Genomic DNA, 72,089 nt, shown 5'->3' with positions numbered 1-72,089 from the left:
TCACGTTCGTTCCGAAAATCACGTTCCCGAAGGTTTCATTCCGTTTGGACTCCGTTTGATATTCTTTTTCTGCGAAACTCTGAAATAGGCAAAAAACAACAATTCTGGGCTGGGCCTCCGGTTAATAGGTTAGTCCCAAAAATAATATAAAAGTGTATAATAAAGCTCAATAATGTCCAAAACAGAATATAATATAGCATGGAACAATAAAAAATTATAGATACGTTGGAGACATATCAAGCATCCCCAAGCTTAATTCCTACTCGTCCTCGAGTAGGAAAATGATAAAAACAGAATTTTTGATGTCGAATGCTACTTGGCATAATTTCAATATAATTCTTCTTATTGTGGCATGAATGTTCATATTTGACATGATTCAAGATAAAAGTTTAATGTTGACATAAAAACAATAATACTTCAAGCATACTAACTAAGCAATTATGTCTTATCAAAATAACATAGCCAAAGCAAGTTATCCCTACAAAATTATATAGTCCGGATATGCTCCATCTTCCCCACACAAAATATTCATATCATGTACGACCCCGGTTTTGGCCAAGCATTTGGTTCATACTTTTAACGCGCTTCAGCCTTTTCAACTCTTACGCAATACATGAGCGCAAGCCATGGATATAGCACTATGGTGGAATAAGGTATAATGGTAGGGGTTATGTGGGAAGACAAAAAAGGAGAAAGTCTCACATCAACGAGGCTAATCAATAGGCTATGGAGATGCCCATCAATTGATGTTAATGCGAGGAGTAGGGATTGCCATGCAACGGATGCACTAGAGCTATAAGTGTATGAAAGCTAGAGAAGAAACTAAGTGGGTGTGCATCCAACTTGCTTGCTCACGAAGACCTCGGGCATTTGAGGAAGCCCATCATTGGAATATACACTACAAAAAAATACACTTCGGTGATGATACATGTTTGTCACAGTAGGTTGCGTTTTTTGTCATGCATGTACATCCATGACAAATTTATGATAGAATCAAGATAGTCATACCTGTGCTGTCGTAGAAGTGTCCATGACATTACCAAAATTATCATCATGGAAGTGTCCACTTCCATGATGATAAATCGCGCGTCACAGAAGTGCTTTCGTCAAGGGTGACCGACACGTGGCATCCACCGTAACGGAACGCCGTTAAGCTATCCGGTCGGGTTTTGGATCCGATAACCCGTTAACAGCCCCGACCAATGGGGATTTTCCACGTGTAAAATCATCATTGGCTAGAGGAAACACGTGTCGGCTCATCGTTGGGACAGATGTCATCCACTCACTGGACAGAAGGCGCCTATGATACGTCGACACGTGGCACAGCCCAACAGTGGCCCATTCCTGTGAAAAGGTCGGCCTCTTTGACTTGGTCAAAAGCTGGCGGGCCGGCCCATGGAAAGCCTGTTAACTGCCTGTTCGCATATAGCCCATTTACAGCCCGCTAACCCAATGCTCGTTACGCCCTATCCGAATTAGGCCCAGTAGCGTCATCTGGGCCATCCAATATGATTCCAGCCCGTTTTCACTTCTGGCCCATGTATAGCCAATGACGTCTTTCGGCCCATATGTGGCCCTTTGTAACTCTTGGCCCATTAGCGGCCCGTGTTGAAACTGGCTCGTAATGAACAGTGCATTACTTTACACCCATTAACGGCCCATGGTGAAACTGGCCCGTAATGAACAGTGTATCACTTTATACCCATTAACGGCCCGTTATTCTGTTGGGCCGTTTCCAGCCCAAGTTAACTTTCGGCCTTCTGAGGGCCCATTTATTCTTGGGCTCATTTGCAGCATTCGGTTACTTACGGCCCGTTACTATCATTTTCTGCTTGTGGTCCAAATTCAGCCCGTCGTTACAGTCGGCCCGTTTGTGGACCGTTAGTCTGTTGGGCCATTTTCATAGCATCACCAAATACGGCCTATTAACGGCCCGTTATGGTCAGCCCATAAAACATACGATTTCCATTAAAGGCCTGTCTACGGCCCATTAAATGCCCGTACAAGACCCATAAATGAGTCGGCAGCCCATGGATCCTACGAGACGTAGAAGGCCCATGGATCCTACGAGACGTAGAAGGCCCATGGATCCTACGAGATGTAGAAGGCCTATGGATCCTACGAGACGTACAAGGCCCATGGATCCTACGAGACGTAGAAGGCCCATGGATCCTATGAGACGTAGAAGGCCCATGGATCCTACGAGACGTAGAAGGCCCCTGGATCCTACGAGATGTAGAAGGCCCATGGATCCGACAGTCCGTGAAGGGCCATGGTCGGGCGAGTTGGCCCCCGTTTGAATGATATAGCATATTCAAAGAATTATCCTACTCAATACTATCACCTCTAAAAAGCATACACTATACAGCAAAGAGATCAAGGCATAGAAAGGTAGAATAATCCTACACTATACAATAAAGTAATTATAGCCGATTATACCCACTGGGCATTATGGTTCGGCACAGGTGATAATAAAACATACACAAACAACAAATTACATACACTGGGCAAATACAGCTCATACATCATGGACGCGCATCAACTTAACTCCATTTGAACTATAATCTCTTCAGAAAATAGGATTGGCCAGATTCAGATAGCACAAATTTCAGTCTGCAAAATCTTCAATTCCTTCATGGTTACCTTCTTGTTTCATTTTTTAGACTCCTGCATCTAATACCTACATGTCCAGTCTCAACTTGTTGATTATACGTTGACAATCATGTACACGGTGTCTTGCCACTTCTAGTTGATGCTCGAGAACATCAGCACATTCCAATTCCAATCCATAATCATTCGGTAACGGCCATGCGGCACTGCTCGCAGATCTTTGTGTTGATGCCACTTCATCCTGAAATGTTTCTGTAAGTACACATGACTAGGGCAAAAATATAGTTACAACAGTGAAGCGAACAAGACACTATTTTGTACTACATGGCAAAACAGGACTAACAACAATGTTACACGTCACATTCAAAAAAAATGTTACACGTCATGAAGCATAAGTAGGTGATATTTTAAAAATTATAAAAAAGATAGTCTGTGCAGCCTGCATACAGAAATCCCTCTTAGCTCACCAGAGGAGCATGATGTTGGGGCCCAATCGAAAACACAGACAAGTTACAAATTTAGACAACACGTTGCGTATAAGTAAGCAAGCAGTTGGCCATTCTGTGCCTCAATTAAAGTCTTAGGGAGCATAATGAACAGCAGAGGGTTTCATACAAACATACTACAGCAGGCAAAACTATGCAATCATTAGCGTAGTATAAACTAGATTGTGAGCCTCATGCAATAATATTTGCTTAATAGACTTCAAAGCTTCAGGCACACTTCGGCAGAGTAATTAAATGGTAAGGCCTTTAATTATGTCAACTAATAGTGATACAAGTACCGAACATCAGGCATGATTATTTGGGCATCTCATTAACTAAGGACAAATAAAGCAATTGAAAAGAGAAAATTAACTATGCCTAAAACAAACAAGGAATTGAACTGTTGAGTTGCATACAGTGACTTACCTTAGCAGGTTGAAGAGGCTCAGCGCAACTCCTACTTCTCTTGCAAGGCTCCTTCCTAACATCTTGTACTTGGAAATCCTCAATCTTATCTTCATTGCACCCCCTCTGCAAGGTGACACAAACTAGTTACTCGTCTCCTTGGAAGATAAATATGCATACTTTCCAGTCTGTGAACACAAAAGGATGAGATTATAACAAAACAACACCACATAATGAAACATGCCGCATCTCTTGCACTTGCACACAATGAAATGAGCATTTACTATGTCCGCACTATGTAAAAACTAGGCATACCTTCGAACTGGATCTCCAAGTACTCTTGGAGAGCCTACTGTAGTGTACAGCCAAACCTTTATGTCACCTATGAGTTAGACAAGGCCCCACTACAGCAGCCCTTAGTGTTTAAATCATTGACAAGCTCTGTTAGAGTGTTAGGTCAAGAACAACAAGTAATCAAAGCAAACAGTCCTAGTATGGCTGGCTGATGCAAACAAGCAATTGAACAGATGTGTGAGCAAATCTTACATATCAAGAAAAGAAGCAAAGAAGGAGGCTTAAAGACCATCACTTGACCGACCAGATTTAAGGGGCATTTAAACATCATGTGCAACGTATGAACTAACATAAACAATGCATATTCCAGATTCTACAATGGAATGCACATGTATTAGGTTATGCCATGTATGATGATGCCTAAATGTACAGATAGCACGCAGGAGTGATTCATCATTGCACGCACAATTGAATTGCAGGTTAAGGGCCAGTTCGATTCCGCCTTTTCAGGGCATATTGTCAAAATAAGCCATAAAAGATGTAAAGAAGTCATTTTTGAGTTATGGGATTGGGCTTAACTAATTTCTCTTTGGAGGGGGGTGTTTCGGGTAGAACCTCACTAAAAATTGAAGGGAAGGGGAATAGTGAAATGACTCTGTTGTCTGCCTATATTACACTCAAAATGCAACTACTGACGCCCGTGTCACACTTGATTCTCAGGTAAAAACAAACACGCAAGCATTCATTGCCCTGCCCGCTTGCATCTCCTCTCCCCTTCCCCTCTACCTTGATCCCTTCCTGCAGCACTAGGGTTCCTCCAGCGAGCCGTCGCCACTGGTCCCATATGGCCTAGTCCTCGACGATGCTATGTCCAGCTAGGCTACATGGCCGGCGGGTAGGGGCAAATCTCCCTGGCTGCTCCTCCCTCTGGCGCCGCCCCTCATTCTCATGGTCTCCAGTAGCTACTCCACTATGGTTCGTCCAACGCACTACTTCGGCGGGCGCTGCACAACTACGGCTGATGCCACACTGCGGCAGAAGGCACCTTATTCCCCCTCCCCTCCTCCCAGGCCATGGCCTTGAGGTGCTGTTGAAGAATGAGCTCATCCAACAAGGTGAGGATCTCCTATGATTTTTTGCCAAATTTTCATTCTGATCCACTATACGATGAATTGCTATGAGCTGCTTCTGCTGCTGCTACATGATGCATTGCTATGAGCTGCTCCTACTGGTGCTATATGATGAATTGCTATGAGCTGTTGCTGCTGTATGATGAGTTGCTATAAGCTGCTGCTGTTGCTATATGATGAATTGCTATGAGCTGCTGCTGCTATATGATGAGTTGCTACAAGCTGCTCCTGCTGCTGCTATATGATGAATTGCTATGAGCTGCTCCTGCTGCTGCTATATGATGAATTGCTATGAGCTGCTCCTGCTGCTGCTATATGATGAATTGCTATGAGCTGCTGGTGGTATATGATGAATTGCAGACTGCTACTGCTGTATGATGAGGTGCTATGAGCTGCTGCTGCTATATGATGCTTTCAGGTGGTGCTGCTATACGATAATAACCAGCCACTTGGACCATCGAATTTCAATAAATAATTGTTCTTCATTTAAATGTGGGTCGTGCGTTCTTCGTTTAAATTAGGCAATGGGATCTCTATGGAAAACATTGACCAAAGTAGATTGTGCAACGTAGATGGTATCTTTGTATTTGCATTTTGAGCAAATAGTGATGGTCTGTTTTCCTATCATATTAATTACTGCACTGGGTTCAATTTATGATGTTTGCAAGTCAAATTAATTTCCATATGGGCAGCAAAATGAAAAAAATATAATGCAATCTAGACTTTCCACTGATCATACCAAAGATAAGCTGAAAACGCAATGAAAAGAACTGGTTGGTTTATTACATGGAGCTTATATTCACAGGTGCTTATTTTCTTAGGATAACTCGTAATAACTGTCCCTAAGAAACTTGGCTAATAGAACTGGCATACAAATAACATGTCACGATGATTGCAATGGAGGAGTGACGTACCATACCACACTGTATAGGCTCACGCTGCCTCTCCTTTTTTTGCGATGTTCCATGAAATTGCCACATACATCTTGTACTTTTTCATTGTGTAACCCTATCTAGTTGACACGGCTAATTTCAGACATCTCTACATGATACTACATTGCATATCCCTTGCGCATATTTAAACCACCAATTAACGATTGTGTGCATACCATTAACTAGCCATGACTCTGTATGCTGGACTAGCAGGCACTCTAAGGGAGCCTAATGTAGTGCACTGGAATTCCTACATGCCACCTACGATTTTGTGTAATGTACTGCCCCTGTTCCTAAATATATGTCTTTGTAGAGATTCCAGTATGGACCACATACAGATGTATATAGATGCATTTTTGAGTGTAGATTCACTCATTTTGCTCCGTATGTAGCCTATAGTGGAATCTCTAGAAAGACTTATATTTAGGAACGGAGGTACGAGGTAGTATCATGTATGACATCTACATATCTAATTTAGCAGCCAGTAGTAGAAATCATTGTATGCACAAAGGGATTACTGGTCGAAAATCCTAGCAAAGCACGCTGGCAGGCACAGAACAATACAAGAGAGAGAGACGCGCTTACAAGATCATAGCAATGCCTCAGTCCAGGATCTTGGTTGGCCAAGCTGTTAGATCCAGAAGAAACATCGTCCTTGTAGTTTTTGCCAGCTGCATAACAGGTAACAGCGACCGGTTATTATATTTGAAGTACATCGGGCAGGTGATGCTGGACGGATTTAAAGGTGACAAGTACCTAGGCCGTGGCGGGTGCTTGGCATCTCTCCAGACGGTGGGAATCAGGTTAGAAACGTCGAGGGTGATGACGATGCGCTGGCTGTCGGGGTCCGGTAAGGAGATCTAGAACTGTCGAGTAGGGTTTGTGGAGCGGCTTCGGTAGGGTGGACTACGGTGTGGGCGAAGCGGATCTGTGGCCGTGGACGAGGGCGTAGGTGAAGCTGCTCCGGTGGTTGGGTTAAGGATGGTGTCGACGACGTGGATCTGCGGCCGTGGACGGGGCGTCAGAAGCTGCTCCGGTGGTTGGGTTAAGGATGGTGTCGACGACGCGGATCTGCGGCCATGGACGGGGCGTCAGAAGCTGCTCCGGTTGTTGGGTTAAGGATGGTGTCGACGATGCGGATCTGCGGCTGTGGACGGGGCGTCAGAAGCTGCTCCGGTGGTTGGGTTAAGGGTGGTGTCGACGATGCGGATCTGCGGCCGTGGATTGGGCGTCAGAAGCTGCTCCGGTAGGTTGGATGAGGGTGCGAGGAAGCGGCTCTGAGGCCGTGGACTTGTGAGTTGGCAAAGCGGCCCCGGTAGGGTTGAGAATGGTATAGGCGAAGCTACTCCGGTAGGGTTGACGATGGTGTCGGCGAAGCGGCTCCGGTAGGGTTGAGGAAGGTGTCGGCGAAGCAGCTTCGGTAGGGTTGAGGAAGGTGTCGGCGAAGAGGATCAGAGGCCGTCGACGGGGGCGTCGGTGGGGCGGCTCCGGGGGGTGTGGACGAAGCGTCTCCGGTGGGGACTACGAATGAGCCGCTGCAGATGCGCGGCGGTTGACGAGAGTACCGGCGAAGCAGATCCGGCGCCGTGGACAAGGCCGGCACTGAATGGGCTGTGGTACAATGGTGGATGAGCAGTCTACTTGTTTCTAGGGGAGGTGGGAGGGGTAGATGCGGCCGCAGAAGCAGATCCGACGAGGTGGACGCCGCTGGCAGTGAATGGGCTATGATACGCCGGTGGATGAGCAGTCTAGGGTTTCGAGAGGGGAGGGGAGAAAGGGCGATGAAGTACGGACGGCGTGATGTAAGATGCTCTGGTGCTGTGGAGTTAGTCATTTTTGCGGGAGGGGGAGAGGAAATGGGGGTGCCGTGTAGTGGGGGAACCGGAAGTTACCAAAGCAGCCCTGACCTATCATGTAGATGAGGGTGGTATTGTAACTATTGGTCTCTGTGCACCAAGGACAAAAGGGGGATTTCGCATGCTAAAGACTAAGGTGGCGGGGATTTCACTGTGTACATGGGGCATGCGTCAGCAGTTAATAACTGGTGTGAAGTCCACCCCAGAAAAAAAAGACAATAACTCAGGATGATGCACTGATAACTTGGACGTTCACACGGGCGCGGCCAATCATACGGGTGTAGTGGCGCGTTCACAAAAAAGGGATCAAATGCTCAGCCTATGTATTTCTCGTGTAAATAGATAATTTAGTGCCATTGGTTATTTACTTTAAACATAATGCATTGATGTGTTAGTGTAGAGGCGCACAAAAAGAAATGGATATTGTAGTCAGCTACTTAAAAGTGTTACCTCATATGATTACATAGCCTCCATTTTATAAATTGCGTACCCGTTGAATTCATATATGAATATTACATATATTACTTCAAAATAGAAACTTAAATCATCCAAGACTAATGAATTTGAATGCAAGAGTAACAATGGTGCATATACATGATAGCTACATTGGTTGTTTGAAGAAACATCATTGTAACTTTGGCATGCACAACTAAAAAGGTTTATTTAAATAGAAAAAAATGTGATATGTGAGTGTCCAATCTTTATAGCGTTGAATCGATATTGTAACTTTGGCCACGATACGAAGTAGATATTGACTTATGTTCAAGCGATGCACGTCCACGATCGCTAGATAGTGATACGTGAATGAATTGTGCAATCTCTCTCACACGCATACATATCTCATTTCCCTGTGGGCATCGGAATCACACACACGCACTTTGTGTATTTCTCTCCCTCCGTCAGGGTTAAATTCGTCTTTATACCCCGTCCTACAAGTCTCTCACACAGAAACACAGACGCTCTCTATGTCTAACACACCCACCCCTTTAATTCCGCCCACCCACAACCACTAATGTCTCAAAGTATAATAATGTCTCTCACACATATCCTATCTACCTATCCCTTAATATAGCTAGATATGTGTCACACAAACAACTTCTCCCTACTAGCAAGATGCCCATGCCTTGCACGGAACATCAACATGCATTTGTATGAGAAGTTTATCTTGTGGGAGAAAGGGATGAACGAGGGAATGCCTTATTTGCAAATGCGGAGAGGGGTGTGGGTATCTTTTTGCAAAATTGCCATAGTTTCCTTCCTGTCCGTCGGATATAAATCGGATGGCCTATATTGCAGGATGGCAGGAACACCATCATCACCAACTCTGTTTTTTATAAGAGTAGAGATATGTGAGTGTCACTGCCCCCCACACACACCCACACTTCCCAACACCGAAGGAGTTGGGTGACACCTCGATCTTGATACTAATCTATCGACTGGCTTCTCTCTCAAACATACACACACACACACACACTACCCGGCACCGAAGGAGGAGGGTGGCACATCGATCTTGATAATAATCTATCTACTCCTCTTTCAAACACACACACGCACACTCGCTAGTTGTGCCTCTGTGCCTACCGCGCACACTCTTGATACGTCTTTCTCTCCCTCCCCCCCAACAATGACAGCAGAAGGGTGACAACTCGATCTGATCATAATCTGTCAATTGGTTTCTCTCTCAAACATTGTGTCTCGGTGCCTCGCTCGGTAGCCCCCTCGATATGTAGACTTCTCGCGCGCGCACAGCTGTAGTGACGATGACGCTGAACCCAGTGTGCCTTGTTTTTACCGGCCTCATGTGATAGTTTTCACCCTGTTTTCTGTTAATTAACAAGGCAACCTTTTCTTTGTTACTACTAGTGAATCTGAAATCATTCGGGGCAGACATAAAATATATCACTTCAACCCAATTATCGCAGCAACTATTTTAAAAGAAATTAGCTAGCTGCCCGTGCGTTGCACGGAACATCAAGATGCATTTGTATGAGTAGTTTATCTTGTGAGAGAAAAGGTTGAACGAGGGAAGGCCTTATTTGCAAACGTGGAGAGACGTGTGGGTATATTTTTGCAAAATTGCCATAGTTTCTTTCCTATCCGTTAGATATAAATCCGACGGCCTATATTGCAGGATGTCACGCACACCATCATCACCAACTCTGTTTTCTACTCCCTCCGTCCGAAAATACTTGTCATCAAAATGGATAAAAAGAGATGTATCTAAAACTAAAATACATCTAGATACGTTTCCTTTTATCCTTTTTGATGACAAGTATTTCCGGATGGAGGGAGTATTTGTCTTTTTAGAGATTTCAACAAGTGACTATGACCGGACCTTACCAACATACTCAAAAAAGTAGTCCATAATTTTGATGTTACCCTCTTTTCTTGGCGGTGCAGTGCCATCTGGATACCTGATAAATAAATGAAGGACAAATCTGACCCATTCCTGAAAAGACATACGGAGCAAAATGAGTGAATCTACACTCTAAAATATGTCTACATACACATCCGTATGTGGTAGTCCATTTGAAATCTGAAAAAGACAAATATTTAGGAACGAACGGAGTATATATAAGAGTAGACATGGAGATATATCTCCAGCATGGTCTACAACAAAAAAGTGCTGGGCTGGTTAGCGCCGGATGCTCGCAACGCGATGACATGAGTTCGAATTCTGTCTTTTAACTTTATATTTTTATATTATATATTACTCTACTTATTTAATATATACTTCTTTCGCTACTGCACTGACAGTGGAACCCACAGAGTACTTAGAATACAAGATTAAGGATGGACTTGTTTCTTTTTAACTTTTTGTACGAAGCTGTAGCCACCCTGCAAGTCACGTGTACACTGTACATGCAATTAACTTTTTATAGAGGGACAATCATACAGGCAATTAACTCAAATGGATTGGATGTCACTCTATTATTTCCAGCATAAAGAGCATCTCCAACGGCAGCCGGCAAATTTCCTCCTGCTTCCTTAAGCGGAGGACGACATCAAACGCCAGCGGCATACATTTTTACAACTCTAACCAACCAGATGAAATTCGTGCAAACACAGACTGATTTCATATAAGCATGAAGGATTTCGTATAAAAAAGCCGGATCTTCATATAAACATGATGGATTTCATTACATTTACATGAACTAAGAGGTGCCAATCCGGCTCTCTTGTATAATTAATACTCCCTCCGTCCGGAAATACTTGTCCTAGAAATGGATGTATCTAGACTTATTTTAGTTCTAAATGGCTGCCCGCAGATCCCTTTGTCTTCCTCATGTCCGTCAGACACTTGCGGGGTCGACGAAGGTCCTCGGAAGAGACGAAGCAGCAAAGAAACCACCTGAATCCGCTGTCGTCGCCTTGGCGGTGGCCTTCATGGGTCCCAAGTGGCGGCGGCCTCCCGTGTTCTACTTCTCCTCGATGATGGCGGCGGACACGGAGAAGCTGGCCACCGACTCGTCGCTCTCCACGCACCTGGCTTCTGTCTCTGCCTGCATGGCGCTGCCGCAGGCACGGGAGGCGCGCCCACGGACATGGGAGGCGCGGCCACTGGTGGCGCGGTACGACGCGACAGCGACGGCGCCCGTACCGGCGTGCTAGCCGCCGTGCCGGCGTGGAGCAACTCGCCACTCCTCATCGAGCTGAACTGGAGCGGCGAGTTGCTGAACCACGCGCCTGCTTGGGCGGCAACTGGCTCCATCAGGCCAAGCGAGGTTGGTGAAGCACCGAGCGGCCTCGCCCGTATCCGGAGGGCTCGGCGGGCCACCCAGCCGGGTAATATGCCGGAGAACGGCTCATCGGAAGCCATCGGAAGAGTGGAGAAAATGGTGAAGGAGGAGATGGGGGAGCGGCGGAGGGGTGAGATTCTTGCCCGCTGTCTGTCTGGCCTCGTGTAAATAGAGGGCGGACGGTAGGAGCTTGGCCGGCGTTAGGCCTCGTTTGAACTGAGGGCGGACGGGAGGAGCTCGGCCGGTGTTGCGTTTAATTCCGGCCCGCTCATGAACGGACGTGTGGCAGGAGTAGGATTCTCGGTTTGCATGCGGGTTTAACGGAGGGGTTTAATGGAGGCGTCGGGCGTGCAGCGGGCGGCGCAGTACTATTCGATTTGACAACAGTAATGAGCCGTCAAATCACAAAGGCCCTCGCCTCTCGTGAAACCGACCAAGCTAGACTGCCCCACCCTCTAGCCTTTTAAAAAATGTATATACTCCACTTTTGTACAGTAGTAGTATCGATGGATTGCGCCATGGAGCAAAACTTGAAACTAAAAAAAAGGTGGTACATATAGAGAGCGCTCGTCGCCAAATTATGCATATAGTACTATTAAAAAGGCTTGTCACAATAATGGTGTCCAGCACAAGGGCACAACCCACCCCTCAGATAAAACTAAGCACCCTGGAATTCTTTGACAAAACTAAGCACCCTGAAATTCTTTGACAACTAAACAGCTGGCTATATGATGTTGGCCATATATATTGTACGTATATAATGTGAAGAAACGGGTGGTAGTACTATACCAACTAAAAGATGAAATGTAAGAAATACTAGTATGTACGTACTGAAGAGTTAAAGTAACAAGAAGAAACATAACATAGTTCTGCCGGGGGCTCAGCACAACACACCCCTCAAATTAAATTAAGCACACCTGAAATTAAACTTTGCAACTATTCCAGTAGACACTGCATTAGAACCACCATGAGCAACGACACTGCCACTTTACTCGGAGTCCTCGTCCACGTCCTCGACTTCGTCCTTGTCCCTCTTCCTCTTGGCCGATACTTCTTTGCTTGAACCGCACACTTGGCTGTTGCTCTTCATCCAACCCTTGTAGATATTGAAGCAAAGGTAGCCATCCATTGCAGCGTAGTGGATGTGGTCTATATCTAGTACATTCCGTTGCCATGCATGACGATGAAACATGTATGGAGGTTTCTCCAGTTTACTGTACGAAGGATGAACCATGGCTCCTGCCAGGGTCAGCATTGAAGGCTGACGAGAGGACACCAGCCGATTCTTCTGGAGGTCGAAGGTGTTGCCTACAACGAGGCCTATCCGACGCAGGACTTCTTTGTCGTTACCAAAGTCTACTGTAACGAATTTGACTAGGTTGCTCTCGAGGAAGTCCTTAAAATCCTGGCACTCAACGTCGGCATGGCATATGTGGTAGACCAAGCATAAGTCATGCACGCAAACCTGGATCACGGCGGGCTTCTTCCTCTCTTCGTCCTTTAGATCCTTCTCTCGTCCCAGGACTGTGGTGTACTCAACATCTAGCCTAGCGACCCACTCATCATCTGAGTCTTCGAACATGCGTCTGAAGCGAGAAAGGCATCCTTTCACCGTCGCGGAAGAACGGGTCTAGATGACGTCGAACTCATCGCCGGTGATGGTTATAACCTTGTACTCACCGCCGATCGGGGAGATTTGGGACGCCATGGATTTGGGAGGAGGGTTAGGATTAGTGGCAGTGCCGTAATGTGAACGGACGGGACGACTAGGAGCGAACCGCCGTAGTATTGAAGGACGTGCGGGGACGAGTGGGAGCGAACTGCCAGCGTGCGAATGGCAGGGTAGTGGCTTTCCATTCTCCCGTGATACGGGCTTCTGAGAGCCCTTGGATCTGAGATCGAACTGTTGCATGGCGTGATTCTAGACCTATGGGTGAATATCCTATCCTGGAGGGTTATTCTGCAAATTTTCAGCAACTTAGCATGCGACCGTTTGATCTCAGATCCAAGGGCTGCCAGCAGCCCGTATCGTGGTCGCGCCTACCACGACCGTCGCGTCGCTCGTGCGGTCGCGCCCTTGGAGATTTAACACGGTGCGTTAGGCTATCTGATGTTGGCATGTCATACATAGTCATCACTTAGTCACTCATACTACAACGAGGTTTTGGCTATAAGGTTGGCTATAAGTGTATTTTTTTACTTCTCTCTATCTCTTTCTTCGTACTCCCTCCGTCCCATAATATAAGAACGTTTTTGACACTAGTGTAGTGCCAATGACGTTCTTATATTATGGGACACAGGGAGTACTAGTATTTATTGCATTTGCCAAGGAGTGACCTCTTCCAATGAAATGGTGTTGCTAAGTTTGCTTCATTTAATTAGCTATAGACTCAAAATTGTCTTTTCACCTAGGTACACGCGCTTAGCACCGTTTCTTCCTTGAGTCACCAAACTAGTCTCTCTCTTCTTGATTAACTTGCCACATCAGACTTTATGCCTATGTGGCAAGCTTAAGCACCTGTAGGAGCAAGTAAGTACAATAGTGTGCTTTACATGGCATTTTTGCATATGTGGAGGAAAGAGAGGCAAGGAAAAAGTGGAGAAGTGGGCTCTCATGCAAGAGCCAGCCTCTACTACATGGTGGAGCATTGGGAGAGGCACCTGTATGGAGGTGGTCAGGAATCGGGAGACTCACGCCGGTCGTAGCACCGCAGTTAAAATGATAATGGCAAGTCAAATCACGGGGCCCCACATGTCCAGCAGTAACTCGCTGTCAAATCACACAGCCCTACGTTTGCAGCAGCCTACTCCCTCGTCTTCTCGCATCTCTGTCGAACCGACTAGGCGGAACTGCCTCGCCTACTGCGCAGGAAAAGCCCGCGCAGTATACTCCCTCCGTCTAGGTGACCAAGGTGGAGAGGAAAACGAGAGAACTTAATGTTTAGTATTTGCTAAGGCTGGTTGTAATGGTACTAGCCTTAGCAATTTTGATGAGGTGTCATAGAATTAAATGAAGAAAGAGAGAGAGTTGAGTACTATGTGTCATACATGGCAATAAATAAAGTACTACATGATACTAATATATGATACATGGCGCAGGAGTACTAAGTATTATTAATACAGTTTTGCTAGAACTCATCTAGATGAGATATAATTTGGTCTCATTCATCTTTTATAGCCATTGGATGTGATGCTATATAAGATGCGTGTGTGCTGACGTGGGTTGTATTTGTTCTTGTGCAATGAACTGACCACTGCATGTCATGTTTGATAGTCTCAAGTCATTAAAAGCATACAAGCCCCACATCTCTTCTTGGTTGATTCCTCTATTTATGTCAAAAAATAAGAAACAACGTGAGAGTTAATGCACCACGCCTATGTGTTTACTATTTTGTTTTCGTAAGATGACTTAATACTCACCTAGACGGAGGGAGTATTCGATTTGACAGCGGGCGGCGCAGTTCCCGATACGGCTTTAATGCAGACGAGGGAGGGAGTAGCGGTTCCCGATATGTTGAACGGCCAATGCATCCTCCTTCAATTAATGCATGAGGGAAGTAATGGGAGGAGGTCGGGGAAAAGAGGCTGCACGATGTGAATGCAACGCAGTTTGCCCTCATTGCCCTCATATAAAGGCGCCCCCTCCATTCCAATGCATCTACCACATCGTACGCACCTAAGCATTTGCCTAAGCACCTACACTAAGCTCAAAAGAGCTCACTCCAAACCCATGGCGGCAATGCGTGTGAGCGGCCAGCGGCTCCGCCAGATGGTCCACGACGCCGGCCTGCGACATGGCGCCGAGGATCATCTCCAGACGGTGTTGGAGACCGGCTGGTGGATGGCCGCCGTGGATGCCAACTACGACTCTCAGTTGGACCAGATGATTGTTGCCACCAGCAACAAGTTCACTGTCCTCAAGAAGCTCGCGGACGACATCGCCATACTCCTCCAGCCCGCGCGCCTGGGCTCCTCATTGCCTGCCACCCTAATCGGCCTCCATGGCCGGAACCTCTTTCAAGCACTGGTGGCCCTGCGACTGCGAGCTGACGCCACGAAGAATGTCCACCTGGAGGTCGCGCTCGCCGCCAGGCGCCTCGCCCTGCAAGAATTCGTCGACCTACACATCCACGTGTACGAGCAAATCGTGTACATAGGTATCTACAAGGCCAGTGAGGACGCTATGACGTTGGCCTTCCTCAACCGGCTGGAAGCCTTGGATGCCTTTGCTGAGAAGCACCTCGACCTCGCCACAAAAGCCGCCGCTCCTTAGCCGCCGGTCGGTGGCCCGGCGCACTAAGTTGAGGAGGAGGAGGTCGTACGTTCGTGGATCCATCTTTCTTCTTGCCTTCTGTAACCACCACTGCGATCGCATCATCGTGGCCTTAATTCTTATTGTGTTGTTGCATTCTCGTTCCAGTCAATACCGACATGTGCAATCCCTTTGCTTAATTATATGCATCACTGTAACTAGTACTCCATCCGTCAATTTATAAGTTGTGCTTACCTTTTCCATCAACTTCGTGCAACGCGCGGGCATCTTGCTAGAAACACTAGAATATGTCTATATAATCCGTATGTGATAGTCCATTTGAAATCTCAATAAAAACAAATATTTAGGTACGGAGGGAGTAATATATTAGGAGTATATCAAAACAATAGTGATTTCTTCCAAGTTTGTGAACAAATACTACTATTCTACTACTTTGGATCCGTCGCAACGCACGGGCACATTGCTGGTAAAAGGAAAAGGCCTGCCGCGTTCGAGTCGCACCCCCACACGCCCGGGAATCGGGAGTACAACACGGCCCGTCCGGCATGACACATAGCTTAGGGAAGGTGTGTTGCCTAGCATTTTCACTTTCATGTGGGACCGCCATTGAGCAAACCGACACCCCGCCCGCCGCCGGGTTGGAAAACAGAAACGAGGGGAAGATCTAGCTGTAGCACGGAAGCCAAGAAATTTGGTGTCAGACGGGGCTCGTTGATAGAGTAGGAGCATTCCGTACTAGTACTACTCCTACTAGTACCAAGTTTGTACTCCTAATACTATATTACTAGTACTACCACTATACAACTAGTAGGTACGTGCACGACACAACATCGTAGGAACAAAAAATGGGAAGATCTTGTTTTGGGTGATTTATCTTTTTTTTCAATCAAAGTAGTATGAATAATATGATGTGGGGGGCACCCATGAAGCTTATGTGGCTTGGTTGCATGGCTACAGAAGGTTAGAGAAAAATAAATAGATAATGTATTTAGAGTGCACTCCACTAAATAGATATACTTTGGATCCATTGCAACGGACTGACACATCTATATCTATACCCCCTATATAGTGTGTGAAAAACTTTGAAAGTTGGTCGTTGGATGAAGCCAATCCGACGGTACAAAGATGGCAAATCCGAGCACTACTGGCCGTTGGATATTATCCACTAGATTCTGCCACATGTATAATCTAGAAGACTCCATGGTTGAACTTAATTCATGACTAACTTTGCCACAACTAAGCTTAGGCAAAGTTATTAGTTCTTCAAAATGAGAGCCACAAGTTGGCAAGCCTAAGGGAATCTTGCCACATTTTGTGTGTGTATGTCATGTGGGGCCTTAGTGTGGCTTGCCTAAGGTGTGGCTTGAACCAAACACTCACCTAAGTTAATCAAACTTGCCTAACCTTACATTCCACCAGATTTTGCCACATGTTAGAATCCAGAAAGCTCCACATGTAGAAGCATAATGCACAAACCACCAGAATCTCATACCTGCAATGCACGTGTACCTTACTAGTACTAGTTGGTAGTAGTAAGAGACAAATTCCAGTTTTGGCACGAGCTCGTACTGCGGGAGCACCACAATGCCTGCCGTAGGAGTTACATTTCCCTCTCGGGGCCCACGGGACCAAACTTCAGTGGCTTAGTGCCCGGCCTATGAGTCAATGACATGCGGACCTTAAATGTGGCTGGCCCACATGTCATTCTCATGGTGGTGGCGTGGTTCACGACTCACTCGTTCGAGATGAACCGACCGGTGGTGGCGTGGCCGTGGCAAGGGTGCCACAGCTGGGCGTCGGGGCGTTACGAGGCGTAGATGGCCACACCGGCGGGTACTACCTGTAGTACATAAGTACTCCAGCTGAGGGTTGATGCCCGGGACGAAATGTGTCACAGCCGCTGGATGAAAATTCGATGGTGCGGGAGTACGGATCGGAGCACATCAGCGGAGCAGGCAAACCGCGTCAAATCGGGTGTGTCTATGGTAGAAAGTTGATGGTCGCCACAATTCAGCTGGCCCGCATGTCATGCACACAAAGGCAGATGAGCGGTGGGGCCGAGAGGGATGAGGGGCACGTCGGGGGATGAGGATCCCCTGACGCGAACAATCCTACCATTCTGTCATTGACATGTGGGACCCATAGGCGTGGGTCCCAACTGTCAGCGAAGGAAAGGCAGGGCAAGGTAGTAATAGCCACGTCAGAGGATCCATGTCCACGTCGGGGGACGTCGTGCGGTGGGTTGGAGCGGCGTCGTGGGAATCGCGTGTGGGTGTGGCAGTGGTAGAAACAAGAAACGTGACTGTCGCCGTGGTTCAACTTCCATGGACAAGCTGTCATGTCTATTGACACATGTATATCAAAACTAGAGTGTTTGTATTTCAAGCACGTGAACAAGTATTATTCTACTACTTTGGATCCATTGCAACGCATGGGCTAGCACATTGGTAGTAGTAGTGTCCATCTCTATCTCTAGAGGCCTTCCCTCGTTCATCCTTTTGTCTCACAAGATAAACTACTCATACAAATGCATCTTGATGTTCCGTGGAACGCACGAGGATGTTTCCTTGGGGGTCTCTCCAGCGCGGCATGGCCGTAGTTGCAAGTTGATGCCCCTTGAGATGCCGACGTTGAGGGGCACTCGGATTTCCTCCGATGAGCAAGTAAGATGGGTTCGATCACGTAGTAAATGCATTCTAAAGACTACTTCCGTGTCCATTTCCTAATTCTCCCCCTGCCCACTGTTTCACAGGTTAGGCTCGGTGCGAGTGGAGATTGGCTTGCATATGTACGGGAGGGTACCAACATCAATTTGCACAACATTTACAACGGTGACACCGTTCCCGTAGAACCTTTGTCCAACATTGGGATCAGCCATGCAACGGGCCACCACATGAATTGGTGCGATGGAACCACGGTGAGATTGAATAAGATAGCACGAACCTTGCACATGGCGGTCAAAGGCGGACCATGCTGTCTGCGGCCGATTTGTTGCCGTACGAGTAGGAAGACGCTGTGCTCCTTTCTAACCGCATCTTCACGGTGACAAACCAGGGGACTTATTTTGTATGGGACACATCCTACGATATACTCCCTCTCTCCCAGTTTATTTGTTTTGAATCTTTTCGTTTTATAAGTTTCAAATTCAAATTTATAGCTCCCCATCACATGTTGAGATTACAATGTCCATTAAATCGTTGCATGCATGTATAGTAAAGAAACAAATCTCGAGTTTGGCACGAGTTCGTGCTGCGGGAGCACCACAAGCCCTGGCGCAGGAGTTACATTTCCCTCTCAGGGCCGTCGGGACTGAGCTTCAGCGCCATACTACACCTACCTTTGAGTCAATAACATGTGGACCCGATAGGTGACTGGTCCACATGTAATTCTCCCGTAGGCAGAGGGGCAGTGGGGCCAAGAGGGGTGAGCTGCAGGTCGGGGGACGTGTGGTTTCATGGGTTCGAGCGGCGTCGTGGGAATCGTGGGTGGCTGTGGTAGAAACTTGATGCTCGCCGCATTTTAGGTGGCCCACATGTCATGCACACAAAGGCAGAGGGGCGGTGCGGCCGAGAGGGGTGAGTCGCACATCGGGGGGCGTGGTGCCATCGGTTGGAGAGGCGTCGTGGGTATCGCGAGATGAAACGTGATGGTCGTCGTAGTTGAACTTCCATGGACAAGTTGTCATGTCTACGGACACATGCATTGCATACCGATCACTGGAAGGAGTAGCAGAGAAAGCTATATATGCGGATAAATAGTTCCTTATAGTCAAGCGGACCCACGCTACTACTCTGTTCCAAAGACATGCACACCATCGAAATAGTCCATCTATATCAATATACACCGAGAGGGAATAATTTTTTTACAAGAGAGGAAATAGTTCATCCATCCATAATGCCCTCCTGTTGGTGCAGCCTTTTCTTCTTCTTCTTCTTCTTCTTCTTCTTCTTCTTCTTCTTCTTCTTCTTCTTCTTCTTCTCTGTGGGAGACGGCTTCGCAACAAGCTCTTTGGACGTTGCAGCTATCTCGAAACTCACACGGGCATCGAGGGCAGCATATTTTATCCGCTCGTACGTCAAGGGATAATTCTCCCATCCAGACGACCTTAATGCCACCGTCTCATCACCCTTCTGAAGATTTGTACCGAGCACAATATTTTCTACGTCGAATAGGGATGGTGTCTGTTTATCACAATCTTCTATAGGAATTTTGATTCTGGTTTGTAGGTCAGCGATGCTTTTCAAATCAAGGTTGTACAGCTCCAGCTTCTGTTTGTCCCCTTCGATGGCTGCCCCACAGAAGTATACGTCCTCCCGAGACAAGAAATCGTGAAGCTCACCTGGTATGGAGGGCGAGTGTATGATGTGGTACACCAAAACATCATCTTCGAGGCACAGCTGAAGAAGGGCAGCGTGCTAGATCTTCCCAGGGGCACGCTCCGTGTACTCTGCGTCGAGATTGATGACCCTCGTCTCTACCTTTTTGAGGGAGTTGGATACATTGTTGATCCACTGCCGAACAACCCTTGGGTGGACGGTGACGGTGGCAACTATGCGCATCGAGCCTTCGACGAGGACATGTTGGACGCTAAAAACCTGCATCTCGATCTCTTTCGCCATTTGGAACCGCTGGAACGGAGGGCTATGGTTTGGAGAATTAGCATTAGATGACTAGTCTAGCTGAGGTAGTAGATGATTATTTAAAGAGATTATGCAAGTTCAGTGTGCTATGATGTTCTATATGATTGTGTCAACTATATAGGTTTTTACTGAGCATCAGCAATGCATATGGCTGAAAGATGTATTTACGAGCATCGACCGATGGGTCTCTCTCTCTATCTTTCTCTCTCTCTCTCTCACACACGCACACATGCACACACGCACAAGTGGGACCCGTTGAATTATTTATTTGCTCGTGACAACTTTTAATTAGGTTCCACTGTAATCTAACTTTTTTCTTAAGTTATTAATTGAGCTCACTGACTTCAAAAAGTTGTACAGAAGCCTTGTTTGGGCCTTTCCGGCGTCACTGAATGTGGGCTGAGTAACCATGTTAGGTTGTACTGTACTACACAAGCCTTTTTTTCAACATCAGCAATGCAACTGGGCCGACAGTTGTACACAATATCCGGGTCAACTTGTTATTCTCCGCCCCGCTGGGCTGCAAACTTTCCTAGGAGGTATGCATTAGGCTTAACAAGAAAATGGACTTTAAGAAATAATAAATGGGATGTAATTATAATAACAGGACAGTTACTATGCACCAAACACGTAATTAGTTTGAAAAATATATTATTTTTGGAATTTGAAAATTTTAATTTCATTACTTGTTGCGCGCGCAATATTTCGTTGGATTTTAACGTAAGACAACTTTATTTTGAAATTATATTTAACCTGACTAGAAATTTCGGATAAAAATATTTAGGATCCCATCAAAATGTGGGAATTTTTTTTTTAATTCTGTTTTGAGCGGTTGTTTGAAATTATTAATCGTTGTCCTAGCTAGAAGTTGGGATGTACTTTTAACAAACTGTAAATGGGTTGTAGTAAATTCCATTAGAATTAAAAAATGGGATGTACATTCTAACAAATCGCAAATGGGCTATATGTTCTCTGCCAAATCCGAGCTGTGGGCCTACTAAGTTGACGCGTACCAAGGGCTTTGTCAACTTAGTCAATATAAACGATTCTAGCTGCAGTGATCGTACGATGTCCATCCAACGGCCGTAGTGCTTCTTTAACCTCTGGTCTTCTTGCTCCAGCCGCCCAAAGCAGCGCCGGCCGTGTCTCGTGCTCCTGCCTCCCGCGACCGGCTGTGATGCCGTGGAGGCCTCACCGCCCCGTACTACTCCCACCGCTGGCCAGGCCATCCCTCTACTCACCCACACCCCCTGTTATTCAACGGCGATGGCAGCCTCACACCGCAGCCGAACCAGTGAACCCTCGTACTCCTCTCCGCGCGGGCTTCCACTGCTGCGTCTTCCCCGGCTCCGCATCATCCCCTTCCTAGGCCTCGCAGTCGTCCAGACCACCGCCCTGGTGCTCTCGGCGCGGCGTGGTCAACGTGATCAATGACCGACTTCCATCGGAAGAGTACTGTACGTGGAGAGGCTGACAGCTGGGTCCAGGCGGCCGCAAGGAAGTGCCTCCTTATTACGTGGAAAATAATTATTCCTCCACCTGACAGCAGGGACCCACCGGACGGGCCACCTTATTTCGCAAAAAAATGTTTCCCCCCTGAGTGCTGGGACCCACCGGACGGGCCAGCGTATTTCGCGAAAAAGACGTTCCCCCCGCTGTCAGCTCGGACCCACCGTAAGTGCCTCCTTATTACGCACCAAAAAAATGAATACTCCCCCTGCTAGCTGGGACCCACCATGGTGGGAGTCTGACTTGTGGGCCTACTAAGTTGACTGGCACGGGGGCCTTTGTCAACTTTAGTCAATATGAACGATTCTAGCTCCAATGACCGTACGATGTCTATCCAACGGCCGTAGTGCTTCTTCAACCTCTGGTCTTCTTGCTCCAGCCGCCCAAAGCAGCGCCGGTCGTGCCGCATGCTCCTGACTCCCGTGGCCGGCTGTGCTGCCGCGGAGGCCTCACCACCCCCTACTATTCCCACCGATGGCTAGGCCCTGCGGCGACGGCAGCCACACACCGCAGCCGAACCAGTGAACCCTCGTACTCCTCTCCGCGCGGGCTTCCACTGCCGTGTCTTTCCCGGCTCCCGGTCGTCCCCTTCCTAGGCCTCGCCGTCGTCCACCGCCCTGGTGCTCTCGGCGCGGCGTGGTCAACGTGGTCAAGGAACAACTTCCATCAGACGTGAACTGTACATGGAGAGGCTGACAGCTGGGTCCACGGCCGTAGCAAGGAAGTGCCTCCTTATTACGCGGAAAATAATGATTCCTCCACCTGACAGCTGGGACCCACCGGACGGGCCACTGTATTTCATGAAAAAAACGTTTCCCCCTGACTGCTGGGACCCACCAGCTACATCTTCGCACGCAAGGAAGTGCGTCCGGGAAAAAAAAACCGATTCGCCCCCTGACTGCTGGGACCCACCAGCTACATCTTCGCAGGCAAGGAAGTGCCTGACAGTCGGGACCCACCTGGTCGAAGCGTACATAGCGTTGTCATTCTGGTCGCGAACGTGTACGTACATATATACTGGTGGATGTAGAGGAGCGCACGTGTCGTAGTAGAGGCGCGTACGTGTCGTAGTAGAGGCGCGCACGTAGCATGTACACGTACATACAGCGGCCCGGGTGCAAGAAAGAAAATACGGCCACGTATGTGTACATACGGGCGGGGTCTCGAACGCCTACTCACGCATACGTACGGCCAGGGCTCGTGTACATGGCTGGGTCGGAACGGAGAAACATTGTCATCGTCGTGTTCATGGGGAGGCAACGGAATGCGTCGTGTTCATCGGGAGGCAACGGAACGCGTGGGAGCCAACTGGCTGGGTCGGAACGGAATGCGTGGTCGTGTTCATCGGGAGGGCTTGGACGGAACAGGCGATGGAAACGAGGCCTGGCGTACCGCACAACGGAGGAAACAGACCTCCTACGTTCAGAACGGGGTCCTGTTGATCGAGAGGGGTCTGGCGTACCGCAAAACGGAGGAAACAGACCTCCTACGGTTGAAACGGGGATCCTGTTGATCGGGAGGGGTGTGGCGTACCGCAAAACGGACGAAACGGGGTTCCTGTTGATTGGAAGGGGTGTGGCATACCGCAAAACGGACAAAACGGACCTCCTATGGTCGAAACGGGGGTCCTCTTCATCGGGAGGGGTGTGGCGTACCGCAAAACGGGACTCCACGGGATACTGTTCATCTCCACCGTCGACCTCCTCCAGCCTCCACGGGCTACCGTCGACCTCCTCCAGCCTCCACGGGCTCCTGTTCATCCAGCCTCCACCGCACCACCCCTCCACGGGCACTCCTCCACTGTCTACTGTTCATCCAGCCCTCCACACCATGGGGTCCTGTTCAACCACCCCTCCACGGGCACCCCTCCACCGTCTACTGTTCATCCAGCCCTCCACCACACCATGGGGTCCTGTTCATCCAGAGGCAATGCCACCGCTCACTGTTCATCCAACCCCCCCTCGCAACGCTCACTGTTCATCCAATCGATCGGCTTCAGTTAGCAGCAGTAGCGAAGGAATCGCTCGATCGGGTTCAGTTAAGAGCCGTCGATCGATCGCTCGGGTTCAGTAACGCGTAGCCTGCAGTGCAATCGCTCGGGTTCAGTAACGCGTAGCCTGCAGTGCAATCGCTCGGGTTCAGTTAGAGCCAAACGCCTCGCTCGGGTTCAGTTAGAGCCAACGCCTCGCACACACGCGCGTACGTGTACGAGAGAAACGCGCATCGCTCGGCCTCCGACCTCCCACCGTAACCGGGAACTACCCGAAATTTTCCTCCCCCTCGCTTCTACCACGGTTTTTTCCGTCATGGATGGCCCAAAGAATGTCATGCAGCTGCGTCTCCGGCCCGCCCAGGACGAAAAGCCCATTTTCTGTCATGATTTTTTGTCATAGAAGTAGGAGCCCACCACATCTATGATGATACCGGGTTTTGTCACAATTATCGTCATAGAAGTGTCATATGTATGACAGAAAAAAATTTCGTTCGGCCCAAAATGTCACGGATGTGTCTTTTTTTTGTAGTGATACAAGCCAAGTTCTATAATGAAATTTCCCACTAGTATATGAAAGTGACAAAATGAGAGACTCTCTATTATGAAGATCACGGTACTACTTTGAAGCACAAGTGTGGTAAAAGGATAGTAACATTGTCCCTTCTCTCTTTTTCTCTCATCATTTTTTTATTTGGGCCTTTTCTCTTTTTTTATGGCCTCTTTTTTTTCGTCCGGAGTCTCATCCCGACTTGTGGGGGATGAAGAAATATGCCCTAGAGGCAATAATAAAGTATTATATATTTCCTTATATCATGATAAATGTGTATTATTCATGCTAGAATTGTATTAACCGGAAAAATAATACATGTGTGAATACATAGACAAACAGAGTGTCACTAGTATGCCTCTACTTGACTAGCTCGTTAATCAAAGATGGTTATGTTTCCTAGCCATAGACATGAGTTGTCATTTGATTAACGGGATCACCTCATTAGGAGAATGACGTGATTGACATGACCCATTACGTTAGCTTAGCACCCGATCGTTTAGTATGTTGCTATTGCTTTCTTCATGACTTATACATGTTCCTATGACTATGAGATTATGCAACTTCCGTTTACCGGAGGAACATTTTGTGTGCTACCAAACGTCACAACGTAACTGGGTGATTATAAAGGTGCTCTACAGGTGTCTCCAAAGGTACTTGTTGGGTTGGCGTATTTCGAGATTAGGATTTGTCACTCCGATTGTCGGAGAGGTATCTCTAGGCCCACTCGGTTATGCACATCACTATAAGCCTTGCAAGCATTATGACTAAAGAGTTAGTTACGGGATGATGTATTACGGAACGAGTAAAGAGACTTGCCGGTAACGAGATTGAACTAGGTATCGAGATACCGACGATCGAATCTCGGGCAAGTAACATACCGATGACAAAGGGAACAACGTATGTTGTTATGCGGTCTGACCGATAAAGATCTTCGTAGAATATGTGGGAGCCGATATGGGCATCCAGGTCCCGCTATTGGTTATTGACCGGAGAGTTGTCTCGGTCATGTCTACATAGTTCTCGAACCCGAAGGTCCGCACGCTTAACGTTACGATGACAGTTTTATTGAGTTTTGATGTACCGAAGGAGTTCGGAGTCTGGATGAGATCGGGGACATGACGAGGAGTCTCGAAATGGCCGAGACGTAAAGATCGATATATTGGACGACTATATTCGGACTTCGGAAAGGTTCCGAGTGATTCGGGTATTTTTCGGAGTACCGGAGAGTTACGGGAATTCGTATTGGGCCTTAATGGGCCATACGGGAAAGGAGAGAAAGACCCCAAAGGGTGGCCGCACCCCTCCCCATGGGCTAGTCCGAATTGGACTAGGGAGGGGGGGCGCCCCCTTCCTTCTTTCTCCTTCCCCCTTCCCTTCTCCTACTCCCACAAGGAAAGGAGGAGTCCTACTCCCGGTGGGAGTAGGACTCCCCCCCTTTGGCGCGCCTCTTCCCTTGGCTGGCTGCCTCCTCCTTGCTCCTTTATATACGGGGGCAGGGGGGCACCCCATAGACACAACAATTGATCCTTGAGATCTCTTAGCCGTGTGCGGTGCCCCCCTCCACCAAATTACACCTCGATAATACCGTTGCGGAGCTTAGGCGAAGCCCTGCGTCGGTGGAACATCATCATCGTCACCACGCCGTCGTGCTGACGAAACTCTCCCTCAACACTCGGCTGGATCGGAGTTCGAGGGACGTCATCGAGCTGAACGTGTGTAGAACTCGGAGGTGCCGTACGTTCGGTACTTGATCGGTCAGATCGTGAAGACGTACGACTACATCAACCGCGTTGTGATAACGCTTCCGCTGTCGGTCTACGAGGGTACGTGGACAACACTCTCCCCTCTCGTTGCTATGCATCACCATGATCTTGCGTGTGCGTAGGAATTTTTTTTGAAATTACTACGTTCCCCATCAGTGGCATCCGAGCCTGGTTTTATGCGTTGATGCTATGCACGAGTAGAACACAAGTGAGTTGTGGGCGATATAAGTCATACTGCTTACCAGCATGTCATACTTTGGTTCAGCGGTATTGTGAGATGAAGCGGCCCGGACCGACATTACGCGTACGCTTACGCGAGACTGGTTTCACCGTTCGGAGCACTCATTGCTTAAAGGTGACTGGCGGGTGTCTGTCTCTCTCACTTTAGTTGAACCGAGTGTGGCTACGCCCGGTCCTTGCGAAGGTTAAAACAGCACCAACTTGACAAACTATCGTTGTGGTTTTGATGCGTAGGTAAGAACGGTTCTTGCTAAGCCCGTAGCAGCCACGTAAAACATGCAACAACAAAGTAGAGGACGTCTAACTTGTTTTTGCAGGGCATGTTGTGATGTGATATGGTCAAGACATGATGTGATATAATGTGTTGTATGAGATGATCATGTTTTGTAACCGAGTTATCGGCAACTGGCAGGAGCCATATGGTTGTCGCTTTATTGTATAAGATGCAATCGCCATGTAATAGTTTTACTTTATCACTAAGCGGTAGCGATAGTCGTAAAAGCAATAAAGTTGGCGAGACGACAACGATACTACGAAGGAGATCAAGGTGTCGAGCCGGTGACGATGGTGATCATGACGGTGCTTCGGAGATGGAGATCACGAGCACGGTGCTTCGGAGATGGAGATCACAAGCACAAGATGATGATGGCCATATCATATCACTTATATTGATTGCATGTGATGTTAATCCTTTATGCATCTTATCTTGCTTTGATTGACGGTAGCATTATAAGATGATCTCTCACTAAAATTTCAAGACAAAAGTGTTCTCCCTGAGTATGCACCGTTGCGAAAGTTCTTCGTGCTGAGACACCACGTGTTAATCGGGTGTGATAGGCTCTACGTTCAAATACAACGGGTGCAAAACAGTTGCACACGCGGAATACTCAGGTTAAACTTGACGAGCCTAGCATATGTACAGATATGGCCTCGGAACACAGAGACCGAAAGGTCGAGCGTGAATCATATAGTAGATATGATCAATATAGTGATGTTCACCATTGAAACTACTCCATCTCACGTGCTAATCGGACATGGTTTAGTTGCTTTGGATCACGTAATCACTTAGATGATTAGAGGGATGTCTATCTAAGTGGGAGTTCTTAAGTAATATGATTAATTGAACTTAAATTTATCATGAACTTAGTCCTGATAGTATTTTGCAAATAATGTTGTAGATCAATAGCTCGCGTTGTTGCTTCCATGTGTTTATTTTTGATATGTTCCTAGAGAAAAATTATATTGAAAGATGTTAGTAGCAAAGATGCGGATTGGATCCGTGATCTGAGGATTATCCTGATTGCTGCACAGAAAAAATTATGTCCTTGATGCACCGCTAGGTGACAGACCTATTGCAGGAGCAGATGCAGACGTTATGAACGTTTGGCTAGCTCAATATGATGACTACTTGATAGTTTAGTGCACCATGCTTAACGGCTTAGAATCGGGACTTCAAAGACGTTTTGAACGTCATGGAACATATAAGATGTTCCAGGAGTTGAAGTTAATATTTCAAGCAAATACCCGAGTTGAGAGATATGAAGTCTCCAACAAGTTCTATAGCTAAAAGATGGAGGAGAATCGCTCAACTAGTGAGCATGTGCTCAGATTGTCTGGGTACTACAATCGCTTGAATTAAGTGGGAGTTAATCTTCCAGATAAAATAGTGATTGACAGAATTCTCTAGTCACCATCACCAAGTTAGTAGAACTTCATGATGAACTATAATATGCAAGGGATGACGTAAGTAATTCCCAAGCTCTTCGTGATGCTGAAATCGACGAAGTTAGAAATCAAGAAAAACATCAAGTGTTGATGGTTAACAAGACCACTAGTTTCAAGAAAAGGGCAAAGGGATAGAAGGGGAACTTCAAAAGAACGGCAAGCAAGTTGCTACTCAAGTGAAGAAGCCCAAGTCTGTACCTAAGCCTGAGACTAAGTGCTTCTACTGCAAAGGGACTGGTCACTGGAAGTGGAACTACCCCAACTATTTGGTGGATAAGAAGGATGGCAAAGTGAACAAAGGTATATTGGATATACATGTTATTGATGTGTACTTTACTAGTGTTTATAGCAACCCCTCGGTATTTGATACTGATTCAGTTGCTAAAGTAGTAACTCGAAACGGGAGTTGCAGAATAAACAGAGACTAGTAAAAGGCGAGGTGACGATGTGTGTTGGAAGTAGTTCCAAGATTGATATGATCATCGTCGCACACTCCCTATACTTTTGGGATTAGTGTTGGAACTAAATAAGTGTTATTTGGTATTTGCGTTGAGCATGAATATGATTTGATCATGTTTATTGCAATACGGTTATTCATTTAAGTTAGAGAACAATTGTTGTTCTGTTTACATGAATAAAAACCTTCTATGGTCATACACACCAACGAAAATGGTTTGTTGGATCTCGATCGTAGTGATACACATAATCATAATATTGAAGCCAAAAGATGCAAAGTTAATAATGATAGTGCAAATTATTTATGGCACTGCCGTTTAGGTCATATTGGTGTAAAGCGCATGAAGAAACTCCATACTGATGGGATTTTGGAATCACTTGATACTTGTGATCCGTGCCTCATGGGCAAGATGACTAAAACGCCGTTCTCCGGTACTATGGAGAGAGCAACAGATTTGTTGGAAATCATACATATAGATTATGTGGTCCGATGAATATTGAGGCTCGTAGCAGGTATCATTATTTTCTGACCTTCACAGATGATTTGAGCAGATATGGGTATATCTACTTAATGAAACAGAATTCTGAAACATTTGAAAAGTTCATACAATTTTAGAGTGAAATGAAAAATCATCGTAACAAGAAAATAAAGTTTCTACGATCTGATCCTGGAGAAGAGTATTTCAGTTACGAGTTTGGCCTTCAGTTAAAACAATGTGAAATAGTTTCACTACTCATGCCACCTGGAACACCACGGTGTAATGGTGTGTCCGAACATCGTAACCGTACTTTATTAGATATGGTGCGATATATGATGTCTCTTACCGATCTACCACTATCGTTTTGGGGTTATGCATTAGAGACAACTGCATTCATGTTACATGGGGTACCATCAAAATCCGTTGAGACGACGCCTTATGAACTGTGGTTTGGCAAGAAACCAAAGTTGTCGTTTCTTAAAGTTTGGGGTTACGATGCTTATGTGAAAAAGTTTCATCCTGATAAGCTCAAACCCAAATCGGAGAAATGTGTCTTCATAGGATACCCAAAGGAGACAGTTGGGTACACCTTCTATCACAGATCCAAAGGAAAGACATTCGTTGCTTAGTATGGATCCTTTCTAGAGAAGGAATTTTTCTCGAAAGATGTGAGTGGGAGGAAAGTAGAACTTGATGAGGTAACTATACCTGCTCCCTTATTGGAAAGTAGATCATCACAGAAATCAGTTTATGCGACACCTACACCAATTAGTGAGGAAGTTAATTATAATGATCATGAAACTTCAGATCAAGTTATTACTGAACCTCGTAGGTCAACTAGATCAAGATCCGCACCAGAGTGGTACGGTAATCCTGTTCTGGAGGTTATGTTACTAGACCATGTCGAACCTACGAACTATGAGGAAGCGATGATGAGCCCAGATTCCGCAAAATGGCTTGAGGCCATGAAATATGAGATGAGATCCATGTATAAGAACAAAGTATGGACTTTGATTGACTTGCCCAATGATCGGCGAGTCATTGAGAATAAATGGATCTTCAAGAGGAATATGGATGTTGATAGTAGTGTCACTATCTACAAAGCTAGAATTGTCGCAAAAAGGTTTTCGACAAGTTCAAGATGTTGACTACGATGAGAGTTTCTCACTCGTATCTATGCTTAAGTCTGTCTGAATCATGTTAGCAATTGCCGCATTTTATGAAATATGGCAAATGGATAAACAAAACTACATTCCTTAATGGATTTATTAAAGAAGAGTTGTATATGATGCAACCAGAAGGTTTTGTCAATCCTAAAGGTGCTAACAAAATATGCAAGCTCCACCGATCCATCTATGGACTGGTGCAAGCATCTCGGAGTTGGAATATACACTTTGATAAGTTTATCAAAGAATATAGTGTTATACAGACTTGCGGTGAAGCCTGTATTTACAAGAAAGTGAGTGGGAGCACTACAGCATTTCTGATAAGTATATGTGAATGACATATTGTTGATCGGAAATAATGTAGAATTATTCTGCAAAGCATAAAGGAGTGTTTGAAAGAAGTTTTTCAAAGATAGACCTCGGTGAAGCTACTTACATATTGAGCATCAAGATCTATAGAGATAGATCAAAACGCTTGATAAGTTTTTTCAATGAGTACATACCTTAACAAGATTTTGAAGTAGTTCAAAATAGAACAGTCAAAGAAAGAGTTCTTGCCTGTGTTACAAGGTGTGAAATTGAGTAAGACTCAAAAGCCCGACCACGGCAGAAGTTAGAAAGAGAATGAAAGTCATTCCCTATGCCTTGGCCATAGGTTCTATAAAGTATGCCATGCTATGTACCAGATCTATTGTATACCCTACACTGATTTTGGCAAGGGAGTACAATAGTGATCTAGGAGTAGATCACTGGACAACGGTCAAAATTATCCTTAGTGGAATAAGGATATGTTTCTTGATTATGGAAGTGACAAAAGGTTCGTCGTAAAGGGTTACGTCGATGCAAGTTTTGACACTAAATCTAGATGACTCTAAGTCTCGGTCTAGATACATATTGAAAGTGGGAGCAATTAGCTAGAGTAGCTCCGTGCAGAGCATTGTAGACATAGAAATTTGCAAAATACTTACGGATCTGGATGTGACAGACCCGTTGACTAAAATTATCTCACAATCAAAACATGATCACACCTTAGTACTCTTTGGGTGTTAATCACATAGCGATGTGAACTAGATTATTGACTCTAGTAAACCCTTTCAGTGTTGGTCACATAGAGATGTGAACTATGGGTGTTAATCACATGGTGATGTGAATTATTGATGTTAAATCACATGGCGATGTGAACTAGATTATTGACTCTAGTGCAAGTGGGAGACTGAAGGAAATATGCCCTAGAGGCAATAATAAAGTATTATATATTTCCTTATATCATGATAAATGTTTATTATTCATGCTAGAATTGTATTAACCGGAAAAATAATACATGTGTGAATACATAGACAAACAGAGTGTCACTAGTATGCCTCTACTTGACTAGCTCGTTAATCAAAGATGATTATGTTTCCTAGCCATAGACATGAGTTGTCATTTGATTAACGGGATCACCTCATTAGGAGAATGACGTGATTCACATGACCCATTACGTTAGCTTAGCACCCGATCGTTTAGTATGTTGCTATTGCTTTCTTCATGACTTATACATGTTCCTATGACTATGAGATTATGCAACTCCCGTTTACCGGAGGAACACTTTGTGTGCTACCAAACATCACAACGTAACTGGGTGATTATAAAGGTGCTCTACAGGTGTCTCCAAAGGTACTTGTTGGGTTGGCGTATTTCGAGATTAGGATTTGTCACTCCGATTGTCGGAGAGGTATCTCTGGGCCCACTCGGTAATGCACATCACTATAAGCCTTGCAAGCATTGTGACTAATGAGTTAGTTACGGGATGATGTATTACGGAACGAGTAAAGAGACTTGCCGGTAACGAGATTGAACTAGGTATCGAGATACCGACGATCGAATCTCGGGCAAGTAACATACCGATGACAAAGGGAACAACGTATGTTGTTATGCGGTCTGACCGATAAAGATCTTCGTAGAATATGTGGGAGCCAATATGGGCATCCAGGTCCCGCTATTGGTTATTGACCGGAGAGGTGTCTCGGTCATGTCTACATAGTTCTCGAACCCGAAGGGTCCACACGCTTAACGTTACGATGACAGTTTTATTGAGTTTCGATGTACCGAAGGAGTTTGGAATCCCGGATGAGATCGGGGACATGACGAGGAGTCTCGAAATGGCCGAGACGTAAAGATCGATATATTGGACGACTATATTCGCGGAATGGTTCCGAGTGATTCGGGTATTTTTCGGAGTATCGGAGAGTTACGGGAATTCGTATTGGGCCTTAATGGGCCATACGGGAAAGGAGAGAAAGACCCCAAAGGGTGGCCGCACCCCTCCCCATGGGCTAGTCCGAATTGGACTAGGGAGGGGGGGCGCCCCCTTCCTTCTTTCTCCTTCCCCCTTCCCTTCTCCTACTCCCACAAGGAAAGGAGGAGTCCTACTCCCGGTGGGAGTAGGACTCCCCCCCTTTGGCGCGCCTCTTCCCTTGGCCGGCTGCCTCCTCCTTGCTCCTTTATATACGGGGGCAGGGGGCACCCCATAGACACATAAATTGATCCTTGAGATCTCTTAGCCGTGTGCGGTGCCCCCCTCCACCAAATTACACCTCGATAATACCGTTGCGGAGCTTAGGCGAAGCCCTGCGTCGGTGGAACATCATCATCGTCACCACGCCGTCGTGCTGACGAAACTCTCCCTCAACACTCGGCTGGATCGGAGTTCGAGGGACGTCATCGAGCTGAACGTGTGTAGAACTCGGAGGTGCCGTACGTTCGGTACTTGATCGGTCGGATCGTGAAGACGTACGACTACATCAACCGCGTTGTGATAACGCTTCCGCTGTCGGTCTACGAGGGTACGTGGACAACACTCTCCCCTCTCGTTGCTATGCATCACCATGATCTTGCGTGTGCGTAGGAATTTTTTTTAAAATTACTACGTTCCCCAACAGGGGAATCATAGTCTCCATCATCCTTTCCTCACTTCGGACAATGCTCTAATAATGATGATCATCACACTTTTATTTACTTACAACTCATGAATTACAACTCAATACTTAGAACAAAATATGAATCTATATGAATGCCTTCGGCGGTGTACCGGGATATGCAATGAATCAAGAGCGATATGTATGAAAGAATTATGAACGATGGCTGTGCCACAAATACAATATCAACTACATGATCATGCAAAGAAATATGACAATAATGGAGTATGTCATGATAAATGAAACGGTGGAAAGTTGCCTGGCAATATATCTCGGAATGACTATGGAAATGCCATGATAGGTAGGTATGGTGGCTGTTTTGAGGAACATATAAGGAGGTTTATGTGTGATAGAGCATATCATATCATAGGGTTTGGATGCACCGGCGAAGTTTGCACCAACTCTCAAGGTGAGAAAGGGCAATGCGCGGTACCGAAGAGGCTAGAAAATTGCGTAAAGGTAAGTGTGTGTATAATCCATGGACTCACATTAGTCATAAAGAACTCATATACTTATTGCAAAAAATTATTATCCCTCGAAGCAAAGTACTACTACGCATGCTGCTAGGGGAAGGGTTGGTAGGAGTTAACCATCGCATGATCCCGACCGCCACACAAAGGAAGACAATCAACAAATACTTCATTCTCCGACTTCGTTACATAACGGTTCACCATACGTGCATGCTACGGGAATCACAAACTTCAACACATGTATTTCTCAATTCCACAATTACTCAACTAGCACAACTATGATATTACCACCTTTATATCTCAAAACAATCATCAAGCATCAAATTTCTCATGATATTATTTAAAGCAAATTGCCATGATATTTTAAGACTCTCAAAATAATATAAGTGAAGCATGAGAGATCAATCGTTTCTATAAAAGAAATCCACCACCGTGCTCTAAAAGATATAAGTGAAGCACTAGAGCAAAACTATATAGCTCAAAAAATATAAGTGAAGCACATAGAGTATTCTAATAAATTTCGAATCAAGTGTGACTCTCTCAAAAGGTGTGTACAGCAAGGATGATTGTGGTAGACTACCAAATAAAGACTCAAATAATACAAGACACTCCAAGCAAAACACATATCATGTGGTGAATAAAAATATAGCTCCAAGTAAAGTTACCGATGGAAGTAGACGAAAGAGGGGATGCCTTCCGGGGCATCCCCAAGCTTTGGCTTTTAGGTGTCATTAGATTATCTTGGGGTGCCATGGGCATCCCCAAGCTTAGGCTCTTGCCACTCCTTGTTCCATAATCCATCAAATCTTTCACCCAAAAGTTGAAAACTTCACAACACAAAACTCAGCAGAAAATCTCGTAAGCTTCGTTAGCGAAAGAAAACAAAAGACCACTTCAAGGTACTTTAATGAACTCATTCTTTATGTATATTGGTGTTAAACCTACTGTATTCCAACTTCTCAATGGTTTATAAACTATTTTACTAGCCATAGATTCATCAAAATAAGCAAACAACACACAAAAAATAGAATCTGTCAAAAATAGAACAGTCTGTAGTAATCTGTAACTAACGCAAACTTTTGGAACTCCAAAAATTCAGCCAAAATAGGAAGACCTAGACAATTTTGTTTATTGATCAGAAGCAATCGGAATCAATATTTTATAATGTTCTGGTGATTTTTAACAATTATTTTCGTGAACAGAAAGTTTCTGGAATTTTCTGCAAGATAAAATAACTATCATCCAAGAATCCTATAGGTTAAACTTGGCACAAACACTAATTAAAACATAAAAACACATCTAACCAGAGGCTAGATCAAATATTTATTCCTAAACAGAAGCAAAAAGCAAAAAAACACTAAAAATAAAATTGGGTTGCCTCCCAACAAGCGCTATCGTTTAGCGCCCCTAGCTAGGCATAAAAGCAAGGATAGATCTAGGTATTGCCATCTTTGGTAGGCAATTTCTTAATGGAGTTATGCTCGGTGATCTTTTGATCTAAATTATCCAGCCGCTTATTGCAAAGTGTAATCAGATTATTCATGCGGTTGATATTCCCACCAATACTTTTAAGAGGTTCAACAATTTTTTGTAACTCACATAATTTCTCTAGGATTTGAGTATTTTCTTGGGTAAAGGATGATACTTTTTGTAGGGGGAGAACTCCCACTATCCCCTCTATAATTTCATAAGCGAAGCTAGGATCAATATCGATAAAACTGCCTTTGGCGGAAAAATCAAGGAGTTGTTTATGGGGCAAGGTTAACCCAACATAAAAATTGCGAAGAAATTTTTTAAAATATCCCTCTATATTGCAATTACGACAAGATTCGAGCATTCTAAACCAAGCATCTTTTAAATTTTCCCCTTGTCTTTGCTTGAAGTGGAGGACTTCAAAGTCGGGAGATGAAGGGATAAAAATCGAGCTAGCCATAACGACAAGCCAGCGAGAAAGAGGCGAACGGGAAAGAGAGGGCGAATAAAACGGCAAGGGTGAAGTGGGGGAGAGGAAAACGAGAGGCAAATGGCAAATAATGTAATGCGGGAGATAAGGGTTTGTGATGGGTACTTGGTATGTTGACTTTTGCGTAGATCCCCGGCAACGGCGCCAGAAATCCTTCTTGCTACCTCTTGAGCACTGCATTGGTTTTCCCTTGAAGAGGAAAGGGTGATGCAGCAAAGTAGCGTAAGTGTTTCCCTCAGTTTTTGAGAAGCAAGGTATCAATCCAGTAGGAGGCCATGCACGAGTCCCTCGCACCTACACAAACAAATAAATCCTCGCAACCAACGCGATAAGGGGTTGTCAATCCCTACCAGGTCACTTACGAGAGTGAGATCTGATAGATATGATAGGATAATATTTTTGGTATTTTTATGATAAAGATGCAAAGTAAAATAAAAGCAAAATAAAAGGCAAAGGAAATAGCTAAGTGTTGGAAGATTAATATGATGGAAAATAGACCCCGGGGCCATAGGTTTCACTAGTGGCTTCTCTCAAGAGCATAAGTATTTATGGTGGGTGAACAAATTACTGTTGAGCAATTGAAAGAATTTAGCATAGTTATGAGAATATCTAGGTATGATCATGTATATAGGCATCACGTCTGAGACAAGTAGACTGACTCCTGCATGCATCTACTACTATTACTCCACACAATCGACCGCTATCCAGCATGCATCTAGAGTATTAAGTTCATAAGAACAGATTAACGCTTTAAGCAAGATGACATGATGTAGAGGGATAAATTCATGCAATATGATATAAATCCATCTTGTTATCCTCGATGGCAACAATACAATACGTGCCTTGCTGTCCCTACTGTCACTGGGAAAGGACACCGCAAGATTGAACCCAAAGCTAAGCACTTCTCCCATTGCAAGAAAGATCAATCTAGTAGGCCAAACCAAACTCATAATTCGAAGAGACTTGCAAAGATAACCAATCATACATAAAAGAATTCAGAAGATTCAAATATTGTTCATAGATAAACTTGATCATAAACCCATAATTCATCGGTCTTAACAAACACACCACAAAATAAGATTACATCGAATAGATCTCCACCAGAGAGGGGAGAACATTGTATTGAGATCCAAAAAGAGAGAAGAAGCCATCTAGCTAATAACTATGGACCCAAAGGTCTGAGGTAAACTACTCACACATCATCGGAGAGGCTATGGTGTTGATGTGGAAGCCCTCCGTGATCGATGCCCCCTCCGGCGGAGCTCCGAAACAGGCCCCAAGATGGGATCTCACGGGTACAGAAGGTTGCGGCGGTGGAATTAGGTTTTTGGCTCCGTATCTGGTAGTTTGGGGGTACGTAGGTATATATAGGAGGAAGGAGTACGTCGGTGGTGCAAAAGGGGGCCCACGAGGGTGGAGGGCGCACCCCCCTACCTCGTGGCCTCCTGGTTGAAGTCTTGACGTAGGGTCCAAGTCCTCTGGATCATGTTCGTTCCGAAAATCACGTTCCCGAAGGTTTCATTCCGTTTGGACTCCGTTTGATATTCTTTTTCTGCGAAACTCTGAAATAGGCAGAAAACAACAATTCTGGGCTGGGCCTCCGGTTAATAGGTTAGTCCCAAAAATAATATAAAAGTGTATAATAAAGCCCAATAATGTCCAAAACAGAATATAATATATCATGGAACAATAAAAAATTATAGATATGTTGGAGACGTATCAGCGGCATCTGTACCGGGCCCCTTGAACTTCTCGGGGTCGCCTCCTTGGGCGACTGGCGTAGGAGGCCCAGAGAAGGCAAAGAAGGTGGGTGGCGGGCCGTCAAGTCGGAGTACGCAGGCACCGACGCCTTCGTCGTGTATTGCCGGTCCTGCCGCCTCATCTTCCAGCTCTTCTCCCGTCATCATCATCACCAGCCTCTCCCCGGGATGGCCACCGGGATGTTCTCCTGGTGTCTTCTGCTTCTCGCACCTCGCCTAGGCGCTCCTTTTGCCCTCCTGCTGTCTTGTTTCACCTCCTGAGGAGAGGGACAAGAAAGGGATTACGGGCACCTTATCTCTTTTTAGTTTGTAAGCCCACGGGCACTTGTTAGATTTGAAACTTGTAATCCCCTTGCTCATGTTTTTTTCTGTATGAACTATACCTGTATGGGACATTTTTTAATGACAAGGGGTGTTTGCCGGGTTCTTTGTGCGTGAGAGAGGCCCATGCCAAGGACGAGTCCTTATTATTTTTAAGATAAACAGTGTCGCCCGACAACAGGCCTTGCCGTCTCCCCGCTTTGGCCGACCGTTCTCACACTTTTGGCAGAGGCAGGGTGAAGCAGGGTTAGGCCTCTCATTCATTTCTCTTGCCACCGCGACTACGACCATGTTCCGACCCAGGGGATAGCCCTTGGGTACGGGAAAAGGGGAGAACGGTGGTTTTAAGAAAATGGATGAGGTTTCATATGTCCCAGTTCTGTACGGAAGTGCATAAAAGGGGATAAAAGACTTATCTGAATCCGCAGCCCCCGGCAACCTTGGCTTGCCGTGGTTGGATCCTTGTGTCTTCAGCCCCCGGCAGTCTGGCTTGCCGGGGCCGGAGCGCCGGTCCGTCCTCTTTCTCCCAAGCGGCTCAGGAGATACGTCCACGTGCCCTGCGAACCAAAGAGGACAGAAAGACGCACACTCGACCTCTAGGCTAGGGGTTAGTCGCCGCTAAGCACTATCAACCCTAACCGAGGAAGAGACTTAACCTAGCATGCATGCTATAACTTAGGGCGCCAGCGCTTCATTTATTTATGCTCAGGGTCTGCACCTCGCTTTGTACAGAGGGTTACATACCTTACCGGCAAAGCTTGTACAAAAGGTGGCTTGCCGGGAGGCCCGACAAGCCGCGCCTTATGGGTAAAACTGCGAAGATGCTCAATGTTCCAGGGGTTGCTCACTGGGACAGCATCTTCGGTCTCCAGGCGGACTGGGCCGGGCCTGGTGACTCGTATTACCTGATAAGGGCCTTCCCACTTTGGCGTCAACTTGTTGGAATTCTTGGCCGACTGAACGCGCCGAAGAACAAGGTCGCCTTCCTCAAAGCTTCGGGCATGGACCTTGCGGCTATGTTAGCGGCGCAAGGCCTACTGGTAGCGTGCTGCTCTCATAGCCGCCCAAAGACGATCTTCCTCAAGGAGCGTTACGTCATCTTGCCGCAATTGCTCTTGCTCAAGCTCATCATAGGCGAGCACTCGAGGTGACCCGTATATGAGTTCCGTGGGGAGAACTGCTTCTGCCCCATATACAAGGGCAAAGGGCGTCTGGCCGGTGGCTCGATTTGGCGTCGTCCTGATCGACCAAAGAACCGCCGACAACTCATCAATCCAGCGCCTCCCGCTCTTGTGCAGCTTGTCAAAAGTCTTCGTTCTCAGGCCTCGCAACACTTCAGCATTTGCCCTCTCTGCTTGGCCGTTGCTCCGTGGATGTGCCACGAAAGCAAAACAGACCTTGCTGCCGAGGTCTTGAATGTATTGCATGAAGGTGTGGCTTGTGAACTGCGTGCCGTTGTCGGTGATGACTCTGTTTGGCACACCAAAACGGCAGACTAGTCCCTTGAAGAACTTGACGGCTGACTGTGGTGTCACCTTCCTCACCGGTTCCACCTCCGGCCACTTTGTGAACTTGTCGATTGCAACGTACAAGTACTCAAAGCCCCCGACAGCACAGGGGAAGGGACCCGGTATGTCGAGCCCCCAGACCGAAAATGGCCAGGAGAGAGGGATTGCTTGGAGGGCTTGAGATGGTTGATGAAGCTTCTTTTAATGGAACTGACACGCTTCACACCTGGTTACTAGTGCCGTTGCATCCTGAAGGGCGGTGGGCTAGACGAAGCCTTGCCGGAATGCCTTGTCGGCAAGGGCCCTTGACCCTATGTGGGAGCCAGTCCTTCCTCCAGGGGGATGCACTTCAGTTTCACACGGTTCGGTCTTCTTCTGTACAGGACGTCATCGACGAACTGGTACAAGGCAGACTAACGGGCTACTTTTTCCGCTTCTTCCTGCTCCTCAGGAAGTTCCCCTGTCTGGAGGAAATGGACGATATGTTGTGCCCATGCTGGAGCCTGGGGCTCGACGGCAAGGACCAAAGGCATCTCCTTCGCCACGGGGGCAGCCGTCTCTACGGCCAGGGCTTGGAGTCCTACCGGAGCCAGCCGTCCCTCGGCAGGCTCAGGATTGGCAGCAACACCCTTGCTGACAGTCCCTGGGGGCTCGGCGGGAAAGTACCTGCCAGGGCCTGACTTCCTCCGCTTGTTCTGCTCTGTTGATGGCTCGACGGATGGTTGAGTTAACCAAAGCAAAAAGGTACCTGGTTCCTGTTGGATCATGGGTTCCGGCAAAACCCTCAAGGTTCGAACACTGGGGTGTGCGCGAAGACTTCCTCCCTACTGATCTACGCCCTAGCTCGCTAAGATCTCGCGGACGAACTCGACGAACTCACAACACAAAGACACAAGATTTATACTGGTTCGGGCCACCATTGTGGTGTAATACCCTACTCTAGTGTGGTGGTGGTGGATTGCCTCTTGGGCTGATGATGAACAATACAAGGGGAAGAATAGCCCCCTGAGGTTGGGGCGTTCTTGTGCTCGGTGTGTGGCTAAGGATTGGCTCAAGATCTCATGCCCCTACTGTGGTGGCTAGTTCTACTTATATAGGCCCTGGTCCTCTTCCCAAATATTGAGCGGGAAGGGAGCCAACAACGGCCAATTTGAAAGGGGACAACTAGTACAGCTTATCCTGACAAAAGCGGTCTTCGCCTGCAAAAGGCTCTGGTAATGACACCGTCTCGGGCTCCATTGTGACCTCCGTCCTGCCGTCTGGCTGGCCTTGATCTCGTTGCACTGATATGGAAACCTTTGCTTGATGCCTCGGTACCCCGCGCCTGCGCTTGCCTCCTTAGCACCAAAGAGGAAACAAGGACGCTGTGCGTGCTGGCGCCCGCCTGGCGCCCGCCTGATCTTGATCGTCATGGCTCACGTCACGAGAGCCTCGCGAGGTTTGCCCCGCCTTGATTTCTCCGCTCGTCACTAGGCAGCCTGGTGAGGCCGCTCCTGAGTAGGTCTTGCATCGTCCGCCTCACGAGGTTTGGCCCCTCGCGAGGCTCTTGAATGTCTTGTTGATGAAGTTGGGCCGTACAGGCCTGCAGCACATCCTCGCCATGGGCCGCAGGCAGGCAAGTCTGAGGACCCCCGTTCCCAGAATGCCGACAGTAGCCCCCGGGCCCAAGGTGCGCTCGGGCTTGGCCTCGCGGCAAAGCCAAAGGTCAAGCGCGGAGCGCCGCGGGCTCCAAAAGCCTGCGGCCTTGGTCGACGCGTGGCGGTTGATTGGACGTGGGCGTCTCCACTTCCCCACGCTGCCTTGGCAACTGCCCGACTTGACAAGTCCCTGCGATATGCAAGGAAAACCATCATTACCTGTGATCGTGGGAGGCGCCGGTTGGCCTTCTTTCACTATAAATAGGGAGGGGGCAGAGCCCCCGTCGCCCATATCTCCGTGGTTCGCCTGCTTCCTCCTCCTTGCTCCTCTCCATAGCAGCAATGGCACCGTCGAAGAAGTTCTCCGCCGTAGAGAAGGGCAAGGCCCCTCGGGAGGGGCCCAGCTCCCCGGCGCCCAAGCGTGGACGTGGCCGTCCCCGCAAGCTCGCCGCGACTCCCGCCGTGGCCCTCGGCTCCCGGGGTGGCGCCACTGCGCGTGGCAGGAGTTGCTCTAGTCGTGGTAGCCCCGTCGACGGAAGGAGACGCGCCGTGGTTGCACGGCCTCCCCGGCCACGGTTCCACGCGTCAGAGATTCTGCCGGAGTTCGTTGTCTGGTCGGAGGACCCGGCCGGCAGCTGGCTCCAGCTTCCTCGCTTCTTTGCCGACGAGCTGTCGGCCTCCGGTCCAGGCGGGCTCTTGCTGCAGGCAGACGGTTGCTGCAGCCAGGCTTCTTGGGTCGCGGTCGAGGTCTCCGTCGTGGGCAACATAGCTTTGGCCCGTGGTTGGCAGATGTTCGCTCGCGCGCGCGGCCTCGGCAGGCGGTGCACCCTCCACTTCAAGTTTGACGGCGACGCGACCCTCTACGTGAGGGTGTTCGGGGAAGACGGTCACCGCGCCGGATGCTGCCCTGAGGCGAACGACGGCGAGGAGGTGCTCGGCCTTGGCGATGGTCGTGGTGAGGAGGAGAGTGAACCCGCCGACCGCTCCTCCGTTGGTGAAAGCTCCAGCAGTGGCGGCTACGATCAGCCGCCACGTCACCGCGCTCGCCTCAAAGGTGGTAGCGGGTCGTTTCGTTGCCTCGCGTCCGTGAAGTGCGAGGAGGGGTCCGACAAAGCCTGGGACGTCGCCAAGGGCCTCCCCCGCGGACTGCTGTAGGGGCGAGCGCCGCTTTTGTTTTGTTCCTCTTTTCCTTCCTGCATCAAAACGAAACCAGCATGGGCCTGGAGGGGCGTGTATCGAACCATGACTCCTTAACCATTATGTCGTTATTCTATGCAGAGATAACTTAGCTTGGCGTGTCTGGGGCAACCTCCCCTTCACGAGGGACTTGTTTCCTTGTGCCCATCTTGACTTAGAGGGTCGCTCAGGAACTGCAAAAAATTTGTGAGGAAGCTCGCTAGGAAACTTATCGTTCACCCAAGCCTTGACCCAGCGCTTCGCATCCTGGTACCCGAGGGGCATGCATTAAGAGAGATGCGCCAATTTGTGGGCTCGAACGAGGGCGCCTCGCGATAAAGCAGACGAAAGGCAGAGAGAAGGAAGAAAGCTCGCGAGGGCACGTGCCTAGCCCCCTCGCGGGGTGTGCGAGAGAGAACACATGCCAACTAGAGCCGGAAATAGCGACAAAAGGAGATAGAACCAAATCAGAGATGGACGCCAGAAGCAAACTTCAATTAAAAAAGGGCGAGCCAACTATGGAAAGCAAATGAAAAGCCGCGTCCGGCACCTAGTCTAGTCTTCAAGTCTTCTCACCAGCGCGGAGCTAAGTTTTGCCACTAGGCGTGGGAGGGAGCCCCAGGGCCTAAGGCCGGCACCCCTGAGACTCCGGGGCATGTACAGCCCCATTCATTATTATGTGAGAGTGTCACGGGCGGCGATCTTCACAGGCACTGGGCCTTCTTCACGGGCACTGGGCCTTGCTTCACAGGCACTGGGCCTTGCTTTATGGGTAGAACTTCCGGAGGTGCTGGATGTTCCAGGCGTTCTGGATGGGTACCCCGTCCTGCGTCTCCAGGCACGCGGCGCCAGGCCTGGAGACATGGATGACCCTGAACGGGCCCTCCCACATAGGTGAGAGCTTGTGCAGCCCTTCCCTGGAGAGGACCCGCCTCAGGACGAGGTCGCCCATCTCGAGCGTCCTGGAACGGATGTTGCGGCAGTGATATCGCCGCAGCGCCTGCTGGTACCTCGCCACCCTCAGTGCAGCTTCGTGACGACGTTCCTCCCCCAGCACGAGGTCCATCCCCCGCGTGGCGTCCTGCTGCGCTTCATCAATCGCTACGACCCATGTGGAGCGATGCTTGATCTCGTGAGGAAGGACCGCTTCGGCCCCGTAGACAAGGAAGAATGGGGTCTCGCCCGTCGGCTTGGTGGCGGTGGTGCGGATGGACCACGGCACGGACAGGATCTCGTCGTGCCAGCCCCTGCCGCAGGCCTCGAGCTTCTTCTTGAAGGTCCTGGTTGTCACATCCCTAGTTCTGGTTTGCTCTGGGCTAGCTAGTCATGTGTGCATCATGTTTAAAATTCAATGAATTTTAAATGGGGACTTGTGAAAGCCTCAGAAATCATTTTGAAAATGATCAAGATAAATATTGCTTCAATTTGGCCCAAGAAAATGTTCCTGTTTTTCTCTAGTGATATTGGCCAGAGTTAAAATTCCAACCAATATTTTTGGGAGCTCAGAAGTATTTATTTTTGGCCACTTGAGTTAATCCAGTAAATATTTGCATTGGATATATATATTATATATGTCCAATAATTCTGATTTTTACTATGGGGATCTGGAATAATCCAATTAGTTCCTACATTAATTTTCAGAAGAAAATAAATTGGTTTAGTATTTTACTAAATCAGAAACAAAATTACAGAAATAGAAAAGAAAACAAAAGAAAAAAAGGTGAGAGAGGCTTACCTGGGCCACTTACCAGCCGGCCCAGCTGTTCGGCCCAGCTGACTGGCCACGCCAGTCGTCCCTCTCCTCTCGCCAGGAGAACAGGGGCGCGTGCCCGCGGCGCGCACGCACGCGCACAGCCACCTCCTGCCTGCCTGCTGCCTCCCCGACGCCGCTACGAGCGCCACGCATCCCCCCGGACCCCTCACTTCCTCTCCCCGTGTCGATCCCCTCCTCTGCTGCTACCGCTCTCTATTCCCCACCTCACCGAACGCACCGTCCCCGCCATTCGTTGCCGCCGTAGCTACGGCCACTGCCTCGCCTCCCCAACACCTGCACGAGGTCCGCCTCCATCTCCTCGCACTGAAGCTCTCCGTCGAGCCACGCATCACCGGCAGACCTGCAACGGCCTCACCAACCTCGTCTTCAACCTCGGGCACCCGAGCTCTTCATCCTTGATTCACGCCGTCAAGGATGCCCTGAGCCCAATGAGACCGCCGACAACCTCGCTGTGAGCTCCACTCCGTTTCCCCTCCTTCGTTTTTCTCGCTCCCGTGCTGTAGCACCATCGCCCACGTGCCCGAGCACCGCCGTGCGCCATGGCCGCCTAGCTTCCTTGACCCAAGCCCGTCTGCTCGAACCTGTGGCACCAGCGTGCTTCTGGTGGCTTGCGAATGCCACCTAGCCCATCATCTCCTCCCCTAGCGCATCATAGCCCCAAACCCATCTGCTCCCGAACTCCGGCCACCGACTCGCTCGGCACCGCCGATGCCACAGCTCACCCCGGCTCCTCTTGCTTGCTCCTTTGGATGCGCGCGAACCCGAGGAACCCGTAGGAGCAAACGGCGAGGCAAATGGTTGCCCGTAGCTCAATCCCTACGAGCATCCGTCGTCGGATGTGCTCGCCGGCGTTCAACTCTGGTGAGATGATGTGGCGTCATTAGCTTGAGCTAATTACTACGTTAATCTCGCCTTGTGCCACTAAAAGAGGGCCCCACCCCCTAATTAACCACGGGGTAAACCACTATTTAGACTTAACCTAACCACAGTGGCCCAGGCGCCAGCTTTGACCATGCTGACGTGGCCGTTGACTGGGCCCACACGTCAGCGACCCTAGCCAGTACCGTGACACTGACCAGTGGGACCCACTGGTCAAGTTTGAACCTAGGCAGCCCTGTTGACCCTGCTGACGTCACCCTGGCGCAGTAAACCATTTCTGGTATTTAAATAAATCTAAATGATTTATTTATTTTCAAAATTTTGAGTAAACTTCTAAAAATCATAGAAAATTAACCATAGCTCAGAATGAAATAATTTATATATGAAAAATTATCAGAAAAATCCAATCTATCCATTTATGCTACTTTCATGCATGTTCAACAAACTTATACCCCCTGTGTAAGTGAAAACATGATAATGGCATTTTAAATACCCCTTATGGAGTTTGCATATGAACCCTTGGTTCATATGGACTTCATTTAAATTGTTGCTAGATGCATTAGTACAAATCATAGGATATTGCCATGTCATGATCATGCATCATATTGTCGCATTTGCATTGATTGTGTTCTTCTCTATTTCCGGTGCTTGTCCCCTCTCGGTAGGCGTATCCCGACGATGAGTTCGATGACACCGATGAAGAGCTATAATATCTTCAGAAGTGCCAGGCAAGCAAAACCCCCCTTGTTCATTCCGATACAATCCGACTCTCTCGCTCCTGCTCTCTTTTACTGCATTAGGACAACAACGATTCAACTGTTACATGCGGCGGTAGTTGAACCCCTTTCCTCTGCATGACCTGTCATTGCCACGGTAAATAGATGAAACCCACTAGCATGAGTAGGAGTTGTTTGAGCCCTGATGTGCCTACTCATTCATGCTTGTTTTTCATGCCTGCTATTGCTTAGAGTTGTGTCAGGTCTGATTCATCGGGTATGAATTGGAAAGTTGTGAACATGTCCTACTGTTGAGAGCTAAGTGTGTGAACACGATTTGGTAAAGGTAGCGGTGAGAGGCCATGTAGGAGTACATGGTGGGTTGTCTCATTGAAACCGTCCTCAGGAACTGAGTTCTGTGTTTGTGATCCATGAACAGTTACTACCACACATTGGGTTCCGGTAACTCGGCCCCTCTCGGCTTATTAATCACCCCGATCTCTGTCCAGGAGTTGCAATTAGTTTCTTGTGTTTGTAGGTAGTGTTAGTAGTCTACCAAGTGGCACCCGGCCAGGTGGGCTTGGGATAGACTAGGCACAATGGCACGGTGTACCAAATGGCACCTGGATGGTGGGCTTGGGAACCCTGCTCACATCGTTTGGGGCCGTGAGCGACACCCCGGCCGGATCTCCTTGCGGATGGAACCCGAGTAGGCGATAAACCTGGACTAGAGACTTGTGTGGTTAGTCAGGTCATGGCCGACTGCCTCGCCAGGCTTCCGCTTGAAGGTTGCCGAGATACACGACGTGTACATGGTGGTAAGTGGCGAGAGCGTGTGTGAAGAAGTACACCCCTGAAGGGTTAACATCATCTATTCGAATAGTCGTGTCCGCGGTAAAGGACTTCTGGGTTGCATGTACAGTTCATAGACAAGTGAAAGTGGATACTCTAAAATGCGCAAGATAAGCGTGAGTGCTATGGATGGCCTTCTCGTAGGGAGACGAGAGCGGATCCATAGTGGTGTATTGATATGGTGAATACGTGGACTCGTATGCGCCACCTCAAAAAGAGTTACTTGTAGTCGTAGTTCAGGTTAGCCACTGAGTCAAAGTTGGCTTGCTGCAGTTAAACTCCACCACCCCCTTTGTTGATACTGATGCATATGTAGGTAGTTCTGATGTAAGTCTTGCTGGGTACATTTGTACTCATGTTTGCTTGATTTATGTTTTTGCAGAGAGACTTCAGTCTCACTAGTAGTTCTGCGTGGACTTCGATGTTTAGCATGTTACCTCAGCTCCGATCTTGTACCCTTGGGAGGGTCTTGTAGATAGTCATGCTTCTCAGCCTTTTTCATTTGTAGTTGTCTGTACTCAGACATGTTTAAGCTTCCGCTTGTGCTATTGCTTCTATGACTTGAATGCTGGGTCATGAGACCCATGTTTGTAATATATGACTCTTCGGAGTCTTATGAATAAATACTCTGAGTTGTAGAGTCTTGTTGTGATGCCATGTTGTATTTGCACATATCGAGCATATTGTGTGTATGATTTTGAAATGCTTGGTATGTGTGGGATCCAACAACCTAGTTGTCTATCCTTGGTAGCCTCTCTTATGGGGAAATGTAGTCTAGTGCTTCCACTGATCCATGGTAGTCTGCTACAGCCCGGTTTACCGGAGTCCTGCTAGCCCAGTTACTACTGCTCCGGAACACTTAGACTGGTTGGCATGTGATCCACTTCGTTCCTGTGTCTGTCCCTTCGGGGAAATGTCACGCGGTGACTTCCGGAGTCCTGCTAGCCTGCTACAGCCCGGGTTCCCGGAGTCCTGGTAGCCCAATTGCTACAGCCTGGATTCACACGTCGTTGACCGACACGTTCGATGCTAGTTCATGTATGCCTATCCCTGTAAGTTAGTGCCACTTTGGGTTCACGACTAGTCATGTCGGCCCGGGTTCTCTGTCATATGGATGCTAGAGACACTATCATATACGTGAGCCAAAAGGCGCAAACGGTCCCCGGCCAGGTAAGGTGGCACCCGTGGGAATACCGTGCGTGAGGCCGCAGAGTGATATGATGTGTTACATGCTAGATTGGTGTGACTTAGAATCGGGGTCCTGACACTGGTCTTGAGGCCCGTCAAGAACTCTGCATTGGCGCGTTCGGCCTGACCATTGCTCCTGGGGTGTGCCACCAAAGCGTAGCAAATCTACGTTCCAAGGTTAGCGCAGTAGGTTTCGAAGAGGTTACTAGTGAACTGCGAGCCGTTATCTGTGATGATGCGGTTGGGAACCCCGAAACGGCTCACGAGGCCCTTTATAAACTTGACAGCGGAGCCGGCTGGGATGGTGCGGATGGCTTCCACTTCCGCCCACTTGGGGAACTTGCCGATGGCGACGTAGAGGTAGCGGTAGCCCCCAGGCGCTCGAGGGAACGGGCCCAAGATGTCCAGCCCCTAGACAGCGAACGGCCACGTGAGTGTGATGGTCTGGAGGCCCTGAGCCGGCTGATGAACCTGCTTGGCGTGGAACTGGCAGGCTTCGTAGGACTTGACCAGCTCAGCTGTGTCGTTGAGCGCTGTGGGCCAGTAGAACCCACTGCGGAATACCTTGCCGACGAGGGTCCGTGATGACGAGTGGTGCCCGCAGTCCCCACCGTGTATGTCAATTAGCATCTCCTTCTCCCGGTCCCTGGAAACGTAGCGCAGCGTGACGTCATTTGGCCGCTTCCTGTACAACTCACCGTCCTAGATGCAGTACGCCGTGGCTTGCCGGGCCATGCGCTCTGCGTCCTCGTCCTTCTCCGGCAGGGCCCCTTGCATCAGATACTCCTTAAATTCCTTGGTACAGCATCCCTCCTGGGGCTCGAGCGCCAAGAGCAGGCGAGCTCCTGAGGTCGGGCCACAAGCTGGGGCTCCTAAGGCAGGAGGCTGCGGGAGCTCCTCCCGAGGCTGAGCTGTGCTTGAAAGTGGTGGTGTCGCTGATGGCTTGAAGAGTCGTTCCTCAAAGATGCGGGGCTCTTGTGGCTGTCGCTTGGATGCCCTCTTGGTGATGCCGTCAGCTTCCTTGTTGGTGCCCCGGGGCACATGCTGTAACTCCAGGCCCAAGAACTGCTTCTCCATCTTGCGGACTCCGTGAGGTATGCCTCCATATGCTCGTCCCTTGGCTCGTATACCTTGTTGGAGAAGTTGATGAGGAGCTGCGAGTCGCCCTTAACGGTAAGGCGCTTCACCCCCAGAGCTGCCGCGGCCTTCAGGCCAGCTATGAGGCCCTCGTATTCCGCGATGTTGTTGGAGACCTTCTCGCCCTGCTGAAAGCAGAGCTGCACGGCGTAGTAGAGCTTGTCCTGAGTGGGCGAGATGAGTACTGCTCCAGCCCCTGCGCCCTGATGCGCGAAGGCGCCATCGAAATACATGACCCAACCGTCTGGCGCCTCGCTTCCTGGTGAGGTGGACCGGTCTTCGCCTACTTCAAGTGTCGGGGCATCCGTCCATTCCGCCACAAAATCAGCGAGCGCGGCTCCCTTGATGACCCTGGTAGTGCTGAACTCCAATTGGAATGCTTGCAGCTTGATGTTCCATTCAGCGACCCTTCCGGCGGAATTGGGGCTCCTGAGCACCCTCTCCAATGGGTAGGCTGAGACGACCTTGATGGGGTTGCCCTGGAAGTAGTGCTGCAGCTTGCGCGAGGCCACCAAGAGCGTGAGCAGGAGCTTCTGGGGCATGGGATATCGCGCCCTCGCGTCCCGCAACACTGTGCTGACAAAATACACCGGGTGTTCGATGAGGGCTGGCGCGCTGTTGAGGATCGTGTCTTGCGGAAGTTGGGACGTCTCCTGAGATGGAGGGACTCCTGATGCCTGATTGCTTGCGGGAATCTTGGTGACGTTGTCCTGCCGAGCTTGGTCTTCTGTTGACGCTGCTAAGGCTCTTGCGGCGCCTTCCTGATCTTGCATTGCATCAGCTGTAGCTTGGCGCGACGCGCCCTTGGCTTGGTGCTCCTCCTGAACCGCCACCAGAGCTGCGCTGGCGGAGTATGGGGTAGCGGCAAGGTAGAGTACTAGGGGCTCGAGAGGTCGTGGTGCCACCATCACTGGAGGGTTGGTCAGGTATCTCTTGAGGTCTTGAAAAGCTCGGTCGGCCTCCTGGGTCCACTCGAATGGGCCCTTCTTCTTCATCAGCTTGAAGAAGGGTAGGGCGCGCTCTCCTAGCTTGGAGATGAAGCGCCCCAACGCAGTTACCCAACCAGCCAGCTTCTGCATTTCCTTAAGGGTCTGCGGTGGGCTCATGTCCTCAATGGCCTTGATCTTCTCTGGTTCGCCTCGATCCCTCTGTGGGACACGCGGAAGCCCAACAGCTTGCCGGATGGGACACCGAACACGCACTTCTCCGGGTTAAGCCGCAAGTTCACCTGGCGCAGGCTCGCGAAGGTCTCCTCCAGGTCTTAAACCAAGGTCTTTGCCTCCCGAGACTTCACCACAATGTCGTCGACGTACGTCTCCGTGTTTCTCCCGAGCTGCCGCCCCAAGGCGATATGCATCAGCCGCTGAAAGGTTGCGCCCATGTTGCGCAGTCCGAAGGGCATGCAGGTGTAGCAGTATACCCCACATGAGGTCAGGAAGGCTGTCTTCTCCATGTCTTCTATCGCCAGCTTGATCTGGTGATACCGCGAGAACTCATCAGGAAGCACAGCAGGTCACACTCGGTGGTGGAGTCGACGATCTGATCGATGCGTGTGAGCGGGAATTGATCTTTGGGGCAGGCCTTGTTGAGCTTGGTGAAGTCGACGCACATTCGCTCCTTCCCGCCTTTCTTCGGCACTACGACGGGGTTCGCCAGCCATTCGGGATACCGAACCTCGCGAATGGCACCCGCCGCCTCCAGCTTGCGGGTCTCTTGGACGATGAAGGCCTGCTTCTCAGTAGACTGCCGTCTCGCCCGCTGCTTCACAGGGCGTACATTTGGGCAGACCCTTAAATGATGCTGAATCACCTCTCTCGGGACTCCCACCAGCTGATTGGGCTCCCACGCGAATATATCCTTGTTCGCGCGCAAGAACTTCACCAATGCTTCCTCTTGGCTTGGGTCGAGGCTGGCACCTATGGTAAAGGTGGCTCCTGAGGGCCCGTCCTCGTCGACTGGCACCTGCTTGGTTTCCGCCTTGTCTTGTGTGAACAACTGCTTCTTCTTGGTCGGTGCGGCTCCGTTGGGCTCGGAGGTGCCCGCACCGGCAGGATACACTGCCGCAGCGGACTTGAGGGCGAGCTTGAGCGCTGCCAGGGCCTCCTTGGCGCCCCCCTTGACAGTGAGGACGCCTTTGCTTCCGGGCATCTTCATGAGGTTGTAGGCCGGATGAGTCACCGCCATGAACTGGGCCAGAGCTGGGTACCCAAGAATGGCGTTGTACAGGAGGCCGATGCGGGCGATGTCGAAGTCGACCAGCTCGGTGCGGTAGTTGTCGCGTGTGCCGAAGATGACGGGGAGGCGGATCTGCCCCAGGGAGCGGGCAGTGCCACCACCAACTCCTGAGAAAGGCTTGCTGAGGCTGAGCCGCTCGAGCGGCACATGAAGAAGGCTGAAGGCCTCCATGGAGAGCAAGTTGAGGCCGGCACCGCCGTCGATGAGGGTCTTGGTAACAGCCACGTTGCAGATGGTGGGCGTGCAGAGCATTGGGAGCATGCCCGAGCCGGCGGAGGAGTCGAGGTGGTCTTCTGAGCCGAAGGTGAGGTCGGCCTCTGGCGCAGCCTAACCCGGCGGAGCCCCCGAGCGCTTGGAAGCGGCACCAATCTGGCGGAGGAACGGCTTGACGTGACGATCCTAAGGCGGCGCTTGAGAGCCGCCCAGCAGGGCCGCGACTGCGTGATGCGCTGGTACCGCGTAGCTCGTAGTGAAGAGGTCGCGGAGTTCCTCCCAGGATGCCACCGTGGATCCAGGGAGGATGAGCATCCAGGCGCGTGGCTCGCCGGCGAGGGCCATCGGGAGCAAGTTGGCCATGACCTTGTCGTCGCCCCCGGCCTCGAGGACGGCCTCCTCGTATGCCAGCAGGAAAGCCGACGGGTCCGCCGCGCCATCGTAGCGCGGCGGCATCTCCGGCCTGAACTTGGGTGGCCATCGCACCTGCCGCAGGGCGGGGGCCAGGGCTCGGAGCCCCCTGGTCCCGTCGTCAGCGCCGGCCGTTGGAGCCGGCAGCTGGGCGCCTGCCATGAGGGCAAAGTGCGGCGGTGGCGGAATGTAGGTTGGTGGAGAGGAGCTACGGCGCACCCCTACCTGGCGCGCCAAATGTCGGATCACGGGTTCCGGCTAAACCCTCAAGGTTCGAACACTGGGGTGCGCGCAGAGATTTCCTCCCTACTAATCTATGCCCTAGCTCGCTAAGATCTCGCGGACGAACTCGACGAACTCGCAACACAAAGACACAAGATTTATACTGGTTCTGGCCATCGTTGTGGTGTAATACCCTTCTCCAGTGTGGTGGTGGTGGATTGCCTCTTGGGCTGATGATGAACAATACAAGGGGAAGAACAGCCCCCTGAGGTTGGGAGGTTCTTGTGCTCAGTGTGTGGCTAAGGATTGGCTCAAGATCTCATGCCCCTACTGTGGTGGCTAATTCTACTTATATAGGCCCTGGTCCTCTTCCCAAATATTGAGTGGGAAGGGAGCCAACAACGGCCAATTTGAAAGGGGACAGCTAGTACAGCTTATCCTGACAAAAGCGGTCTTTGCCTGCAAAAGGCTCTGGTGATGACACCGTCTCGGGCTCCATGGTGACTTCCGTCCTGCCGTCCGGCTGGTCTTGGTCTCGTTGCACTGATATGGAAACCTTTGCTTGATGCCTCGGTACCCCGCGCCTGCGCTTGCCTCCTTAGCACCAAAGAGGAAACAAGGATGCTGCGCGTGCTGGCGCCCGCCTGATCTTGATCGTCATGGCTCACGTCACGAGAGCCTTGCGAGGTTTGCCCCGCCTTGATTTCTCTGCTCCTCACGAGGGAGCCTGGTGAGGCCGCTCCTGAGGAGGTCTTGTGTCGTCCGCCTCACGAGGCTTGGCCCCTCGCGAGGGTCTTGAATGTCTCGTTGATGAAGTTGGGCTGTACAGGCCTGCAGCACAGCCTCGCCGTGGGCCGCAGGCAGGCAAGTCCAGGGACCCCCGTTCCCAGAACGCCGACAGTTCCACAGGTAGCTTGAATGCCGCGCGCTTTGACACGTAGTCAGCGATGTCGTTCTCCGCTCGGGGAACGTGCTCCGGTTATATACCGTTGAAGCGCTCCTCCAGTTTCCTCACCTCGTCTATGTAGGCCTCCATCAATGGACTCTGATAATCCTTGTTAACTTGTCTGACGACAAGCTGTGAATCACCCCTGACGATGAGCTTTTTCACCCCGAGGTCCGCCGTAATCCTGAGACCGGCAAGCAGCCCCTCATATACAGCGGTGTTGTTTATGGACATCTCCCTAGGAAAGTGCATCTAGATCACATACTTGAGGTGCTCTCCGGTGGGCGCGACAAGCAGCACACCGGCACCGGCGCCTTGCAGCAAGAAAGCCCCATCAAAGTACATGATCCAGTCGCGGCTTGCTTCCTTGCTGGGGAGAGCGGTCTCTTGGATTTCTCCGTCGGGCGTCGAGGTCCATTCTGCAATGAACTCTACCAAGACTCTGCTCTGGATTGTCGAGGTACTTTCAAACATCAACCCAAAGCTCGACAACTCCAAGGCCCATTCCAAAATCCTTCCGGTCGCATCTGGGTTGTGCAGTATCCGTTGCAACGGGAGGCGAGTGACGACAGTGATCTCGTGGGCTTGGAAGTAATGACGCAACTTCCTCGAGGCCACAAGGAGGCCGAAGAGCAATTTCTGCACACCGGAGTACCTCGACCTAGGCCCCTGCAAGAGGGAGCTGACAAAGTAAACCGGGTGCTGCATCACCTTCTTCTTCTGCACCACTTCACTTGACTGCGCGGGCACTGCTCCGATGGCGCCAGACTCTACCGGGGGCCTTGCCTTGGCGGCACCAGGCCCTGCCGGGGGAATCTCTGGCTTGCCATCCACCGGTCCTGCCATTGCCACTGCCTCCTCGTCGACCTCTCTCTGTGCTACCAGTGCGGCGCTGACCACTTGATTCGTTACCACTAGATACAGCAGGAACGGCTCTTGTCGTTTAGGCGCAACCAGTATTGGCATGAAGGAAGGTATTTCTTCAGATCTTGGAACGCTACCTCGGCTTCTGGGGTCCACTCCATTGGGCCTACCTTCTCCAAGATTTTGAAAAAGGGGAGGGCGCGCTTGGCGGACTTGGAGATGAATCGGCTCATGGCGGCAACGCAGCCAGTGAGCCGACGCACATCCTTGATCTGCTTGGGCGCCTCAATCTGTTCAATAGCCTTGATCTTGTCTGGGTTTGCCTCGATCCCGCGCTGCGACAAACAGAACCCGAGAAGCTTGCCGGACGGAACATCGAAGACACACTTCTCAGGGTTCAGCTTGAGGTTGATCTTGCGCAGGTTGGCAAACGTCTCTTCCAGGTCTTGTACAATAGTGGCCCTGTCCTTGGTTTTGACCACTATGTCATCCATGTATGCTTCCATATTTCTATGGAGCTGGGGTTCAAAACCAAATTGGACCGCTCTTGCAAACGTCGAGCCAACACTCTTCAACCCAAAAGGCATCCGTAAAAAGCAATATGTACCACTTGGGGTGATGAATGCTGTCTTCTCTTCATCTTCTCTTGTCATGAAGATCTGGTGGTAGCCCGAGTAGGCGTCGAGGAATGACAACAGATCACACCCAGCCGTGGAGTCAACAATCTGGTCGATGCGCGGCAACGGGAGGGGGTCCTTGGGACAAGCCTTATTGATATATGTGTAGTCAATACATAGCCTCCACTTCCCATTTGCCTTGTGCACCACCACCGGATTGGCCAACCACGTTGGATGGAGCACTCCTCTCACCAAACCTACCGCTTCTAACTTCCTGATCTCCTCTGTGATGAACTCCTGCCTTTCCAGAGCTTGCTTCCTGACCTTCTGCTTGACGGGCCACGCATGAGGACAGACAGCTAGGTGGTGCTCAATCACCTCCCTGGGAACACCGGGGATGTCGGATGCTTGCGATGCAAACACGTCGACATTCGCCCGTAGGAAGGTGACGAGCGCGCCTTCCTATTTGATGTCAAGGATGGAGCTTATGGTGAAAGCCCCTCCCGTGCCTACCTCCCTAACGGACACCTTCTTGGTCTGCGGCGGCTCAGCTCTGGATTTCTTGCTCTTGCCGGTGGAGCTCTCTGGCACGTCCTCGATGGTAGCACAACACTCCAAACTGGTGCGCTTGCCGGAGTAGGGTGCGAGAGGTCTTGCCGGTCTTCTTCTTCCCTCCTGGGGCTTCAGCGGCAGGAGCAAGTGCCTTGGCGGCAGCTGCTGCAACTGCTTCCCGGTAGAGTAGGTCGGTGCAGATCAGCGCGTCCTTCTTGTCGGAGGGGGCGGTGATGATGTTCATCGGCCCAGGCATCTTTAGTGTCTTGTAGGCGTAGTGCGACGCCGCCATGAACTTGGCCAGTGCCGGGCGGCCGAGGATCCCGTTGTAGGGCAAGGGGATCTCGGCTACATCAAAGACAATCCTCTCCGTCCTGTAGTTCAACTCTCCTCCAAACGTCACGGGCAGTGTGACCTTCCCCTTCGGCTGGCTCCTCCCCGAATTGACCCCTTGAAACATGCCCGTTTCCTCGAGGTCTCCATCAGGGATTTGCAGCCTTTTGATCACGACGGGCGAGATCAAGTTCAGGCCGGCCCCGCTGTCAACCAACATCTTGTTCACCTTGAGGTTGCGTATCGTTGGCGAGACCAACAGCGGCAAACACCCGACCGGGGTTGTGCGGTGAGGGTGGTCCTCGGGTCAAAGATGAGGGGCGTCCTGGACCACATCAGCGGCTTCTGAGCGTCGGACGACGGCTCTGCTGCTGTAATCTCACGCGCCCACTGCTTGAGCTGGCGGTGAGAAGTATGCAGCGAGGCGCCACCATCGACACACATGGCCTCCGTAGCCTTCTGGAACTCTTGCTCGCCGAACTCGTCGTCCTTGTCATGATCATTGTCTTCTTGCTTCTTGTCACGGCCCCGGGAAAGCCTCTCTTGCTGGTTGTCCTTGCCGCGGCGGCCTCCTTGGCCGCCACGCTTCTTGCCGGACCCCTCGGCACCGTCCTAACCCTTCTCCTTGTCCCGCCTTTCATACTCGGCCTTTTGCTTCTCAGCAAGTAGCTCGACTTGCCGGCAGTTCTGGAGGTCGTGGCCCTTGGTGTGGTGGATCTTGTAGTAGTGCTTGTCGGAGCCCCCTGGCTTGTCGGCAACTGCCAAGGCCCGGCAAGCGGTGCACCCGGCGATTTCTTTGCCGGGGTCGTCTACCTTGGCCTTCTTGGCGGCGCCGGTGCAGTCGGATCCCTCGACAGCAAGCACGGCCTTGCCCTTGCGTTTCCTGTTGCGACGCCAGCCCTTCTTCGTCGTGGCGGCGGTGTCTTCATCAGTAGAGTCGGTTTCCGTGCCGGCGTCCTCGCCGGGGTACTTCGTTCCCTCTTCAGCCCGGGCGCACCTATCGGCTAGAACATAAAGTTCGGCCACATCCTTAACCTTGGTCATCGCCAGCTCTTCACGCATCTTGCGGTTGCACACGTTCTGATGGAACGCGCTGATCACGGTAGCGGGATGAACATCGAGGATGTTGTACTGCACCCGGCTGAATCTCTGGATGTACTTGCGCAGGTTTTCCCCTTCCTTCAGGGGTATGATATGCAAATCACTGGCCTGGCCATGAGCTTGGTGGCCTCCAGTGAAGGCGCCAACGAACTCATGGCACAGATCCGACCAAGAAGAAATGGAATCCACCGGCAAGTGCATCAACCAAGACATGACATTAGGCTTCAGTGCCAACGGGAAGTAATTGGCAAGCACCTGGTCATCGCGAGCTCCGGCAGCCTGCATCGCCATGGTGTAGATGCTAAGGAACTCTGACGGATGGGTCTTGCCAGGGTACTTCTCACCGACGTCGGGCTTGAACGTGCAGTGGGACGGCCACTAGAACTGCCGCAGCTCGCGGGTAAAGGCTGGGCAGCCCACCTCGTAAGGTAGGCCGCCGGAGCCCCCCGGTGTTGGGTGGTCCATAGCGGGCCCCGCCCGCTTGTCCGACTGGTGGCGTGTATCACGCCGGCGCTCGATAGTGGTTCGAGCATCTTCGTGAGCTCGTTCTCAAAGAACTTGGCGCTGGTCGCGGTGGGTCCGCGGGTCGGACGACGCTATAGAGATGTTATCACAAGCGTCGTCACGACGGGCCGTCACCCGCGGTTGCTGGCGAGAAGGAGGAGAGTGCACCATGACCGCAGCACCCCTAGTCCTCCCGGCGCTAGCATGTGGTGGCTCGGTGGAGTGCCGGCCCGAGGGCCCCGCCGGTCGCGGATCATCTTTGTTGGCGACGGCGACGAGGCTCCGGATGGTGGCTCTCCACTCGTCGAGCTTCTTCGCAGCAGGAGGGCAGTCGAGGAGCAGCTGCGCGCGCGCTAAAGCTTCCGCTGGCGTGGGTGGTGGTGATAGCTGTGTGGACCGTGGCGCGCTTCGACTTCTAACTACGTTAGAAGGAGCTCTACCACGGCCCAGCGGTTGTGTGCCATTTTCGCCAGCACTTCGACGAGCATGTTGGACTCCTTCGTCCCGCGAACGATGCACATGGCTCTTCCCACGGCGGTGTCCGGGGTCTCCAGCATGGTGGCGATGCTCGTCACCCGCACCCTAGGAGGAGTGCGCTGTGGGCGCCGGCGTGGGCATCTTGGAGGTTGCTGCGCCGCCCATGGGTGGCACAACGACACTCCTGGAGGGCCCCGCGCCGCCTGCGGGGGGCCTAGCTCCGTCTTTGGATTTGGTGCCGTGCGGCCCGTCGCCTGGCGCACGAACGACGCCGCTCGCCGGGCTTCGACTGTCAGAGCAATGCTGGTGCTCGCGGACCGCGGCCCGGGTCCTGTCCGCGACCGGCCCGCTACCCGTCTGCACTGGCACGGGCCGTTCGGCTCCCGACGAGCCGATCGCCGTGATCGTCTTCTTCTTGGGAGCCACGGCGATGAAGAACTGCTAGGCTAACTACTAGAACATATTCTCACAATTGCACCCCCTACCTGGCGCGCCAAAGATGTCGGTGGGAAACGACACCTATGGGATCACAAGAATCCCTACTACGGTTGCCGGGGCCCAGGGTTGTGAGAAGAGCAGGATTAACAGTCAGCACAAGGATCATTTACCCAGGTTCGGGCCACGAGGATGCGTAAAACCCTAGTCCTACTTTGGTGTGTATTTGAGAGAGTTCTTGAGCTCTCGAACTAGCTATGGTGGCTACGTAGTTCAAAAGAGCCGAATCCCTCTCCAGTATGCCATGGGCCTCCTTTTATAGTCGAAAGGGGATGCCACAGTGGCACACAGGAGGTGTAAAGGCCTACAGTACTATAAGCTTATCGCCCGTATACAGGACAAGACGCATTCAATGCATCGCTTAGGTGTCCCCTAGCTTTATCGAGGACGGGGAGCGAGGCCCGTCCCGTCCGTTGCCGCTTCTCTTCGCTTCGACACGCGCCCTGGCCAGCGACGCATGCGGCGCCACATAGGCAAGCAAGCAGCTGAGGTGGCGCGGTGGTAGGGTCTTCACGCAGATCTGCATGCCTCCATGCAGGCACTTGCTAATCTGGCCTGGAAGCTGCATGTTGCCACGCAGGTGCCAGCCCAACTGGCCGGGCTGGCAGCTGCATGCGAACGGCGGTAGAAACTTGGCTGGTGCGGGCCTGGCAGTGGCCCCGCTGATATCCTCGGCAAGGGCGTTGCCAGGGGCCCGGCAAGGATCTCGCCGTGGCGCGCAATCGTCCCCGGCAAGGATCTTGCCGGGGGTCTTGTGGCCTTCCTCGGCAAGGATCTCGCCGAGGGTCGCCGTCTTCTGGTCCTCATCTGGTCTTGTGTGTTTATGATCTTGACAAAGATCTGCATGCCACCACGGGGTGCCTCTCGATCCCTGGTCCCAACGTAGTTGGTTGGGTTGGAACCTGTGGGCTCAAGGGCAGCTCACTCCGTTGGTGTGGGCGAGCTGCCCCGGCAAGGATCTTGCCGGGGCCGCTGAGGCTGCCCAGGCAAGGGTCTTGCCGGGGGAACCTGCTCTGTCCCTCTGCTTCTTTGTGTTTTTGGCCTTGGCGTTGTCTTGGGCTTTGGCTTCTCTCCAGCCCCCCTCCTCTGCCCTACTTAGTGTGGTCGTGGCGCGCGGCTCCGACTGCCCGTGCACAAGTAAAGGGGTACAAAGGTGTGCCCCTACTTTTGTACACTGACAATAGCACTATGGGTGGAATAGAATATGATGATGGGGGTTGTGTGGAGAAGACAAAAAAGGAGAAAGTCTCACATTGGCGCGGCTAATCAATGGGCTAGGGAGATGCCCATCAATTGATGTCAATGCAAGGAGTAGGGATTGCCATGCAATGGATGCACTAGAGCTATAAATGTATGAAAGCCCAACAAAAGAAACTAAGTGGGTGTGCATCCAACTTGCTTGCTCACGAAGACCTAGGGCATTTGAGGAAGCCCATCGTTGTAGTATACAAGCCAAGTTCTTTAATGAAAAATTCCCACTAGTAAATGAAAGTGACAAAACAAGAGACTCTCTATCATAAAGATCATTGTGCTACTTTGAAGCACAAGTGTGGAAAATGGATAGTAGCATTGTCCCTTTTTATATATATTTTTTGGGACTTTTTTATTTGGCCTTTCTCTTTTTTTATTTGGGACAATGCTCTATTAATGATGATCATCACACTTCTATTTATTTACAACTCGATGATTACAACTCGATACTTAGAACAAAATATGACTCTATATGAATGCCTCTGGCGGTGTACCGGGAAGGGCATTGAATCAAGAGTGACATGTATGAATATGCATGGTGGCTTTGCCACAAATACGATGTCAACTACATGATCATGCAAGGCAATATGACAATGATGATGCGTGTCATAATAAACGGAACGGTGGAAAGTTGCATGGCAATATATCTCGGAATGGCTATGGAAATGCCATAATAGGTAGGTATGGTGGCTGTTCATATCACGGGGTTTGGATGCACCGGCGAAGTTTGCACCAACTCTCAACGTGAGAAAGGGCAATGCACGGTACCTAAGAGGCTAGCAATGATGGAAGGTTGAGAGTGCTATAATCCATGGACTCAACATTAGTCATAAAGAACTCACATACTTATTGCAAAAATCTACAAGTCATCAAAAACCAAGCACTACGTGCATGCTCCTAGGGGGATAGATTGGTAGGAAAAGACAATCGCTCATCCCCGACCGCCACTCATAAGGATGACAATCAAAGAACACCTCATGTTTCAAATTTGTCACACAACGTTTACCATACGTGCATGCTATGGGACTTGCAAACTTCAACACAAGTATTTCTCAAATTCACAACTACTCAACTAGCACAACTTTAATATTACCACCTTTATATCTCAAAACAACTATCAAGTATCAAACTTCTCTTAGTATTCAATGCACTTAGAAGTTTTTATCTTGGATGCCTATCATATTAGGACTAATTTTATAACCAAAGAAATTTACCATGCTGTTCTAAAGGACTCTCAAAATAATATAAGTGAAGCATGAGAGATCAATAATTTCTATAAAATATAACCACCACCGTGCTCTAAAAGATATAAGTGAAGTACTAGAGCAAAATTGTTTAACTCAAAAGATATAAGTGAGGCATAAAGAGTATTCTAATAAATTCCAAATAATGTGTGTCTCTCTCAAAAGGTGTGTACAGTAAGGATGATTGTGGTGAGCTAAAAAGCAAAGACTCAAATCATACAAGACGCTCCAAGCAAAACACATATCATGTGGTGAATAAAAATACAGCTCCAAGTAAAGTTACCGATGGACAAAGACGAAAGAGGGGATGCCTTCCGGGGCATCCCCAAGCTTAGGATTTTTGGGTTGTCCTTTGATTTTACCTTGGGGTGCCTTGGGCATCCCCAAGCTTAGGCTCCTGCCACTCCTTGTTCCATAATCCATCAAATCTTTACCCAAAACTTGAAAATTTCACAACACAAAACTTAACAGAAAATCTCGTGAGCTCCTTTAGCGAAACAAAACAAAACACCAATTCAAGGTACCGTAATGAACTCATTCTTTATTTTTATTGGTGTTAAACCTACTGTATTCCAACTTTTCTATGGTTCATAAACTCTATTACTTGCCATAGATTCATCAAAATAAGCAAACAACACGCGAAAAACAGAATCTGTCAAAAACAGAACAGACTGTAGTAATCTGTAACTAAGGCAAACTTCTGCAACTCCAAAAATTCCTAAAATAAAATGCTGGACGTGAGGAATTTATCTATTAATCATCTTCAAAAATAATCAACTAAATAGCACTCTCCAGTAAAAATTTGTAGCTAATCTCGTGAGCGCTAAAGTTTCTGTTTTTTACAGCATGATCGCAAATACTTTCCCCAAGTCTTCCCAAAGGTTCTACTTGGCACAAACACTAATTAAACCACAAAACCACATCTAAAAAAAAGCTAGATGGATTATTTATTCCTAAACAGAACCAAAAAGCAGAAAAACTAAAATAAAATTGGGTTGCCTCCCAACAAGCGATATCTTTTAACGCCCCTAGCTAGGCATAAAGGCAAGGATAGATCTAGGTGTTACCATCTTTGGCATGCAATCCGTAAGTAGCTCTCATGATAGATTCATAAGGTAATTTTATTTTCTTTCTAGGGAATTGTTCCATGCCTTTCCTTAATGGAAATTGGAATCTAATATTTCCTTCCTTCATATCAATAATTGCACCAATCATTCTAAGGAAAGGTCTACCAAGAATAATAGGACATGAAGGATTGCAATCTATATCAAGAACAATGAAATCTACGGGAACAATATTCCTATTTGCAACAATAAGAACATCATTAATTCTTCCCATAGGTTTCTTAATAGTGGAATCTGCAAGGTGCAAGTTTAAGGAACAATCATCAAGTTCACGGAAACCTAGCAAATCACACCAAGTTTTTGGAATTGTGGAAACACTAGCGAATATGTGCTGCGGGAAGTGGACAAGTGATAACGACTACAGCATGTCGCTTGAATTACGAGACACATACCAGTAGCGTGGGGTCATATCGATGCCAGACAACTTTCTTGAGTGATCACAGCACTGGTACTCCCTACAGTACCTACTACTATGCCCTAACTTGCTTGAGTAGAGTAGTAGTGGAGTAGGAATCTGCTCTACTACTAGCATCGGAGTAGTATAGTCTAATCTAAAATAGTTACAAACTTCAAAGCCCGAGCGTGGAACGACTATGAACCGCCATCGGTGCTAACTCCAATCCCCAGCAAACAATCGCTGGGAGACATGGCAGTTGCAAACGTCCGCGACGCAGTTACAGTACGTGTGTAAGTGTGGTGGTTTTGTCAAATACTATGGCTTAAAAATAGGCCACCGTCGGGTGGAAATCTGACGGTTACGTGGGATTCACCAGGATTGAGCTCGTGGCGAACAATCGCCAGATATCACTACTAAAAAAAGGTTAAAACACCCGGGGCTATAACTTGCACCGGCTGACCACTAAAAATGATACTAACATAGTTGTAAAATGGTCAAAGACCATGTCTACGTGGTGTTTGGAATTATATGCAAAAAAATTAGCAAGATGCACGTGCATTGCACGGAACATCAAGATGCACTTTTTTTACCAAACACCTGTTGTGATTGACCCATGCAGGAGTAATCCCATGTGTAAAAACTAATGATATCTCGAGAATTTTATCGGAAAAATGATATCTCGAGAAAGATGATAGATAAGGTGAGGAGAAGTGGGACGTGGTGGTGACTGGTAGTCGGACTGGGCAAAGGCATGGGGATGGACGGCGCCGGTAGCGGCCACCATGCCAGATTGTTCCAGAGACTTTCTTTTTTAATTGCTCAGCAATGAGGTTGTGGGAGATAAGGATGAACGAGGCAAGGCCTTATCTGTAAATGTGGAGAGAGGTGCGGGTATCTTTTGTAAAATTGACATAGTTTGCTTTCTATTCGTCAGATATAGAACGGACGGTCTATATTATAAGATGGCAGGCACACCATCATCACCAACTCGGTTTTTCTCTACTCCTATCTCTATCTCTATCTCTATCTCTTATAAAAAGCAGAGTTGGTGATGATGGTGTGCCTGCCATCCTGCGATATAGGCCGTTCGATCTATATCTAACGGATAGGAAGGAAACTATGACAATTAACCCACACTCCTCTCCACATTTGTAGATAAGGCCTTCCCTTGTTCATCATTTTCTCCCACAAGATAAACTACTCATACAAATGCATCTTCATGTTCCGTGCAACGCACGGGCATCTATATTATAGATGGCTGGCACACCATCATAACCAACTCGGTTTTTTCTCTACTCCTATGCCTATAAAAGACTGAGTTGGTGATGATGGTGTGTCTGCCATCCGCCATTTCTGACCATTAGATCCGCATCTAACGATTGTGATGTAAGTTTTGGCCTTTTGCAACAATTCCCACTTCTCTGCTGTAGTTTACACAAAACCCCTAAGTATCTTGAAACCAACCACATTCCTCCCTTACTTCATCAAAAAAGCCCAAAGAATATATTTGGAGTGAAACATAAGATATTTTTAGTCATATGTATATCAAAACTAAACTGTTTTCTTTCAAATTTGTGAATATGTATTATTCTACTTTGGATCCGCTGCAACGGACGGGCTCATTGTTATAAAGGTTTACTGGCAAGAGGCCCATGCGTTGCATGGAACATCAAGATGCATTTATACGAGCTGTTTATTTCATGGGAGACGAAGATGAACGAGGGAAGTCCTTATCTGCCAATGTGGTGAGGGGTGCGGGTACCTTTTTGCAACATTCTCAGAGTTTGCTTTCTATCTGTCAGATATAGATCGGACGGTTTATATTGCAGGATGGCAGGCACACCATCATCACCAACTCGGTTTTTATAAGAGTAGAGATAGAGATCTCTTGCATCGTCCGCAACGAACACCTGGTGTACTGGTCCGGGACGGATACTCGCAGCGCGATGACCTGAGTTCGAATTTTATCCTAAACTTTAGTTTTTTATATTTCTTTTAATATATAGTTCTTTCACTACTGTACTGGTAGTGTAACCCACAGAGTACTTAGAATACAAGATTAAGGATGGACTTTTTCTTTTTAACTTTCTGTACGAATCTGTAGCCAGCCTGCAAGTCATGTACACTGTACTGACAGTGGAAACCATAGAGTAATTAGAATACAAGATTAAGGATGAAATTAACTTTTTATAGAGGGAGAATCATACACACAATTAACTCAAATGGATTGGACATGACTCTTTTATTTTCCAACGGCAACCGGCAAATTTCCTCCCGCAGGCCGGAGTAGGTTTCTCGGCTTGCATGCGGGTTTAAAGGAGGGGTTTGATGGAGGCGAGGAGGCGTGTTCAGCCAGGCGTGCAGCGGACGGCGCAGTACTATTCAATTTGACAGCTAGTACTAGTATATTATAAAAAAATAAAGAATAGTAGTAGAGATAGAGATAAGAGTAGAGACTAGGGAGGAGTACCATCTACTGCTTCGTGGGCTACTCCTGCGCTCCATTCGGCGGCCGCAACGTCCCCTACAACCACTCCCTCCTGCGCTCCATTCGGCGGCCGCAACGTCCCCTACAGCCACTCCCTCCTGCGCTCCATTCGGCGGCCGCTGTTGAAATTTGGGGAGGGCACTCTCGGGACTGCTGGCAGCGACGACTTCACCGATGACGACTTCTTCCCCGACCTCGGCAACCTCTTCCTCACTGACATGGGCGACAACCTTAATGCCAATGGTGCTGCTCCCGTTGCACCGTATGTGTTTCTATCCTTCCTGTTCGAAATCGTGGTAGAATTCATGTTTCTAGTCTGTGTCCTAGATTCGATTTGTTCATCTACTATGGTAGTCCACATGATTGGTTTAATCTCTGTTATAGCCGTCATGATTTATTTTGTGCTTATTCAGACTAAATCTCGTAGTAACTTGCTCATATATTCAACTGGCGCACCGTCCCCTACATCCACTCCCATTTCATGGACGGCCTGGTCGATGCCTCCAAGGATCCCTTCATCTACTGCTATGAGTGCTCGATGCCGTTTTGGGGCTCGCCGACGGACCTCATGCATCATCTCACGCAGGCGTCCGTCTATCACTACTGGCCCGTGATACGTCCATTTTGCATCATGCTTTTATATCGATATTTATTGCATTATGGGCTGTTATTACACATTATGTCACAATACTTATGCCTATTCTCTCTTATTTTACAAGGTTTACATAAGGAGGGAGAATGCCGGCAGCTGGAATTCTGGGCTGGCAAAGGAGCAAATATTAGAGACCTATTCTGCACAACTCCAAAAGTCCTGAAACTCCACGAACGTTATATTTGGAAATAATAAAAAATACTGGAACAAGAATCTACGTCAGGGGGGCCTCCACCTGTCCACGAGGCAGAACCTTGGCAGAACTAATCTAGGGCTCCAGCAGAGCTGTTCTGCCAGGGACACTTCCCTCCGGGAGGGGGGAAATCATCGCCATCGTCATCACCAACGCTCCTCTAATTGGGAGAGGGAAATCTCCGTCAACATCTTCACCAGCACCATCTCCTCTCAAACCCTAGTTCATCTCTTGTATCCAATTCTTGTCTCATAGTCTGGGATTGGTACTAGTAGGTTGCTAGTAGTGTTGATTACTCCTTGTAGTTGATGCTAGTTGGTTTATTTGGTGGAAGATCATATGTTCAGATCCTATATGCATATTAATACTCCTCTGATTATGAACATGAATATGCTTTGTGAGTAGTTACGTTTGTTCCTGAGGACATGGGAGAAGTCTTGCTATTAGTAGTCATGTGAATTTGGTATTCGTTCGATATTTTGATGAGATGTATGTTGTCTCTCCTCTAGTGGTGTTATGTGAACGTCGACTACATGACACTTCACCATTATTTGGGCCTAGAGGAAGGCATTGGGAAGTAATAAGTAGATGATGGGTTGCTAGAGGGACAGAAGCTTAAACCCTAGTTTATGTGTTGCTTCGTAAGGGGCTGATTTGGATCCACATGTTTCATGCTATGGTTAGGTTTACCTTAATACTTCTTTTGTAGTTGCAGATGCTTGCAATAGGGGTTAATCATAAGTGGGATGCTTGTCCAATTAAGGGCAGTACCCAAGCACCGGTCCACCCACATATCAAATTAGCAAAGTACCGAACGCGAATCATATGAACGTGATGAAAACTAGCTTGACGATAATTCCCATGTGTCCTCGGGAGCGCTTTTGTCCATATAAGAGTTTGTCCAGGCTTGTCCTTTGCTACAAAAAGGATTAGGCCACCTTGCTTCACTTTATTTACTTTTGTTACTTGTTACCCGTTACCAATTATCTTATCACAAAACTATCTGTTACCTATTATTTCAGTGCTTGCAGAGAATACCTTGCTAAAAACCGCTTATCATTTCCTTCTGCTCCTCGTTGGGTTCGACACTCTTACTTATCGAAAGGACTGCGATAGATCCCCTATACTTGTGGTTCATCAAGACTATTTTCTGGCGTCGTTGCCGGGGAGTGAAGCGCCTTTGGTAGGTGGAATTTGGTAAGGAAAAATTTATATAGTGTGCTGAAATTTATTGTCACTTGTTACTATGGAAAGTAATCCTCTGAGGGGCTTGTTCGGGGTATCTTCACCCCGACCAGTAGAGCAAAGAGTTGCTCCTCAACCTACTGAACCTACTGAAGATGAAAATGTCTACTTTGAGATTCCTTCGGGTATGATAGAAAAACTCCTAGCTAATCCTTTTGCAGGAGACGGAACAAAGCATCCTGATGTGCACCTAATATATGTGGATGAAGTTTGTGGATTATTTAAGCTTGCAGGTGTTCCCGGTGATGTTATTAAGAAGAAGGTCTTCCCTTTATCTTTGAAAGGAGATGCATTGACATGGTATAGGCTATGTGATGATACGGGATCATGGAACTACAAACGATTGAAATTGGAATTTCATCAGAAGTTTTATCCTATGCATCTTGTTCATTGTGATCGCAATTATATATATAATTTTTGGCCACGTGAAGGAGAAAGTATCGCCCAAGCTTGGGGGAGGCTTAAATCAATGTTATATTCATGCCCCAATCATGAGCTTCCCAGAGAAATAATTATTCAAAAAATTTATGCTCGGCTTTCTGCTAACAATCGCACCATGCTCGATACTTCTTCTGCTGGCTCTTTTACTATGAAGACTATTGAATTCAAATGGGATTTATTGGATAGAATTAAACGCAACTCTGAAGATTGGGACCTCGACGAAGGTAAGGAGTCAGGTATGACACCTAAGTTTGATTGTGTTAAATCTTTTATGGATACCGATGTTTTCCGTAAATTTAGCACTAAATATGGACTTGACTCTGAGATAGTAGCTTCTTTTTGTGAATCTTTTGCTGCTCATATTGATCTCCCTAAGGAGAAGTGGTTTAAATATCATCCTCCCATAGAAGTAAAAGTAGATGCACCTATTAAAGTTGAAGAAAAGACTATCACTTATAATGATCCTATTGTTCCTAGTGCTTATGTTGAAAAACCACCTTTCCCTGTTAGGATCAAAGATCATGCTAAAGCTTCAATTGTGGTTCGTAAAAGCAATATTAGAACTTATACACCTCCTGAGCAAGTTAAGGTTGAACCTAATATTGCTATTGTTAAAGATCTCTTGTCTGATAATATTGATGGGCATGTCATTCATTTCCGCGATGAAACTGCTAGAATTGCCAAACCCTGTGCTAAAGATAAACATAGACCTGTGGTAGGCATGCCTGTTATTTCTATTAAAATAGGAGATCATTGTTATCATGGCTTATGTGACATGGGTGCTAGTGCTAGTGCAATACCTATTGACTTATACAAAGAAATTATGCATGATATTGCACCTGTTGAGTTAGAAGATATTGATGTCACAATTAAACATGCCAATAGAGATACTATATCACCAATGGGAATTGTTAGAGATGTTGAAGTCTTCACATCTCTGTAGTCTGCGTCAGGGGCGACGCCGCTGACGCTGACACTGACACGAGGCCAATGTACGGGTGCGAGCTCACTATTACTACCCCTCCGAGGTACGTGGGCGGCGACACTGGCTACAGGAAGCTGACTAGGACTGTGCCGAGCTGGGACCTTCCCGTCGATGTGGACATGGAAGATGCATGGTATGATTTCCCCCCCAACGTGATGCACGGGGACTCCAAGGAGGTTCACCTGGACATATGCATTACCAAGTTAAATGTTGATCATTAGTCTTCACTCAATGTAATCCGCTGTCTAAGCATGTGGAGACTTCCATGCATGATCTTGCTCTATTGGAGTATCGCGCATGAATAAAAGTGTATCCATTTATGGTTTAGTCTAGAATCTTCCATGTATGCATTTTTACTACAGTACTGGTGAAAGACTTATGATGAAACATTTCTTACATTTCCTCTGCCCCCTTCCAAGTCATCCTGATTTAATCCCTCCGTCTAGGTGTATAAGGGCATGGTTAATACTTAATAGTATAGCCAACTGTTGACTATAAGAAAGTGCCATGTCATCAGTAGCCAACATGTATAACAATGGATACTTAAAAACTAATTCTTAAAGATCATTTCTTGCAAAGCAAAATAAGTTATATTTCTTCACAAGTTTTGGATGCAGGTTGAACAGTTGAACACTTTTGTTTGCAAAAGATACTTTTTTATCTATTTCACCCGGAGTTTGTGAGCTCTAGAGATGAAATAATATCCGAAGAAACCCATCGATACCCGTTACACATGAGATGACCCCCACATCCTTTGTCAAAATAAACAACTCCCCGATCAATGCATTTTACTGTTCCGTGCAATGCACGGGTACCTTACTATAGACTAGTACGACCAAAAATTGAACTAACATTGTATATAGTACGATAAATGCTAATGCATGTCAACTAAAATTTTATCATTGAAAACTATGTTCAAATACGAATCCAACGATATAGTTTTGTTGACATGCACTAACATTTTGTCAGTTAAATCTTCAGCCAAATTCAATGGGGACTAATGAACCACGACCGATGTAGTACTAGTGTAGAGGGCGGCGCTGCACGGGAGTCTCACCCCGCTCGTGGCGCGGTAGTAAAGCCTTCATATCACAAAACCCAACCACTCCGAGTAATAAGTGGCTTGGTAAAATAAACGAACAAGCAACCATCACATCCCTCCGTCTTTTTTGCATTTCATCTCTCTGCATTTACTTTCTCCGATTCATCCCGCACACTCGATCCCTAGCTACTACTCCTAGTATCCGTACCTACTACTCCTAGGGCCAGTTCTTTTGGCGGCTTAAAAAATAAGCCATCTCTTCCCCAGCTTTTCCCATAAGACTAGTCACTGTGGAGAGTGACATTAAGGCGCCTCCCTCATTTATTTGGGCTTCTAAACTACTAGTACCTCCGTCCTGGTTTATTCGTCACCATTGTAATTTGTGCTAAATTTTGACCAAAGATTTAACTGATAAAATGTTAGTGCATGTGACATGCACAAACATTTCATTAGTTAAATTTATGATCAAAATTTGACACAGATTACAATGGGGACCAATAAACCAGGACGGAGGTAGTAGTTATGGGATTACTAATCTAGAAGCCTAAAAGAACTGGCCCCTGGTACTCCTACTAGTAGTAGTACACAAGTTGGAATTCCAATGGCACGGCACAACTTGTTAGGCAAAAAATTCGATACAGGGTGTAGGAAGCAGTTTGGGATTTTGCATGCCTTCCTGACCAGTGAGATACTCCGTACAAAGTACGACAGAGAAATAACTGTAGAGATGGAAGCTAAAAGTAAACTATCAAATGAGCATTTTTTTCATTTGTTTTGCATTGAATCGTTTCACAAGCTTGACTAGTGTTGTTTTTTCTACTTTTACAAAAACCGCATCGTAATGTTAAAACATGCATTTGCACGTACATAAGTAATAGTACTACTACCTCCGTGTAGGTGTATAAGTATTCCCTCCTTTTTAGTCACGGTGCACAACCAAAGATGACTTATTCACCTGGACAGAGGGAGTAGCACAGTCTGCAAGCATATATAGAGAGAGATGTGTAGTGCGATAGTATATAGTAAAGTTTGTGCTATATGCACGTACTTACAAAATGCGTACGGATACACAAGGTTTCCAAACTTTCCCTTTTACATACTTAATTAAGGACGCTAATAATTCCCGAACGTTCGGGATTTATCATTTGCATCCCAAAACTAATGAGATCGCCTTACGAAACTAAATTATACTCCTACTAAAAGCAACGACACTCGCAGGAGCGCTTGCGGTGCGCCACGAGTGCCCTGGTGCGCGGCCGTTTCCTAGCGCGCTGACACAACGCCTCTTCCTCAGCCTCGCAACACGCGAGGTGCTGATTGGCGGCTTGCAGGCGGGCGGGCGCGATCTAACCGGTGTGGTGATCCGGCGCCAACAGGTACTCCTCCTTGCTGGAAGCGTGCACCCGGTCAACGTACCGCCAAGCGTAGATGAGGCGCTTGGGCCTGCCTACACTCTAGGCTTTGGCACGGGCGTCCTTCGCCACCCTCATGGCCCTCGCACAAGCCTTCTACCAAAGAGCAATTGCCTAACTCTCTCGGATGCGACATAGGCCTGCCAGGCTGCTTGCCCCGCGGTGCGCTGCTCTTCCTCCGCCTTCTTCTCTGCCTCTATTTTGGCGCGCTCTGCCGGAGGCAAAGCCTCCCACAAGGCGACATCCATTTCTTTCCAAAGCTCCTCAAGGCTGGGGGGCTCGGCGGGTGGCGCGGTGTTCTCCTCGTAGCAGGGAGCCGACGCGTCCTCCGACGTGCGTGCTGGCGAGATTGGGAATGCCGACGCGTCCACCTTGACGCGTCGCGGCAAGGAGCGGAATGAGGACGCATCCTCCTCGACTAGTAGCGGTGAGGAATGGAACGGCGATGCGTGACCGTCCACGCGGTGCAGTGATGGGCGCCTAGGGCTTGGGAGGGGTGATGCCATGGTGGTCGACGTGAGAGGGAGGGTGAGGAGATAGCGATGAACGAGAGCGTTCTTCTGAATGCCGTGGGAGGCGCAGTATTTATAGCGAGCAATGGCACACCTACGTAAGATATGGATTGAGCTGCACTGACTTAACTGCAGGTCCAGTTGCTTCACTGACATGTGGGCCAGACGCCTGTTGGGACCACTTGTCAGTGACCCAATGCACCTACAGTTAAGTAACTGAAGCAGCATCCTGTAAGATATGTTGCGTGATTAATGTAAGCTACGTGAGCATATTTGTTTGAGTAAATTACGGGGGAGGGAAGGGGTGGAAATATTGCTGGTCACAACGGATTGGACGAGCGCGGGAGGAGGAGATTCATGCATGCAGGTTTTTTCCACACAGGGTGGAGTGGTGGGACTGCCGGAGGGAGAAGGAAAGTCAAGCAGGCGTTCAGATTACAAGGTGCACTAAATTATTGCATGCGATGATTAAGGATGGCCATAGTGCTGGTAATGTGGTATCTAACTAGCTGGTACTACCTCCATCCTGGTTTATTGATCCCCATTATATTTTGTGTCAAATTTTGACCATAGATTGAACTAACAAAATGTTCATGCATGTCACAAAAAATTATATCATTGAAAACTATGTTCAAATATGAATCCAACGATATAGTTTTTGTTGACATGCACTAATATTTTGTCAGTTAAATCTTCAGTCAAATTCAATGGGGGACTAATAAACCACGACCGATGTAGTACTAGTGTAGAGGGCGGCGCTGCACGGGAGTCTCACCCCGCTTGTGGCGCGGCAGTAAAGCCGTCATATCACAAAACCCAACCACTCCCAGTAATAAGTGGCCTGGTAAAATAAATGGACAAGCAACCATCACATCCCTCCGTCTTTTTTGCATTTCATCTCTTTGCATTTACTTTCTCCGGTTCATCTCGCACACTCGATCCCTAGCTACTACTCCTAGTATCCCTAGCTACTAGAGTAACATAGGTAGATACCGTATCATGTTAAATACTATGCTACTTTGTGTCATACATGGCACTATAAAGGTAGTCTCGTATCATACACTAGTATCATGCACATGATACTAGTATATGATACTTTCTACTATGAGTAGCCTAAAGAGAATATTGACTAATCTCTACTCTCTATCTCGACTCTTATCTCTATTTTCTACTCTATATATTTATTTATACTCCTATAAAATCTCAGTTGGTGGTGATGGTGTGTCTGCCTCTGTACAACGTGAGCCGCTCGATCTACTTGGAACCATCGGCTGAGATGTGTGTGCATAGAGACATGGCCTTGCCACCGGAGGTATAGCAGATATTTACCCACCTCTGCCACTGTATAAAATACGGAACTTCTCATTCTAGCCTCATTTCCTTTCTGGCTCATCTCCTTGCATTCTTGCCGGCTGCGGCAAAGGTTCCTGAAGATGGAGTCCAGACTCTATAGACCACTACAAAAACTATTCCACCGCCTCTATCTTGTCTTGGTAAGAGTAGGTGAAATTTTTTAATTGAGCCCTTTAAACTAGAAGGAAGGTAGTAG

This window comes from Aegilops tauschii, chromosome 4 (genome assembly GCF_002575655.3).
Source record: "Aegilops tauschii subsp. strangulata cultivar AL8/78 chromosome 4, Aet v6.0, whole genome shotgun sequence".
In the NCBI taxonomy this organism is placed as follows: Eukaryota; Viridiplantae; Streptophyta; class Magnoliopsida; order Poales; family Poaceae; genus Aegilops; species Aegilops tauschii.
This window is presented reverse-complemented; position numbering follows the sequence as displayed.